The sequence below is a fragment of the Vigna unguiculata genome, chromosome 3 (assembly GCF_004118075.2).
Source record: "Vigna unguiculata cultivar IT97K-499-35 chromosome 3, ASM411807v1, whole genome shotgun sequence".
In the NCBI taxonomy this organism is placed as follows: domain Eukaryota; kingdom Viridiplantae; phylum Streptophyta; class Magnoliopsida; order Fabales; family Fabaceae; genus Vigna; species Vigna unguiculata.
In genome coordinates, this window is record NC_040281.1 from 4,054,680 (window position 1) to 4,126,768 (window position 72,089).

Below are 72,089 nucleotides of genomic sequence, written 5' to 3' on the forward strand. Positions count from 1 at the left end.
TAAATCATGACATATAAAAAACTAACCTATAATTGAAGAGTGTTTATTTTTGAGCTTATGACAATATCAAACATATGAATACGAAGTCATAGAGTAAGAGGTTAAATCCTTAATTAAAGTTTTTGACTCATTCTATATATATACTCACAATGATGCTCAAAGGTGCTGCAAAAACACTGGTAGAAAGAACTACACAGATCCACCCAAGAAGCTCAATACGTGCTGTTCGTTCTTTTGCTAGAACGTGAGTGAGAAGAACAACCAAGAAAATGACTCCAACGTTGAACAAGAAAATCATCTTGAAGGTAAAAAACTGCAAGTCCAACATACTCTCGAATTAACCATACATATATATATAAGAAAAAGTTATGACAGAGACATAATAAGTGTCACAGAGATAAATTTAACAATATGTTCATACGCACCCTAGCTTTCCTGGGACAGTAAGTTATATAGATGACAAGGTAAACTGTCTCTATGAAACAACCAAATGCGTTGATGGTGATAAGAAGTATTTCTCCTGTCTTTATGTAAGCATAAAAAATCCAAAGCATTGAGGTGAAGAGTGCAGCAACGTAAGGAAGTGATTGGAAACCTTCTGTGGTTTTCTTCTTACAAACTCGATAAAACGTTGGTCTGCAAAATCCATATGCAAGAGATTCAATTTCTACTATAGTACTAATGTTATTGCTTCATTACACATATAAATTCACAGACACATGTAAATGAACAAGTGTTTTACTTACACTGGTGCTAGAAAGCAACAGAAGGAGACTAGGTTACCTACAACCAACGTTCACAAATTCAAAAAAAGTATATCAGTTCATCTCTTCAAAAGGTAAGACATGTATAGAAAAACTAAATTTTGATTATTTTTAGCCTTCATACCCAAAATTCCAACAGCAAAAACATAAGGGGCATCGTTAGCCATGGTTTCGTAATATGTCTGAGAAATACTACTCCCTTGATGGAAAAAAGAGAAGAGAGGAAGGTAACTCTAGTTTTGTGTGCCACGGAGGAAAAGGGAAATGAACACCCTTATATATATATAGAAGGTAGGAGTTTTTCCATGCATGAAGAGATAGTGAAACACATTATGTTATGAATTCAATCAATGATATTGATGACTAAGTTCTAAGTTACTTTGAAGGGCATGCATCTAATTTTTGTGCCAACTCAACACATTATTGTAACTAGTTGGTGTGATGTAGTTCTTCAATTAATAGTTGGGCCAACCTTGACTTATAATTGTATCTTTTCCGATGCAAAAAACCTTCCCTCACGTGACCCATCTCCATTATTTGCACTCTCCTCTCATATTCAGAAAGTGTCACTCATTTTGTTGCCTGTGTTAGGACTTGGTACCTTCATCATATTTCGATGATGTTCAATCCGCCGCCAAATAACACTTGCTGATTCACCCCCATTATTGCCACAGGTAGGTCACCAATCTTTCATGACTCAGAGATGAGGAGACACGTGTCACAATGTGATCACCGTGGACTGTTGCATTGCAACAATAGTATAATTTGATTCAGAAAGAAGAAGATTTGGATGTAAATCCAGCTCTAAAATGGATGATGCAGCTTTTGAGTGTCACACGTGATGGAAGAAGTCAAAGTTGTCCTCGTGATTAACCTAAATCTGTCAGCTTGTGGTCTGCTAACCACTATTCAGCGGCTAACTGTTTTCATATGATTAATAAATGGTTCAATTCTATATTATGTTTAGGGTCATATTCTTTTTTTAAACAATTTCTCTAATATGTTTTCATAACTCGATGATAATATGTGTATATAATGTAACATAATAACAGTAATAACGATTACTCTCCATTTTTCTTTTTATTTTTTTAATCTAATGACTTTAATATGTATGTTACTTACAAATGTTACATACAAAAAAAAAGTAAAAATAAAAAATATGTAAATAAATTTCCCTCTATATATATATATAATCACTTGTGTGAATACAAAATTAATATATAATATAATTATTACACTTCCAAAGATTCGATAATAAAAAATAATTTATAAAAAATTCACCATCATATACACTAGACCCAAGTTTCGTTGACACTAGTTGGGGACATATTTAGGCTAAGTTGGATCTAGGTTGAGTCTGTCTAGGTGGGATTAGAATGAACTTAAGCAAATAGGAGCAAGTCAAGTTAGATATGTGTTGAGACAAAACATTATGTCCACATCTAGTTCGGGCCATGTCAAGTTGAGTTGGATCGATCTTCCGTCAAATTGAGCTGAGTCAGCCCAGATCCAAGTTAAGTCAAGTCGATTGAGCCCCACATTTTAGTCAAGTTATGTTGAACCTATGATAAGATAATATCTATCAAAATTAGGTTCAACCAAGCTAAATTGAGTTGGGTTCGACTAGGCAGAAATCAAGTCAGGTTCAAGTGGGATCGAGACGATTCGAGTCAGACTAAGTCAAGTTGAACTATGTTTAATTGGGACATTAAACTAATCAAGTTTCGAGTATGTCAAGCTGAGTTAGGATGATCTCATGTCAAATCGATAAGATCGACCACATCAAATTTAATCTAATTTACAAAGTAATTTTAATCAAATTTATATTAAATTAAAATAACCTAAATCAATTTAATATAATCTTTTAATCATCAAAGAATAAATAAATATATATAATAGAACACTTGTGTAGTACTCTAACTCTCTTACATAAATATGTACATAGGTCATCTATATTAGAGATGGAGAAGGCCCAAAAACATAAACCACTACAAAAAAACTTCCCAAACAGACAGGCAAAACATAAAGGTCAACAAGTGATTCAATACCCACCAATGGTACAAGAATGCAATACAAATACAATAGAGACTTGACACTTCTATGTTAACAGAGGAAGTTTAACCAAACTAAGAGCCTACTATGCATCATTCCAAAACAAAAGGAAAAAAATGGAAGTCTCTAACAACACCCCAAATTCCTGGTGTTGAATATATTTCCTTCAAAGTGAATTGTTTGTCTTTTGAGTTCTTTCACTACTAAAAATTTCTATATTACATGGAAATTTTTTTGGAAATTTGTTAAAAGAATTTACAAGAAAAAACATTTTCCTGCTATTTTTTCTAAGAATTTGAATTGACAGTTAATTCCTTCGTGGATAATTATTTATTACAAAATTATAAAATTTTCAAGTATTTTTTACAAAATTTGTTGTGAAAAGTATTTTATACAAAATATTTTGTAAAAAATTGACAGCAATTTCCTGCAAAAAAAATCATAATAAAATTTTTAAGTATTTCTTACAAAAAAAATTCATAACAAAATTGGTAAGAATTATGAGTTTTTTTAGTAGTGTGTGTCTTGCCTTCATAAGTCTACTTTTATTGCCATGCTCTCTTCTTCATTTTAGTGATGTTATTTTTTGAACACTCGAAACACTGATTGTATATGAAGATTTATTAGTTCAGAAGGATTTTAAGAATAAGAAAGGGCACAAGTATCAATCATTATAAGAGAAGTTAATATTATGAATCTTATATTTCATCTAAGTTCATGCATTCACCTAATTTAAACAAAATATTTCTTCCGAATCTACTTTTCTTTTCTTAAAAGTTACATAATTTTAATGTTTCCAAAATTTTCGATGATCGTTAGCCATGTGCCTTTCCATATGAGATTTTACTTATTGTTAAAGTAAAAGAGGTAGAAGTACTGAAAATTAGTTTTAACATGGTTGTGATACACCAAATATACTCTCATTCATCTAAATTAAATATGTAAACTGAATTTTAAAAAATTCAAGCCACGATCATTTCTAACTATTGCGTAGGACATAATCCCCCTATTCTAATTGAGTTAGAAGCTTTAAGAACTCAAAAAGGATGTTTAATTATCTCTTTCTCTAATACTTCACTTTGTTCTTAAAGATACAGATTAAGCTTAAGTTAGGTTTTCCTTTCATGACTTCATTTTATTTGTGATTCTTTTGTTTTTTGAATATATGATAGTTTTCTTAAGTGTTGTTCTTTCTTGTCATGCGAAGTTGATTCACAGGGGAGACCGGTGTCCTTCACCTTCCCTTCACCTTTTTCTTCCATTGAAAGGCTTTTTATTTTCTTTTAGGATTCTTTGGTCTTAAATCGTTCTCCATGGATTGAAAAAGATCCTACTTTAGGTGAGAGCCGATTCAAGAGTGAAGCAGATAAAACACTTATTTTAAATCTAAAAAAAAAAAAATCTCAATTTTTTTTAGTATTCATATTTTTTTATTAAATTAATTATAATGTTATGATTAAGAAAATAAGGCCTAACAAAAATTTAGTATTAATATACCTATTAATATAATTATAAAATTATTTAAGAATTTTTTTTTCAAAATTTATACTTATATTAAATTAATTATAACTTTATAGTTAATACACTCTTAACAAATCAGGTACCGTTCGATTAATTAAACCATTTATAAAACTTCTATAAATAATATTACTTTTCTAGAAATCCCATATATTCTTTATGAAAGACAAAAACTATTGTAACTACATTCATAACTAAAAGTTTTAAATGTTAAAAATATACTATAAAATTAGTTAGTTGACTAAATTATTTGCGTGCAATAAAGATAATATTAATTGAATGAGAAAACAATTTTCGTGATAATATAACATTAGATAACAATATTTCGTTGTATTTACATAAGTTACTGGTTTAATAAATATATGTTCTTGTGATAAATGTGTTATGTGTGAGGATAGGTTTTGGCTGGCCGTAGAGGCACTAAAAAAATAACAAAATCGAGAGGTCAGAATATATATATATACATTTTCGTGGTTGTGATCTGAGAGTGGCAGCTTTGCTTTTATCTTTTAGTGTTTGCATGTCTAACTCATACCATTTCTTTCTTATTCATGACGCTTCCAAAGTTCTTACAACTAAGTGTGGGTGAAGGTTGATATGACATTAAAGAAATTAACCTAACAGAAACGGAGAATGGAATCTAATAAGGTACTCGTCTTCTCTAAGAGTTACATTAGAATCCTGATTTTAATTCTAATTCGACTCATAAAGATTTGTGTGTATAGATTTCGAATAATTTTGACATAAGGTAAAAAAATTAGATTTTATGTTTAATTCAATTTTATAAAATTAATTTTTAAAGTAAAATTTATATTATGTTGTGAAATCTTTAATATTATTATTATTAGTTATGTTAAGAATAGGTTTTAACCTTCACTCAATTCTATAAAATTAGTTGGTGTGTAAAATGATATTTGAACTCCATTTATATATTATAAAATTGTTTTGTCTTTAGTTGATGTGAGACTTTCAACACACTTTCATATTATAAGATGAGATTTACACCTCACTTATATATTATAAAATTGTTTTATTTCATCGAGTTATGTTTTTATTTAAACTTTACAATCTTTGACTTCATTTCAATATACATGTATCTTAGTGAGGTTTTGATTATGTGTTGGAAAGAAATGGGTAGGTATCTGGAATCCGCTGGAAAATACTGCAAGAGTTGGAATACGACGAATTGGTTTAAATGAAAATTGACCAAATCAATAATACTCCAACTCTTCTATTCTCCTCTGTGCTGTGAAAGAATGCGACCCTTCACGTTCTGAATCACTGAATTGCTAAATTATTTTGGATACCTCAGCACGTAAAATTATGGATAAACATCCATGGACACATGATGTAATTTGACATTGGTGCTGTTGTTCACATTACTCTTCAAACGCAATTAAGATTCAAACATAGTAATAGTTGTAGTATAAAAATCAGATAATTATTTATTAATTATACTAAAATAAATATTTTACGAAAACCACACGAGTGTACATATATAATTGCTTTATTCATTATTAGCGTTTAGGATATGACATATAGAAAAATAAAATTCGCAAATATTGAGTTTGATTAAAAAGGAAAATCGAAAGCCACAGATTTATAGAAATGATTGGAAGATGAATTAAGGAAGTGAAACCCTAGCCCTATTATTATGATGGCTTGAAGTTTCTTTTTGTGTTCCGCAATGATGGGGATGGACCCGCCCAGAAGACACGTTCCACGGTTCAAACCCACCTTCACTTCAGTGTCAATCATGGAAATTCCTTTCATGGAATTAAATGCTTCACTGTTTCATTTATATTCATTCATCACTCGCTTTAATATAATGCTTCCACACATTTCATAAATAACGTGTCTCGTATCCGATATATATAAGAAATTGACATTTGTACGATATTTATAAGATATATTATGTCTAATTTGAATGATATTTTTTTATTTTTGATATGATTTTAATAATTAAAATAATTAACAAATCTTATTTTATTACTACTTTTCACATATTGGATATCAGATAGATAAATCAGATTCATTTTTGTATTAGTTAACAATATATTAGTTTACAGTTTCAAAACTTAATATATATATATATATATATATATATATATATATATATATATATATATATATATATATATATATATATATATATATTCCGTGTTCTATACTTTATATATACGTGTTTCGTGTTCTATACTTTTTCAGTTTAATCGTATCTCCTTATCCGGGTAACATAGATTAATAACGCTTTAAACTCTGATTAATTACAGTGAATAATTGGATCCACCTGGACCACACAAAAATGGTGCCACTTGGTAAGTTCAGGAAATTAGGGATTTGTCTGGCAATATCGAATCTGCAATGAATGAATACAGACACTATATAGAGTACAGAGGAATTCATTATTGCAAACAGTGAAGCAAATGGGATAGTGATGATGATAGAGACAAAATAAAATAATGAGTTCGTTAGTTAATTGGACTTAGCTAGCTCCAGTTTTGGATCAAATGCGGTGATGGAGGTATTATGAACTATAGAAGAGGTTTTGGCACAGTTGCAGTATTTCAGGTTCCTTGAAACTGCCATTGTTAAGCAACGACCATGCTATTTTACCTGTCTCATCTTCGTTTCAATCACGCAACATGGAATAACATTATTGAAGACAACAACAAAAGAATAGTTCAAAAATCAGTATTAACACGGATAGAATTTAAAGTGAGCTGAAAATTTTATATTTAATATAAATGAAATATTTAAAATTTTGAGTTAAAAATAATATTTTGATATTTTATGAACGTGCGTAATGTTGAATCATCATCATAGAAACCTTTTACAAGATAAAAAAAATTAAAAATAATATGTGTTTTTCTTTATCTAAAACCATTTTTAAAAACAAATTAATACTAGTCAAACTGATTCTTTACACTAGCTTTGAATGATTTTGAGACGAGTTGGTTTTTTGAAATTTTCTGATCGATTGATTTCCAATCAAATTAGCCATTCTACTCAGTTTTTCTTTTAATAATAAAACTTTATCGAGCAATAGCTAATATTGCGGGAAAATATTAAACATAATGTTATTCATTTCATACAAGGACGTTATATTAGCTGTAAGATTGTCTCATGTAAGAATTATGTGGTAAGAACCTATCAGAATAGTAAAGATAATTATATTGACATGACTCTTTTCTGGTATTGGAATCTATATTGGTGTGTGGTGTTGTGCTTATGATTCTATACAGAATTTATATTGGCATTAAGAGTGGTAGATCAAGTTCATGTTTTACTCTCCTTTATTATTATACTTTTTTCTTGTAATTTGGTGGACAACAATTACCGGAGAAAAAGATGTATGAGTTAGATTTGTTCATGTTGTTTTTTTCTTTTTTTCTTCCTACTTTGTTTAATTTTTGTATATGGGTTGGGGTAATCCTATTGCCCCTATTAATATATTTGTTATTACTGATAAAAAAAATGTAAATATAGTTTTGAAGAGATTAATGGATATTCGTTTTCTTGAAGGACACCGGATTTTGATATCTGCGTTTGGATTTAAATTAAAGGTGTGTTCGGGGTAGAGATATCTTTGATATTTTTTTTTTATTTTTTGTTATGATTTTTTATTAATTTTTCTATTATAATATTTTGGTAGGTATTTGTTACGATTTTTTGTTGTTTGTATTCTTTTTATATTCAAGCATATTTTATTTATGTATAATAACTCAGTTATTATTTTTAATAATATTTTTTTTTCAAGTTTCCTATTTTAACCAAACATTCACATGTCATATTAAAAAGACCTCAAAATTTTTCAAGTTTTTTATATATCTAATTTCTTGATTTTTCAATATTCTCAATCCACTATGAGTAACCAATGTATTGCACAAGATTGATACGTTTTAGATGATTTGAGCAGTTAAAAAAAAAAGACAATAAAAATTCTCAAGGTTTTTTTATATTTATCTAGCTCTTTTATTTCTCAATCGAAGTTTATTCATCCTATTACCTTTCAAGACGCTACTTCAAGGATAGAAATATTTTTTATATATTCTTTTAAAGTATGCTGTTATGATTTTCTATTAAGTTTTATGTTATAATTTTCTGTTTCTTATAATTTTTCTTTATACTCAAGGATATTTGATTTATATAAAGTAAAATAACTCAATTCTCATACCTCCAATAAAATATTTATCTTCAAAGTTTTTTCTCACTTGTATTTGCTAATCCCATATGAATGTTTAATAAAACACAAATGAGAGAAAACTTTCAAAAGAATTCTTTTATTAGAAGTATGAGAACCGAATAATTTTACATAGATAAAATATGCTTGAATATAAGCAACAAAAAATCATAACATAAAACCTAACAAAAAAAACATAACAGAAAACTAGAAAACTAAAAGAAGATATCAAAAATATCTCTATCACACCTTTTAAGATGGATATGGAGAACTAAGAAACTTGAGAAATTTTTAATGTTTTTTTAACTGCTCCAATCATCAAAAAAATATGGATCTAAAGATTGTACACTATATTGATTAACCATAGTGGTAGAAGAAGAAGTATTTTTGCGACTCTTATAACAAGGCAATAATAATTTCATATTTCTCTATAGAGAAACCAAACTAGGAATCAATTTTGTCATTTTTTCAAGGTAAAAGGATCAATAATTGTAGATGAATCAATGTCAACCATACTAATAGAAGTCAACCTACTCACTATGATAAATGTCTATGATAAATGTTTCACTAACACAAAAAAGGCCTTTAACGTCACCCCAATAACGTCTGCCTAAAAAAAGCCCAACGTTAAAAATGAACGGTGGCATTTTTGTAAATAATGAGACATTTTTAACGTCTGACGTGGAGGGGGCAGACGTTACTTAACGTCTGTTAAAAAATACCCCGACGTCACTCAAAAAAGGACGTCGGCCCCCACCTCGACAGACGTCCCTTGACGTCGGACCAGCGCGCGCCAGACGTCACTTAACGTCGGCCCCTCCCACCCCCGACGTCACTTAACGTCGGACATAACACCCCCGACGTTAAGTTTCAGCTTATCTCTGCGCGAAACGCAGAAACCCTCGCGCTGTTCATCTTTTGCACGAGAGTTCCCGCCGGCGATGCCATTTCCGACCCCCTCCAGGTGAGTTTCGAAAGGTTTTCGCCATCAAACTTGTTGGGGTTTAATTATGGGTTGATTTTACGCGTTTTGAACCGATTATTTTCCGTTTTCATCCCCATTTGCAGCGTTTTGAGATTCGTCCCACTTGCTCTTCGTTCCCATTTGGCCAGCAGTGTGCGGAGAACCTAGACTTCCTCTCAAAGTTTGTCTTTCAATTAGAGGAGGTTAGTTTTTCATTGTATGTATATATTTGTTCATTGTATGTATAGAATTACTTGTGTGTGTGTACGGTAATTGCGTGTTTGTTAATATCTCAATAATAGAAGCTTAATTTATACCTAAATGAGGCTTGTGTTGAGGCCTATGAAAATCATTCAACTGGTTAGACTTAGATATACGAAGTTCATTATTGCAGGCTTCATTTCTTTTGATTTTCTCTTTACAGTAGATTCTAAGTTAATTTTTAATTCAAAATAAAGTCAGTCCTTAAAGCTAGGAAGTCAAGAGAGGACAAGCTTTATTTTGGATTGAAGTATCACGTGGTACACCTCGACAACATGTGATATCCTTTGTGAATCCTGTTATTCATAAATTTTACAGTTTGAGATAGGTTTTATTTGTAATTGACTCCTTTAACTGGCTAAAAAGGGAAAAATTGTAGTTTCTTTCCTACCTTCTCTGTGCTCTATATGGCTATTAGATACATGTCTCCTTCAACATCTATTTAGGACTTATAAGTAGTTGTAGAATAGCTTTCAACATGTAGTGATAGCCACTTTGGCATAATTTTTTTTTTTAATTAGAGCTAGACAAACTACTCCATAAGCACTAGAAGGAGAAGAAAATGAGTAGAAAAATTAAAAAAGTTTCTCCTTAAGCTGAAATTAGCTTATTCAAGTTAAAAAGAAGATTTTGGAGAAGCTAATACAAAAGATATTCTGCAAATAAGCTTAGAAGCTAATTTTAGCTGCTGGAGAAACTTATTTGATTTATTTTTCTTTATTTCGTTCTCCTATAAAGTCTTAAGGACAAAATTATCCAAACAGGGCTTTAGTCATATGTAGTGCTTGTTGATAAAAAAAGTCATGTGTGTAGTGTTGACATATAAGGGTGTGCTTTGGACAATTGCAAAATTATATTATTTTAATAATCAATTATATGTATTATTGATTATAATCAGAATGTTCTATGTTTTGATAAGTCAATTGAAAAGTGATTGTAAGATAATTAAGTTCGTTTGGATGAAAAAAGAAAGAGTTTTGACATATAAAAAAGAGTGTATGATAAAATGAAACTGTTGAAGAATGATCGTAAGTTTCAGATTTTCAAGTCAAAGGAACAACTTTTTGTCTAGATTTTATTTCATCAAATTTAAGTTATTTTCCAAAATACAGCTTAGTTCATAAACAACATTTTTTTTAAAAAAGCAACTGTAATCTAAGATTTCAGATGTTTCATTCATGCTCTAAGTAAAGCTACTTTGTTCCTCAGGAAATTAAGAAATTGTGCACATATTTGGTGGACTTGAAGAAGGCATCTGTTCAGGAGATGTGTTGAAGTGTCTATGCTAACTATGCAGCCTTCATACGGTTAGTTGTGCCAGTTTGTATCAATATTTTGAAAATTGTGTTGGTCCTTTTACTAATAAAAGAAAGAGATTCAAGGTGGAGAAATCGAGCAAAAATTTTATTAGACTTGTAAACAATATTAGCATACATATTAAGTACTTAAGTACATAAATGTTGTTATAGAAACCATGATAATCTATATAAACAAAATCATTTTACTAATAAAAATCAATGCTTTAGTGTTTAACAAACAATCATGTACCTCAACCTAGTTCTGCTTTTATTTCCCTCATATATAACTGAAATATTTTGAGTGGTAGAGGAATAAAAATGATCTTTCGACCAGTTCAGACTACAATCATTTGTGCTGAAAGTATTATGAAATTGTTCTGGAAATTTTCTGATTTTCAGGTGTATGGATGTTGTAAAAACAGTCAAATTTTTTTAAAAAATATGGAGCAGTTTGACGTCTGGTGTGCCCTGACAGACGTTATTTAACGTCTGATCGTACCAGGGCCGACGTTATTTAACGTCTGACGGGCTCTGACAGACGTTAAACTGCTCAGGTTTTTCCCTCATTTTAGCGCGAAAATTGACGTCTGTGTTACTAGCCCCGACGTTGGATAACGTCGGACTCCTAAAAGACCGACGTCAAGTGACGTCTGCTATTTTTCCGACGTTATTTTGACGTCACCCGATACGACGTCGGTGTTTGGGCAGACGTCAAAGGTCGAAAATGTCGGACGTTAAAAGGCTTTTTTGTGTTAGTGTTTAATCGGATGTCATATCTGTATTTGATATAATACAAATGAGAAAAAACTTGAAGATAAATATTTTATTAAAAGCGAAGTGATTTATTTTATAGAAATGAAATATACTTGAATATAAAATAAAATTAAAAATAAAAGCAACAAAAAATCATAAGAGAAAATAACAAAATTAAAAGAGGAAACCTAACTGAATATCATAATAGGAAATTGGAAAAAAATACTAAAGATATCCCTCCCATGTTCTGAAATTACAAACGGGAGTTTGCACTTCTGAAAGCAGCATAGCAGGAAAGTGAGAAGTGAAAATTTATGTCTTTCACTATAGCAGGCATTTAGATGAATTTAATCGATTTTAATTACCAAACATGCACGTTCTCAGTTTCATTGTGGGCGTTACCCTTAGAATATTGTATAACCTGTTGGACCGATTCATGGGCCGAAGAGAACTTCCTTCAATTCATAAGCCCAAAATGTTTTCTTCCCGTAACTACTTTGGACCAAATTAAAAAAAAAACATGTCATAAATTGATTAGGGTTGGCAAAAATATCTACAAGGATATCAAGAATAAGATTCATTACTCATAATTAGTATTCGTGAGTAGTAGATAATAGAAACTTTAATATTCATTTATAAACATGTCGGTATTATATTATTCATAAGTATCCTTTAATCATAAAATTTAAAATTAAAATTTAATTTATATTTTATTAAGTTATATTTAATTAAAATTAAAATTTAATTTATATTTTATTAGGTTAAATTTAATTAAAATTAAAATATAATTTATATTTAATTTTATATTTTTAATTGTTTTATATTTTATTTTTAAAATGTATACTTTCTTTTAAATATTATAGTATTCATGGATAACCGCGGATTTTAACCTACAGGTGAATTTTTTTTATTGCAATTTGAGTAGCGAATTGGCATTATCTGTGCCCGACACAATTCATTGTCATCCCTAACAACAGAACGGTGCAAAATGCAAATGAGTTTCGTTATCCCATTCACATTTCCAAATAAAAATAAAATCATTCTCATTTCCATTCACAAACTCATCGAATAGAGTTTTTCAAAAAGTATTTGTTGAAATTATTTTGATAAATATGATTTTTTCTATTCATAATAGAAAGAAAGCAGGTTTAGTGGTGTGATTGGCATTAACTCTGATGTTAATAAAGTTAAAAATCTTTGTATTTTCATCATTGGTGAAGAGAAATCAGGGAAGAGGAGGGCGATGAGTAACCGAGAGTGGTGGAAAGTAGAAAAAGTGGGTGTGAACAAAACTATTTGAAAAAAAAAATAGAAATTAAGGTTCAAAAAGTAATATTACTTGAGTGTAAACAAAAAAGAATAAAGTTCACTTAGTAGAATCATCAGTGAGAAATTGGGCCTAGCCCAGCTACTCAACTAATAAGCTTACAATCGCCACATTCCTCTTGCGCATCCATAATTTTCTTTTTTCATCTTTATAATTTATTTTCCATCATTATTTTTCGGATGGTATAATTGAAAAATAAAAAAAATATACTTCTTAACTGTAAACTTTGAAAGTTATTTTTTTCTAAAAACAATATTTTTGGGTACAATCCATAAATCACTTTTAACTTTCGAACGGTGCAATCTGAAAAAAAAGCTAAGAAAGAAAAATTAAATTACATAATTTATAAATTAATTTTGGCTTTTAAATATATAATTTAGAAATAAAAAGGAAATTTCAGACAGAACAATCTAAAATGAAAAAAAATGAAAAAAAATATAATGAAGGATTCAAGAAAAAAAATATGAAGGTGCTGGAAGAAATTGCCGTGTTGCAACGTTAGTCTCTCAGGACAATTTCAGACTGCTCAGGTTAAAATAAAATTTGAATTGATTAATATTTAATTAAGTTTTGAATTTTTGTAAGTAACTTAAATATCAAACTAATCTAATTGATATTGAGTTAATTTAATCAAATTAAAGTAATCTAGTTTCTTGGGACCACCAACAGAAGCTTTATTAGTCCACACAATTTAGAAACGTGGGTAGTCTATGACTTCAATAGAGAAATTGATGCGATAATTAATGGAACAGAAAATTGAATCCAAATGCTGATACATGTATAGGTGATTAGGTGTCTGATATATATTAATTATTGGATTAAATGTTTACCTTTTAAATTACAAGAGTCAAAGTTGACAAGGTAGGGCAACTTTTTTTACCCTAAGAACGTTTAATTGTGACGTGAGTCCCTTAATTATATGTCTTTTTAACATCAACCAATGCTCTTATAAAATATTTAAAAAAAAATCATAACTAAAATTATTTACCACAGACTAAAATTAAAAATCTAGAAAAATAATATAAGAGAACTTAACTTATGTAAAAACTAAGTATTTTTTTTAAGAGTAAAAATAGATCATGTTTAGATTTTTTATTATTTATTAAAATCTTGTAAATAAAAAAATTACCTATTTAAACTTATTTTAAATAAGTTATCATCTTTCTAAAATGATTGTCTTTTAACTCGCTTTTTCTAATTTTTGAGTTAACTCCTTATAAATAACTCACTTTTTTGTTTTCAACACCTATAAATATGTTATTTTAGTTTAGTCTCTATAGATATTTTATTCTTAGTTTTAGTCTCTAAAAATATGTTTTTTTATTTTTAACTCAAACAAATAAAAATATATTTGACTAAAATTCTTCTAAATATAGTATCTTTTTATTTTAGTTCTTGAGAGATCATATGGTAGGTAGTGTAATTTATTTTATTTTTAATTCATTGAGCTCACAATTTTACTAAACCTAAATGATGACGTCATAAAAATTCACCATAACGTAATCATGAATCATTTAATAAAGAAAATTATTTGCAGATATTAAAATAAATTGAAATAAAAAAATATTTTAAAAATATTCAAACAATTTTTAAATCTTATTTAGAACTGACAATGTTAAATTTATAATTTTCTGATACTAAACCAAGCTTATGCGTTTGCTTAACGTCACAATGGTTATGGTAAGTTACCTCGTCATCAACGCCCCTAATCTTGCAGTTGCTGATGCGCAAAAATATTGGATATCCGAAGATAATGCCGAAAAGCATTTTCTTTCACAAGTTTTTATGTAGACATATTTTAATATTTGACCCATCTTAATTGTAATAAATATTTGAAAGGTAAAATATTAAATAAAAAGTTATTGCGAAATTGTATATTTTAGGAATAAAATATTTCTTATGATTTTTAGCTTTTGTAACCGGATTTTTGGGATTAATCAATCATTTTCATATCATATATAGTAAAATAAAATAAAATAAAAAGTTAGGTAAATGCAGGAAGCTGCAAAGTTTATGATTTCCACTGGAAATAAATTGAACAAGAGAAATAGTTATGAAAGTCAAAGGAATAAATTAAGAAATTAATTAAAAAAATGGTGTGAGAGAGAGAAGTTGCCCTTTGGTTCGCCCTTGGAGGCTTTGACCAGAGGTGGCGTCCTGGTTTTGGTGTCTTCTTTCATTTTTCAATTTTCATTTAATCATTCATTCGTTCTCTAATCATTGGCTTGCCGTTTTAATTGCGATCTTCACTCTCACAATGTCGTTGCCGCCGCCGCCGGCAAATTCAGATTCCGCTGATACCTCCGCTCCGTCGCTGGTCAGAACTTATCGCGTCTGGCAAGGAAGTAACGTAAGTAACACGCAACTTATCCGATCACTTATATGATTCATTTTTAGGTCATCTTTCACCTCTCCGAGTTCGATTCCGAGTTCTCTGTGTCAATCAACACCGAGTTGATTCGGGAGCATGCGGATACGAAAAAGAGTCTACTGAAATATTTTCAACTCTGTGCTGTTTCTGCATAATTGAAGTTTTCTGTTTTGTAAAATAGTACTTGTATTGCTTTTGTTATTTGTGATGATTTTTTGCTTTCTGAAATCGTGGTTTCAATTTTCTCAGGTTTTTCTTTTCGGAGGGAGACTCATATTTGGGCCTGATGTGAAATCTATATTTATATCGATTTTTCTTGTTATTGTGCCCATCGCGGTGTTCTGTGCTTTGGTAGCGAGGAAATTGTTGGATGATTTTCCTCATCACTCTGGATGGTCAATAATGGGTGTGGTTATTGCTCTCACACTGTTTGTAAGTTATTTTTTGTTCAGAATATCATATATTACTCCATTGATAGATGAAGCAATCGTCTATTAATACGCCCGATGATTCCTGTGACACCTGTTTCATTGCTTATTTTTTTTCTCAAGTTTAATTTCTATGCATCCGAAGTGTAGAGAATATTTAGATGGTGAACCAATAAAAAGTTATGGTACAGTGACTTTTAAGTAATTTTTTATACATGACGATTTAGGGTTAAAGTACAGTATATACTCTTTATAATGAGACTGTGCTTTCTTTTGTTAGTTATATTATTCGCACTATAATTTTTATGATATTTTTTTTTTTTATATTTATCTGTACATTATCTTTTAAGGAAACATGTCTAGAAAATCCTGTTATACAAATGATAATGACTGGAGCCGAAAGACATATTTTTCCATTTCCCTTCATTGATACTCTGTCTGTAGTTATCACACAGCACTGAAGTTCTATATTTGCTCTGTTTTACTTGTAAGTGTATGCAACTCTGCATTTAGTAATTCATATTCAAAGCATTAAGATTTTTTCCTATAACCCCTTAACAATAAATACCTTCTTAGTTGCATATCATTTTCCTTTTTCTTAATCTAATAATTTTAATAAAATTATATAAGTAAATGGCTGAAATATTACTATCCTCGAAAGTTTTACTTCATACAGCTTGTATAGTTGTCCCCTGTTACTATTTATAGAGATAATATCTGGATTCGGCTAAGATTTCAACGTGTTTCCTTATAAACTTAAAAAATAATTCATTTTAAGAAATTGCTATAGTAAACAGAGTTTTGAGATCAAATAGGAATGACAGGAGGGAGTGTCATTTCAAAGTGAAGCAAAATATCATTGGTTCCGATACATATTAATCAGGCATAAGGATCATGCCTACTGCTTTCGTAACCTCTCACTTAATACGATATAAACTTTATTTATATTAGTTTTGTATTAAGACTTTTCATAATTAAACATAGCCTTCATAATTTATTTGAGCAACTGTGAACATACATGGATAAGACAATTCTGATTTGCACGATTCTCTAGCATTTTTTTTTTGGTCTATTTAAATGAGTGAAAAATAATGCGGATATCAAGATCTCTTACAGCAAAGACTTTCTCATTCACTACTGCACTCCTAACTTTTCTAGCGTACTCCCTGCAGGTTCTAATCACCCTTATAGTAACCTCAGGAAGAGATCCTGGCATAGTACCTCGTAATTCTCATCCTCCGGAGCCAGATGACTATAATTGGACTGAGAATAGCAACAACGGGCAAATTTCAACGTCACGATTTCCACGGACAAGGGATGTAATTGTCAATGGTATAACAGTGAAAGTCAAATATTGTGATACTTGCATGCTCTACAGACCCCTCCGTGCTTCTCATTGTTCAGTCTGTGATAACTGCGTAGAGCGATTTGATCATCACTGCCCATGGGTGGGTCAGTGTATTGGACTGGTAATCGTCATCCTTCCATAACTTCACATTTATTCTATTCAAGGAACACTATCACAGTCATTAGAATTTTGCACTTTCCTTCTCATTTGTTACCTGCTGCAATCTTTATCTCACGAGTTTACTATTTCATGAAATCTTATTGGCCTTGTGAAGTACCCTCCCCAGAGAAAAAAATCAATTTTACTGGGATATTCGTACTATTAGTTTACTCTGTTCAAATGCTTTGTCAGCGACAAATAAAAAGAAGATATGGGTATATTCATTTAGAGAGGGCAGGCAGGCTTCTAAATCATGAAACTCTGTTGATGGAAAGCTTTAGATAGTACATAAAATTAAATTGAATGTGTAATGAACAAAAATATTATGCGAGGAGAAATAGTCATGGCCCTTGGAATTACAGATAATAGCATTGGCTTCCTATATGCACATTTGACAAACTCCTTGTCTGTTGACGTTCATAGCATTTGTTATTTTGTTGATCGTATTCTAAGAAGGGAATGTTTTTTTCCTCTGCTCTCACAAAATAAAATTTTGAAGAATAGTACAAAATGGTGATTATTTTGCATGGGTGTTGGTATTTTTCTGCTTTCATGTTCAATATCGTATAATATGACATGCATATGGACAAACAATAATTAAAAAACAATCACGTTTGTATCAGATATTGGATTCGAGAAGTTGCTGAATAACATTTTCTATTACTCCTTGCTTGTATGTACATTGCCGCAGCGAAATTACCGGTTCTACTACATGTTTGTTTTCTCAGCCACTCTGCTTTGCTTGTATGTACATGCCTTTTGCTGGGTTTACATTGTAAGGATCAAGGACTTTGAGAAAGTATCAATTTGGAGAGCAATGTCCAAAACTATAGCATCCACTGCACTAATAATCTACACCTTTGTTTGTGTCTGGTTTGTTGGCGGCCTCGCTGTTTTCCACACGTACCTCATCAGCACAAACCAGGTTTGAATGCCATTCAGCTCATAGTTCTTTGAAACGTTAACTTTGACTTTCACTATTCCTATGCACATCCAATCATCGTTTGTTGCATTCTACATTCGAACTATGAGGTAGTCTGCTATGTCGATGACATGGGTAAAACAATGAAGCACTATGGTGCATTTCTAGTTTGGTTTTCCTACGTATGTTGATGAAAATTCTTATTGTCTAATGTGCAGTCTACTTACGAAAATTTTAAATACCGGTATGACCCTCAAACCAACCCATACAACAGAGGGATATTTAACAACTTCAGAGAAGTATTCTGCTCTAGAATTCCTCCGTCCAAGAACAAATTCAGGTCTAAGATTCCAAGGGAGCCATTAGATTCATATCGAAGAACGGACATTAGGCCCTTAAGCCCATTGATGAAAAGAACGACCAGGCATATGGAATTATTAGTTGGGAATTCAGTTTATAATGAGCATGAAGAGGAGGAAAGTCATCATAGAGATGGGTCTGAGAATGAAACACGTAGCAAGGATAGTGAAAGCAAAGATAGTGGATTGACCGATAAGTCCCTGGATTTAAGCAAGATCCTTCACGCTGAAAGAGTAGATGGCCAAGAAAGTTCAGTTGGTAGATACCCTCCATGGGAAACAACTCCACAAGTTCCTGATAGCATAATTGAAGTTGGGGAATCAAATTGGAATACTGGGCCCAGATACTCCACTCAAGAGACTGTATAGTGCACAATTGAGGCTGTCAGAAACATCTTTGGATGTTAATTTAAAGTTCAAACAAGTAATGATACAATTTTATAGATGTAAATTAAAAGTTCAAATGATTAATGAGCAAAAGAAGAGTGTTGTTAAAGTTGGCCTTGACTGGAAAGAGAACCAATTAGGATATTGTTTATGAATTGTTTGGTAACGTATTTAAATTTAATTAAGTTGATTTTAATTTTGATCTTTTTGAACCAATTCAAATCCAACCAATTATGGTTTAAATCTAATTATAGAGTTATGGTAAAATAATTACTGTTATTATTTTGTAAAGTTTTTTTTATAGTGCAATTGGTTTTAAAATGGGTACCCTAATGATTTCTAATCCAAATATGATATTAAAAAATAGATGATAAGTATGCTAAAACTATGAGACTTGCTGAAGTTCAAAATGATAAAGATGAATGAAAAAAAAAATTCAAAGTAGAACATAAAATTAAGTATCAAAATAAAAATTAATTATTTAGAAATTAAAAAAGTAATGGGTCAAAGAACATAGTGAAAAATCACTTACTTTATAAATACCGAAAAAGCGATCATTACATAAGTGAGTTTTTTTTTATAAATATTAAAAATAAAATTCAATGTTACTATGAGGACTTTTATAATTATTCATGAATTTATATCGATGAAAATAAATTTGTTAGTAAATCAAAGGCGGTGGCACAACAACGGCTCAACAACAGTGGAGACAGGAGTTGAAGGAGGAGGAAGAGGAAGATGAGGAACATGAAGGGGAAAAAGAGGAGGAGGAGTCAAAGACAACGACGATACAAGTGCAACAAGGAGGAAAAGAGGAGGAGGAAGAAGAAGAAAAAAAAAACAAAGGAAAAGAAAGAGGAAGAAGAAGACTCAATCGCACAATTTACCAATAAATTTTATTGATGACCAGAATTCGTCTACAATTTCCAATGGATATTTACTAACGGATATTTATCGATAAATTGCAGTCATTAGTAATTTCCAACAAATTTCACGGTTAGTTGACAGAATTTATTGATGACTATTTTACTGATGAATTTTTGGTTGTTAGTATTTCATACTCAAATTACGACAAATTTTTGCCGATGAATGTTTATTGATAAGACATATTTTCTTATAGTGTAATAAATATATTTAATTTTTTAAGAATTGTTATTCTCTATTGAGTATTTACTCAAGTTTCACATAGAGTAATATGAAGAAGGAAATCATATAAAAATTCTATCAAAATAAAGACTTCTATAAAAGTAAAGACTTGTTTTGAAAATTGTTACCATAACTCAATAGTTTCTTAGGTATATAAGAACTTGAGAAGTTGTGTGTCATTCAAGAGTTTGCAATTTTGTCCCAAAAGAAAAAATGTATGAGTTTGTAATTTTTGCTAAAAAAATTGCATAAGAAGTTGTGCATTTTTTTTTTGCCAAAAAAATTGCACATGATAGTTTATAGTTTTTGTCAAAAAATAATTGCATTAGTTCTGTTCTTATTTGTGGTATGCTTCTGCTAGAGATTTGGCGATTCCCAACTGTGGTAAAAGAAATGGTGAAGGATCTAATTAAGGGCGGAAAATGAGCGGTTTGACTTGTTGATCAAAATTAACTTTGCACATTAAATCTTTGGAAAGGTTAGCCTTGATGATGTTTTTTTTTTTTTTTGTGCAATGACTTTATTGATATATGTGTGGTGAGGTCTTACTTGATCACGATATGTTGTTGATAGATATTACCTTGAGTATCAATGAATTGTCAATAACAATGATATGAAAGTTGTTAAGTTTGATGTCTAAGTCGATAATGACTAACGATAAAATAATATTGTCATTATTAATAAGTATGTGTATATCACTAGTAGTAAGAACATTGATTTGCAATATGTCAAATGTTGTTTTAGAACAAGAAAAGATTGATTCATATTTAAATCTTTGTCCGGAAGATATATATTGTTCTTAAACGAGTATTTACCAAAATTTTACATCAAAAATAACAACTACATCATATTATCACCAATGAAAATAAATGATAAAATAGTTAATAGTTAAATTTCCAAGGTAAATAGTTAAAACTTAATTAAATTTCTTTATTGATTCAGAAAGTTATCCGCTTGGGATTCACTATGGATTTCTCATATTATTTTCTTACTTCCTAAACTACCCCACCCTCTCTCTTCATCCCATCCTCTCTTTCCCTCTATCAATTTATTGAATAAAGTAAATATATGAACGATATATTCTGCACAATTTTATTAGGTTGTGTCGCAAAATTTTGACAATCTAGTCCCTAATTCATCACTGTAAATTGTTGAAAAGGAAATGAAATTACATTAATTACAGAAAAAAAAGCATCAAAATTTTTATCATATTTTAATATGATTAAAAGAAAAACAAAATGTTTTAATACTGTTAACATCATTTAATAACTTTTTACCGGATAATTTCCTTTCAAAAATGATAGATTTAACGTTGTATTCTTCTAAAAAATATTTATACAGATATTATAATTTTGAAATAATGTATCCGATAAAATGTTAATTGGTAACGTAATAATACATTTATTTATTTTTATTGTATTTTTAGCTCTTGCAATATTTTTAAACAATTTATACGTATATTTATTGTGTAAGATGAAAAGAAAATTCAGTAAAAAAAAAAAAAACTGCATAATCATTCTATTAAGTGTAAGAAAATTTATGATAAAATGGAAGTGTGAAAGTTTGAATATGTTAGAGAGTGTGATTAGGTGCAAGCGAAGCTGATAAAAATCATTGACCAAGTTTCTTATGCGTTAAGCATTGCACGACTTTTCAACGTACGTAGACAAAAAGCACAACTCACTTTGGCATAGAGTTCAAGAGGATTCAAAAATATTGGTGAAAGAAAATGACATGATTTGCAAGAGAGGCTCCACACATATAAATGATCAAGAAAAGAGAGAGAGAAGTGGATACACACTTCAAATCTTAAAAAGTAAAAAAATAAACCTAAATAGCTAACTAGGTCTAGAATCTCCATTGGACACTCTCAATTTAATCTTTAAAAAAGTCATAATTCTGATGTAATAAATACGTAAAAGGTATATAATTTGATATTAATAAAATAGTTTATATATAGTTGTAAGTAGTTCCTTATAATTATAAATTAATAACAAATAATTTTATATAATTTAAAATACACCATAATTGTTGCACTTTTTACATATAAGAGACTACATCATATATTTTTTTCTTATAAACATAATATTTTTTATAAAAATTTTACTAAAATAAGACTAATTTATAGTATATATATATATATATATATATATATAGAGAGAGAGATAGATACACATTTTATTTTATAACTCAGTTTTATAAAATTAAATTAAATTTAAAATTTATTTATTAAATATATAGTATCACAAATATTTATAATTTATTTTAGATGTTTATTATTTATTATATTTGTTTGTTACTGACCCGTGAAAATAATACTTAATCTCATATTGTATATGTTTCGACATAAGAATGTATGTTATAATATATAAAAAAAATCAAATATGTCATTTATCCTAAAATTAATGAAAAACTTAGCTATATATACATATAAGGTTATTCAAGCACCATGTTTTTTATTTATTTATATTATAATATAGATTTTTGATTTTGATTGATTTATAGATACTATATATGGTGGGAGAATTGGTGGTGGAAAGTGATGCTAATTTAGAAGTATTTATAAACTAAAGTGATGAAGGTGATGGGCATGTGTAGAGACTATATATAAGACACTATCTTTTAAAGGACACAACACTCACAAAGGGAAACTTCTGTTGCTGCTGTCTTAAGCAAAGGGGTTTAAACATGTAAAAATTCATTTGTTTTTAATTTTTAATTTTAGAGAGAGAGTGAATCTTTCAAAATCTGGTTTTTACACTGTTGAAAAAGCAAATGAACATCTTCTCGGTGAAGGAAAGTACCACTCCTTTTTTCTTAAGGGGGTACAACAAAGTTTCAGTATATATATCATAGTTGACTACGTGCATGCTTCATCGTGATTTTACTTTTTAATCATAACATATCCATATATAATAAAACTATGTGGTTTTTTTTCTTTCTCTCTCACAGATAAATTGAACTAAAGAAAACTATAAAATAAAAAAGACTTGAGGCATGACATAAAGTTGAATACAATAAAGTGAGTCTGAGTCACATATCCATCAATAATTCAAATTCATAAATAAAAGAAGGACAAAAGCCTATATCATCTTACTATATTTATATATGTATGCCATGGCAAATCCACTAGGAAAACTTTAAATATGGTTCATTTTGAGCACACATTTTTTTAAGAAAAAAGCAAGTCAAGATATATATAATGGATTATTTCTTGGTTCTTGAAAAATTGTAACACACCAAAATAAAGTTTCAGCCAACTACAACAACAATCACATGCAAAACTTTCCTATATATACGACAAACCATTTGAGTGGAGCTAGTGAAAAAAAAATATCAATAATGACAAAATAAAAACAAAAATGGATTGACTTAGAATATAGAATATATATATATATATATATATATATATATATATATATATATATATATATATATATATATATATATATATATATATATTTGGTTGGAACAATTTTTTCTTCTCTTTGAATATGATAATATGAATTTGAATTATATGTCTGCATGACTTCGTAGAAGTTTTCCAACAACCCCAAAGTAAAACAAGAACAACCATTGGAAAATAAGCAACAATATTAGATGAACAAACTAAGTTATTATACAGATTCTGGTAAGTAAACCACTTATTATAAGGATTTATTTGAATATAAGTTTTAGAAATGTTAAGTTACAGAAAAAAAGAAACAAGCGACTTTATGAGTAAAAGGTGGGGTATAAGAAAGTGGTAATTAAAATATCTTTTGAAGATCCTGGTAGGAAAGCAAAAATGTATAATTAACTGTCAAACATCAAACTTAGTCTGTTAAGTATAGTCCCCTTTTTCCAAAGACTTAATTTTTTTTCTCTCTCTCTTTCTGAATCCATATAGTATATATACATAACGAACCTAGTTATTTCATTCAAGTGCTTTTTTACCCTTTGGTTCTTGAATTTTTAAGAGTCCAAAGTTTTGAAAGCAAATGGAAAAGCTGAATTTTGTTAAAAATGGAGTGAGCAAATTGCCTCCTGGTTTTCGTTTTCAGCCAACAGATGAAGAACTTGTTTTCCAATACCTCAAGTGCAAGGTCTTCTCCTACCCCTTGCCTGCTTCTATAATCCCAGAGATCAACGTCTGCAAGCATGATCCTTGGGATTTACCTGGTATAACTTTTACCTTATAAGTCGATTTTATAAGATTTATCAAGTTTAACTTATCAAATTTATACAAGTTTGTTTAAACTGATATTCTTATGACAATGATGATGCATGAATTTAAGAACATGGTTTGTTAAGGTTGTTCTGCATAATAACATGGTATATATATGCACGTGTGTGTTCAGGGAACTGTGATCCTCAAGAGAGGTATTTTTTCAGTCCGAAGGAAGCAAAGTATAGAAATGGTAATCGCATGAACAGAACAACAAAGTGTGGATATTGGAAGGCAACAGGATCAGACAAGAGAATTTCATCATCTTCAAATGCATGTAATGGCATTGTCGGAATAAGAAAAACACTAATTTTTTATGAAGGAAAATCTCCAAAAGGTTCCAGAACTGACTGGGTCTTGCATGAATATCGTCTTGCGAATGCAGAAACAACTGCTTGCAACTCATCCCATGTAAGTTTTCGTCAACTGTCACTATTTTTTTTTTAGGTTTATTATGACAGTTTATGTTCCAAGTGTCACTATTTGTCAAAAGTAGAATATGCGAGACTTATTTATGGTCATGTTGGCAGAACTACGTGAACGAGATTGGAGATTGGGTTTTGTGTCGCTTATCGATGAAGAAAAGAAGTTTAGAAAGTGGTGTTGATGAGAAACAAAAAGGTGGTAGTGGTCCAAGATTAATGTTTGATTTTATGATGTTGGGAAAAACAGATTCTTCTACATCGTCATCGTGTTCAAGTTCTAATAACATTATGGAAGTTTCTTCAAATGCATCGGATCATGAAGAAACAAGTGGTGGCTATACCTACTTTTAGGATTACTACAATCGCAAATTTCTCCACTAATTAATGACCTATTAATAATGCTTTTCTCATTGCGTGTTTCCAATCCATTGTAATATTCTTATTTTCATGTGTTTTATAGGCTTGCTTCTATGTTTTTAATTAGTGGTAGAGTAATATCTTTTGTTAAACCTAATATGAAAGAAAATTAATCTCCAATCAAAAGCTTATTCATGTTGAGGCAAATGGAATTGAGTTTAAAAAAAAAAAAAACTTTTGTTTTGAAGAACATGTAATATCTTGATAACCTATATCTTTTAAACTTTTACCTATTTGTTATAAATTGTTCTACGTATAAGATTTATCAATACCCAACTCACTAGGATTAAGAGAAGTGACAAATTTAGTTGTTAATAATAAATTTGTCGTAAATTGACATCCTTTTTCAAAACTGTCTATTTTATTAACACTTTTTTTCTCTTCTAATTTTTTTTATCTTACTCTATCTTAATTAAGAGTATTCTAATCTAAAAGCAATTAATACAATATAGACATAGACCAATTAAAAAATAAACATAACTTTTAATTTTTTGTATTATAAATGGAAACAAACAAAGTAATAAGTAGAGTAAATTATATTAACATTTTTCCAATTTTCTCGATATTTTGTATTCCTACACTTATTTTCTTAATTGATTGAAAAATAGTATAATAACACCTTTTACTTTTTTAAGAATTATCGCATCATATATATATATATATATATATATATATATATATATATATATATATATATATATATATCGTAAAAGTTTAAAGAATTTATAAATAATATAAATAAACTCTAGCAAGTATCAAATACTCTAATTTATATAATCATAAAAGTTTTACTATTCTCTCCCTAGTTATTATGATGACAGCAAAAAACTTTTTTTTTCTATTTCTATTTATGATAACAAATGTGATTTATCGTTTACATCAAAGGAAGAGCATCGATTCGCAAAAAGATGCGTCGTGTTTGTTTTATGGTAATTTAAAAGTGAATAGAGGAGAAATTGTTGACGGCCATTAAATATTTAAGTGTGCTTTACGGAAAGAAAAAAAAAGAGATATTTAATTAACACATTTTAGTATTTATCATATCAAATTTTTTTTGGTAAATTATTTAATTAACACATTTTACTATTTATCATATCAATTTTTTACTTAATGTAAATAATCCCATTTTTTTACTTTATCACTTTTCTACTTTTCACTCTTTCAATTTTCACTTTCTAATCTAAATAGAATTTTTTTTATCTTAGCATTTTTTTTAATTATTTGAATCTGTGAATTGAAGTCTCATAATATAAAAAAGATATAAGGAAATTAATCCAAAAAAACGTATTCCTTTAAAGTTAAAACTAAAAGTATATAATTTTTTCTTGGGTTATTAACTCGTAACTTATTAATAAATATACTTGTCATGTTATTTTGTGGAATAGCCTTAAAAAGATTTTCTAATGTTACTTTTTTTTGTTTAATGCAATAATACTGTGCGTATAAGGGAAGCAATTCGGTGAATATAATTGGCATCAATATATATGCACTCATATTTTTTTTTTCACATTCTTCAATAAAAGAGATAAAAATAATTCTCATTTAGATTTTAGTTTTTGTGCGGAAGATTTAACTTATATTTGGGTTAGAGGTTGAATATGCTAAAATGAAAATAAATAAATTTGAGAGGATAAATAAGTGTAAGAGGAATTATTTAGATTAAATAAAAAATTAAAAATTAAAAGAAAGAAATGTGAAATTTTATCGATTATTTTCACAATTTTTTTATAAAGCTATTCTAGGTACTTTTTTTTCATTCATTAACATTTATCTTCTTTTTTCTTTTTCTATTTATTTTATTTTACTTTTAATAAACATAAATTTATTTTATATATTAATATAGTATTATTATAATATTATTACTTATTTAAAATTTATATTAATATTTTATATTTTCACCGGCTTCTCTAATTTTTTTCGTACATCTGAAAAGAAAGTTATCAGATTTTTTTTTCGTTTTTCATGCATTACAACTTCGAAAATTGTGATTTTCACTTATTATTTTCCCGGTCTACGGTGGAAAATAAATATACGCTTAGAAACAATATTTCAAGGTAAAAATAAAAACACGGTCACAAATGTGTAAGATTAACGGAATCAACTTCATATTTGCCCCTAAATTTAGGATATTTTATGCGGATAGTTTACGTGGCTTTTTTTTTCTTTGACATGTCGATTAGTGTTTCATAATAGGGTGTCGTGTCATTCTAACAATTAACGGTAATACTAATGCATGTGTAATACTCCCTAAATTAGTAATGATTCTATAGGCAAAATAAAAAATAAAAATACATATTGACTTTTTATCGTAAAGAATAATATACGTGTTTAATATTTTACTTTTGTATATTTATTTTAATTTTTTATTATATATATAATTTATCATCAAAAGTAATTTTTATCATGAATTCAACGTAATTTTTCATATCTTATTTTTTATTTATATTTTTTAATAACAAATGATTAATATATATACAATTTAAATATTTAAATAATTTCCACGATATTTAAAAATAAAAAATAAAAAATAATTTAAATATATTTTTTTTGGGAGTCAATTCTCCAACAAACAATAGTTGAATTAGGGTGATTCAGCACGTAACAGATGTGATACAATGCAGTTAGAAGCTCTACATCTTCGTTGTACTTGACCACGATACCCATCAATATTACTCCTCATATCCTAAGTTGACGCTCCATAATTCAACAACCAAAGAGAGTTACAACAAAACAACCAAGAGAGCATGTTTGTTGAGTTCATTTCTAAAATTGCAACTTCAAGACTCATTTTTGGTCATATGAAATTCAATACAAGGTCAAATGTCTTTTTTCTAATATTGACACCCATTAACTGTGAAACTGTTATATGTTCCATAACGTTATTTTAACACCATAAACCCCTACAAGATTCTCCATTTTCCTTCACTCCACCTTCAAATCTTCTTCATCTCAACCACACCATTTTCTCACACCCTACCTCTGCATTACTTTCAATCAAAGCGTTATTGTTTTTTGCTCTGTAATGGGGCTACGCAACTCAAAACAAAATGCAGCGAAAGGAGAAGCGGTGCCTGCAAAAGTCATCCCTAAAGTTGTTGCCAAATTTGAGGAGTTAACAAAACGTAGGAACGCAGAAAGCACCCCCTCCAAGAAGGAGCTATTGAAGCATGATGATGAAGTGGATGCAAATTCTCGATCTTCGCCTGAAAATGAATCGGGACGTAAGGTTTCTTCTTCACAAAAGATTCAAAAACCCAAAGAGGAAATGGTGGCACAAGTACCAGCCGCAGAAAAACTTTCCAGAGTGGCTCCAGTGCCCAACTCTGAAGGTAAAATAATGGAGAAGAATCACCCCAACAAAGATTACACGGAGCAGGTTAACAGGGACATGATGGTTGTGGCAGAGCTCAAATCAGAAGAGGAAAAGAGTGCAAAGCTAGAAAGAGAGACAAGGAAAGAAAAAGATGAAGATGATGATAGTGATGATGAAGATGGGGTTCTATGTCCTGGATCACCTAGTTTCAGAATTTATTGCGCTGAGGAGTCCGAGAAAATAAAGGAGAGTGAATGTGAGTACTAAAAGAATCGATAGCAGCATTATTTGGTAAAAAACACTGTCACTTTTTTTATCTGAAAAAATGTTGATAAATGATGCAGGTAATTGTCCACCCATTGCGAAGTACAGAAAAACGCGCAGTGTAGATACTGTTCAAACAGTTGCATCAAAAAATTCAAACACCGTAAGCTTCTATCAATATTTCACCATTTCAATCACTTCATCAATGAAGACAAGAAGAAAACAGTTTTGCTGATTCTCTATCTTTTGTTATTAGGTATTTCGGAAATCAGAAACAACTCCGAAGAGAAAAGGAAATAAGAAGAAATTTGGTGGTGTGAAGAGTCTACTGAAGGTTAGGTCGTGCTATCACCCAAGATGTATGTGTAGTAGTGGTGATGACACAAGCTTTGTTACTGCAAAAACAACTTAAACTCCCTTTCTTCTTTTTTATTTGGTCACTGTGTCTTTGTTGACCAGCTTAAGTTTCTCAATTTCCCATCAATGCCAAATGCTTCATGCATTATGGTTGTAGCATTCATGTAGAGAATATTTTCCTATTTCTATATTATATATTTTCTTTGGTCCTTTGCTCAAATTCCTAAGTTCTGATAAATTCTTACTTTGAGGACTAACAAAATCATGCAATTGCTAAGTTCCACAGGTCAGGTAAAAATATCAAACAGTTCTTTGAGTCATGTTTAACAATATCATTCTGTTTACATTCTTAGTATTGAAGTTCCCTAATGTTGAGATTAAAATCTGGCAAATAATGACAGGTTCAATCATCCCATGGACACTATGGTCGATAAGAACTTTGGACAGATTCAAGACTTTTCTTCTCTACTTCCATTTTTGAGGTTAGAACAATCAAGAAAAGTTTAGACCTCGATTCAAGATTCTTGAAATAAAAAGTTTAGACCTTGATGTTGTGGGTATTTTCGTGAAGTTCTGAGAAAGATTTTTCACTTTGTCTTTGCTTCCGCCCAGCGTATGTGACAATTGTTCCATAGAACTCTCCCATTTCTTCCATATCTCAACATAATCATCAAGTGATAAATTTGATTTTTAGGGTGATGATTTTTTTTTAATTTTGTATTCCTGGTACATTTCATTCACTATCCTGACCTTAAATTACTAAAAATAGATTACGTTAAAAACTTTATATTCAGATTTTCTAAAATCTACTTTTTTAATAAATAAATTATATAAATGCAAACGACTCTTTAAATGTTCCTTAAAGTTTGACACGCTCAAACTATTGATTTAGCAAGTCCTGAAGTAAATACAAAATATCTTTGCTGTATTGACCAGTGTTTATCCTCTTTCTCTCGTGGTTATACAACATACACATATACAAATGATATATTTAAATTAATTTTAATTACAAAATTCATATAAAAATATGTTTATGGTCTAATAATTAGTTTTTTTAAAGAAATATTTGGTAAATCTTAGATACAATGAAAATGGTAGTAATTAATTTCTTTAAAGAAATATTTGATAAATCTTAGACATAATGGAAAAATCATGATGACATATTACATCAATATTCTCTTAGACGATGGAAGCCGAGTCAAAGTCATAATAATCAATCACGGCGAGTGTAATGCTAAACTTTGAAGTAGAAAAAAAAAAGTATTAAATGATAAATATTTGATTAATAATATATATTGTGTTTTTTATGAGTAGTAGATACATATATGTCAATTCCTTTTCAATTACGTCATTAAATTTTCTTTGTTAGAACTAATAGTCGTTTTTGACAAAGACAACACATTTGAGTAGTCTCTCTCATCATTGCTAGTTGAATGTGCTTTACTCACTGAGAATGCTGTCCTTTTACATTTTATCAAATTGTGTATCTATAAATATGATTAGGATTTTTTCAAGAAAGACTAATCTTTTATTTATTTTAATTTGAATGTAGAATTATTTTTTTGGTAAAAAAATTGGTGCATAGTTTTTGTTTTTCTTGAGGATAATATTATAATTATATTACTAATGAGATACACGTAAAAACTTTGTGAGAAAAAAAAATCAAATATTTGTATATGTTTTAATGTTAGAAAATAATAAATTCTACTTGTTGAATAGTTTGATAACTTCGAAGTATAAGGAAATATTTGTGTTTAATAATTCAAAGATATTCTTGTTCCACAAATTTAAATCATGTTTTAGCATTTTGACTTTATCCTTCACTACCATTATAAGACTACCAATTCCTTTATACGTATTCCACCTCTGATTTAGCATGTCCTAAAAGGTTTTAGTCTCCAGCTAGGACTGATTTTTATAAAGACAAAGGTTCCCAATTTTTTTAAAATTTATATGATTAATATATAATTTTAAATATATTTTTTAAAAATTTAATATTTTATATATTTATATGTTTGATATTCTAAATATATATATATATATATATATATATATATATATATAAAAGAAAAGTTGTTTTTTGTTGTTCACATTTATTTTTCAATTTTACTTTTTAAATATTTTTTAAAATTAAAATAATTATTTAATTAATATTATGTGATCATTTGTTTAATTTAACATTTTTTTATTTGACTGTTTTTTCAAACTTAATATGAAAATTAATTATAATAGAATTATAGAAATTATTTATATTTAATTTTTTAATTATAAAAATAAGAATAATAATTTATTATATTTAATTAGTAAATATAATATTTTTACTAGTTCACATAAAAATTTTGGAATTACTCTCTTGGTTTCTATTTTCGTACAAAGATATCTAGTTGGTCCTCTAATTCTTTTAAGTCTCAATTTGATCCTAATTTTGAAAAAAAAAATGTAATTTGGTCCTTTTTTAGTTAAATTTCTTGAATTTGATCAAAGCTTTTTTATCAAAATTGAAGTTGTAAATAAAGATAATTTGCTTTGTTAGTGTAATTGACATAATTTTAGTGTCAATTTTGATGAAAAATTTGTGTTCTGTTTCAAGAGGTTTAAAAAAAATTGCATCAATTTAAAAAAAAAAATCAAGACTAAACTAAAAAATAAAACTAGATGATCAATTTAATATTTTTGAACAAAAAAGAAAGAACTAAAAGAATAATTCAACTAAAATTTTGACACTCACAAAATATTCGTCGAAGATTTGTGACATATCTCATGTATGTGTATATCTGTGTATTTGATGTTTTTAATATGATGTTTTTAATATTAGAGCATAATGTTGGGATACTTATCTTACCTTTACGCTTATGTTTACAATTTTGTCACTATTCTAACCACTTCAAGAATATAAGGAATCTATCTATCCTACTTTTAACTGTGTCATTCGGTCTATACCATATATATTTCCCTTCTGCTAACAGTAGATCTAATTGCTTATTCTTTTCTATAAATTGATTGAACCCCCTTCATTGAATCCGATCAATGTTATTATCCCCATAAGTTATAATAAAATTCATTACTCAGTGCATCTAGTTTTATTTTTTGTATACATAAAATGACTTTGTGATTTCAAGGTAAGAAAAACTAGTTCAGAAAGAGCTTATATATTTTAAACTAAATTCATAAATAATGGTGCAAAGAGATCAAACTTATCATTTGTAAATAAGGTTACAAGAAAACTATTTCTTGTTGTTGTGTCTATGTGAAATAGATTTCTTATATTAACTTTATTATAATGTCATTGATTAAAGGTGTATAAAGATTAAAATTGTACGTTTTTAAAAGCTATAGAATTAAAAGTAAATTTAAGCTCTATAAAAATTACTTTAATGAAGTGATGTAAACAAAACTAATTATTACATAATATAACTTTAGACCCAAATCTTCACCTTGTATTTCGACTGTTTTTATTTAAAAGATTTAATTTTTAAATATTTTATTTAAATAAAATAGTTTAATTTTATTTAGATAAGTTATTCTGGTTAATACTTAACATAAATTATAACCTTATAACATTAATTTCGATAAAAAGAAATCACTACAAAGTTAGGCATGTTACTTCTATCTTCTCAAAAATAATCCCACTAATACTAGTAAATAAACGATGACAATCGTCATTTAAGAAATAACTTTCATATATCTACCAATGGATAAAATAAGATTTATCCATATCAACTAAAAAATCTAATATATCATAAAAAAAAAAAATCAATGGATAAAATAACATTTATCCATATCAATTGAAAAATCTAATATATCATAAAAAGTATTGAGCGTTAATGAAAATCCTACTTGGTATTGATAAAAAAGAATAGTTTTATCTAGCAAGAAAACTTTGCTTAACATTGGTCCAAAATATAATTCTGACACATGTTTTTATCAACATGGTAAAGAATAACCCTATTCATAAAATAAAACAAGCTTAATTAATGTAAAAAAAATAATTGATGTTTGACGTTTGGAAAATACACCTTTAATATTAATAAAATAAATTATAATATTGACATATACCAATAAAAATAAAAAATAACATAATCAACTTTAACTTAAAAATTTAGTTAGTAAGTTACAAAAAAGTGAGATTAAGATGATAATACCGCAACTTTAAAACCATACAAATGAAATTAATTTTTTTTAATTTTAATTAATTAAATTGTTCCAATAAAGTTTTAAAATTGAAATCTTTTATTTATTTTTTCTTCATTCAAACAAATATTTATCATAAAATATTTTAAATTATCCTCCTAAACTTACCATAGACACCATGAATGAGATTATTATATTATGGTAGTGGTGGTAGGTGGAGTGGGAAGTATGTGAGTTAATTTCAGGTTGATATAACTTAATTATGCATTTAATGTAAGACCAGAATTTAATTAATAAACTGGGTTCTTGTCCCCGCCGTGACTCCACTTCATGCAAACATTAACCAATTCAGGAAAAAAATTAAGATCAAAACTCAGAAAACATCAATAATTGACGTTCAGAACCCAACAAAAGCACTTAGCCTTTATGCCAACTTCGACTTTTTCGTCCCAAAATCTGCGTCCTCATCATGCCATGTCACAATGCTGCGTCGTTTTGCTTTCGACCTTTTCCTTCACAATCTCTCTGTTTCAGACTTTGTGGCAATCCCATTATTATCTCCTTTCTTTCAACTCTTTTAGGGATAAATAAAAATTAATTTACCCTCTCTGAAGAAAACAAATTAGTCTATAAATTTTATAATTTAAAACTGAAATATAGTTTACAACAGAATTGTTGTACTTTTTATACATTTTATTAAATTAACATTTGTGTTTTATATGATTAAAATATCACTAATTTGGATATTTTGTAGTTGCCACGTATACTTTTTAATATTAAAATAAGAGTGAGTGTAATATTTATATATATCGATGTTGTTTTTAATAATTTACAATGAAAATTTCCACATAGATGAGACTTTGGAATTTCAACGCTAAAATGATGATGATGTCATGAACTAATGAAAGTTTTGTTTGAATTAGGTAGTTATGAGTACAAGATACTGTGTATAGTATAGTAATTATAATCGAGTGACTGTAAAAATGCCAATTTGTGACATCCTCAGACTCCTTACCTCAAAAATCTTTTGTTCTTAAGCAAAACAAAAAAACAAACCTTTAGAATTCTCATTCATTCGTCGGCAACCACCTCCCTCAGTGCTTACGGCGCCTCCATGCGTTTTCGACACCCTGCCACCTCTGACAGATGGGTTGCGCCCTTCGGAAGCCGGCGGGTACTGTCGACAGTCGCCGGCATAAAACTTCGACTGCCGGCGGCGGAAATAATGCCGTTAAGATTCAGGAGAAGCAGGAGACTCTGCACGTCGGCGAACTTTCCGGCGTTATTCTGGCGCCGGAGCGCCGGAGACGTCGACTTGACTCATTCGTGACGAGTCACCAAGGGTGGCCGCCGTGGCTGATGGTCGTCGCCGGCGACGCACTTGGAGACTGGACTCCTCGCCGTGCCAACACGTTCGAGAAGCTTGCTAAGGTAAGTGTTTTGAAGTTTGAACTTCGAAGCTTAATTCCACTTCCTAAAACAAAAGATAAAAACTTTTCTTAAGTGACTGTTTATGTTCTTTTTGTTCTTCTGTTAGATAGTTTCTTTTCTTAAATGAACGTAGTAGTGAAAAAAGGTTTTGTTGTTGATGTGTGTGTTGTTTGGTTCAGATTGGGCAAGGGACTTATAGCAATGTGTACAAAGCAAGGGACCTTGTAACTGGGAAAATAGTGGCTTTGAAGAAGGTTAGATTTGACAATTTGGAGGCAGAGAGTGTGAAGTTCATGGCAAGAGAGATTCTTGTTTTGAGGAGGCTTGATCACCCCAATGTTGTGAAGCTTGAAGGGTTGGTTACTTCAAGAATATCATCCAGTCTTTACTTGGTGTTTGAGTACATGGAACATGATCTTGCTGGTCTTGCAGCTGGTGTGGGTGTCAAATTCTCTGAGCCACAGGTACCACTATTTTATGCTCATTTTCCAAAGTTTTCTTTTCCATCTTTCATAAATTCATCGTCATTTTGTTTGTTTTGTTATAAAACTCGAAGTTCTTTTATTTCCTGGAGATTTTTTTGCTCCTTAAGCTTCCAATAAAAGCTGTTTTTGGGTCCCATACATCCAGTATCGTGAGCGTGTTCATTACTTTTGATTTTGTATGATTCTTGCTCTGAAGTTTCCCGTGTCACATCACTCCATCAAATGAGTTCGGCACTTGATTCGGAAGTTTTGCTTTGTCCATGCAACCATGCTGAAGGAAAGAACTTTCTTTACTTTTATGTGTATTTGGAAGGAGAATTTTGAGAGTGCATTGAAGTGCTTTGTTTTTTAAACTATGGGAATTTTGTGGAGATTTTTTAAAATAAGGTGGAATATGTTTACTGTTGCAAGAAGAATGTTAAATGATACAGTTTTATTTGCTTGGTTTCATGGTGAAGTTACGTGAAACAGTAGTGCATTTTGAAGCATTAGTAAGAATAGAAGGGAGGATTAATCTTTCAGATTTAAAAATGTAAGGAAAAATTGTACTGATAGGCTGATTATTTCTCAGTATGTTTTATGTGATAGATCAAATGTTATATGAAGCAATTGCTATCTGGGCTTGAGCATTGCCACAGCAGAGGTGTTTTGCACCGTGATATCAAGGGTTCCAATCTGCTCATTGACAACGAAGGAATACTTAAAATTGCAGATTTTGGATTGGCAACTTTCTATGATCCTAAGCAAAAACATCCTATGACCAGTAGAGTTGTGACCCTTTGGTACCGTCCCCCCGAGCTTCTTCTGGGGGCTACATCCTATGGCATTGGTGTCGACCTTTGGAGTGCTGGCTGCATTTTAGCAGAACTTCTTGCTGGAAAGCCAATCATGCCTGGCCGAACAGAGGTATTGTTTCTTTGTGTTGTTGCTGAGTAACTATGAACTCTTTAGATAAACTTATCAATCAAACATTCCTAGGTGAGAATAATAAGAAAAAGAAACAAATGACTTTCTCCAAAGAGTTAAAGTTAGATTGTGCAAATTTTGGAAGTCCCATGTAGACTAGAGATAAAGTCAATTTAAAGTGTAGAAGTGGGTGTAAACCTCATCTTACAAGTCAATTTTATAAGCTTGAGTTAGGTTTAAAATTCACTTCTTAACATAGTATCAGAACCATGAGTTAGAGCTATTCTAACAAAAGTTGTTGTTTGTTCGATATATTATTCCACCTATTAATGTCTAGTCTATTCTCAAGATGTGTATGCCTTGACCCGAAGAGATGGGTTGGAAGTCCCACATCGACCACGTAAGATTGATTTAGCCTTTCCATTTCTTACCATAAACTATGATCAATGCACTCACCCATTTACCTTGATAAACCGCTGACCAGATATGGTTTATAGGCCTAAAGGTAGAAACCAGATTATAGTCTGAAAATAAAGAGAAACAACTGAAAATGAGAATGCTCTAATTTATAATCAGAAAACACACTGTAAACTGGTTTAAGTATTTGAATACACTGCACCTCTAGCAAGCGTTAGGAAGTTCATACAGTATCAAGTTTAAGTTTTAATATTCCTGCTTTTTATATCTTTCTTGCAATGCATATTTTCTGGAAGACGTGTGGCTGATTTTCTTAATTGCTTGGACCTAGGTTGAGCAGCTGCACAAGATATTTAAGTTATGTGGCTCTCCATCCGAGGAATATTGGAAGAAATATAGATTGCCAAATGCTACACTCTTTAAGCCGCAGCAACCTTATAAAAGAAACATCTTAGAAACATTCAAGGATTTCCCTTCTTCCTCATTACCCCTGATTGAAACTCTTCTTGCAATTGATCCCAATGATCGTGGCACAGCCTCATCTGCTCTAAATAGTGAGGTGAGTGATTGCTGTGGATCAGTATTGTATTTGAGATGTAATTTATTAATTCACAACTATTTTCTATCTGCAGTTCTTTACCACTGAGCCATATACTTGTGAACCATCTAGTTTGCCAAAGTATCCTCCTACCAAAGAATTGGATATAAAACTGAGAGATGAAGAAGCAAGAAGGTTCTATTATATATTGCTTTTGGAATGTTTTTGTCTTGGTGCTATTAATTAAAACTTGTGCTTTTTACCATTCTCAGGCAGAAAGCTGTTAGTGGAAAAACTAATGCAGTTGATGGTGCCAAAAGGGTTAGAGTACGCGAGCGTAGTTTGGCCATTCCGGCCCCAGAAGCCAATGCGGAGATCCAAACGAACTTAGATGTATGCCAGATTACATGTTTCAGTTAGATTTGTCTTCTCTCCACATTTACTTAAGAATCACTTTAGTTATGCTGTTGCTAAGTTTAATTTTCTGTTCCAATTACACACCCTAGTTCATACACACATTTTTAATGTATATACTTGCACCAATATGCATGATAAAAAATTCTCTAAACCATAACCATAAATCTCACCGAACCAGATAGATCCCTACATCATTTAGCACCGTTTTTTTGCTTTGGATTCTCTGATATTAGGCGGCTTGGCTTTAAAAAAGACACTTTTTTGTGATGTATTGTCACTTCAATGTTGATCTCTGATGATGAGTATTGTTTGATCTGATGGTTCATCTCATGTTTACCCAAGCTTTTCACTTCAGCTTTGTCTTATTTGCTTCCTTGAGCAAAATTACAATTTACAAGTGTCTTTTCAGAGGTGGAGAGTTGTGACCCATGCAAATGCAAAAAGTAAGAGTGAGAAATTCCCACCTCCTCACCAGGATGGAGCTGTTGGATATCCACTTGATGCATCAAACAAAGGAGCTGTTTCATTTGGAGCCACCGAAACTTCCACAGCCTCTACCATGTTTCATTCAAAATCTGCTGGATCTGTTAAAACTCATGATCCTGCCATAGACAAAGTGAGGAGAACTAATACTGCACACACCCAGATGACTTCACCTTGGAAAATTTTTCGTTCATTCAAGCTATCAACAATTGGTCATTCTTTTGATTCATTATTTAGAAGCAATTAATCTATTTCTTTGGATTTTGACATCCTAGAATGAGGAAAGGAATGATTTTTTGCCCCTGTATATTGTGATTTTTATTTATTTTTTGTTTCCCATGTTCATCCCTTTGTTATGTATTTCAATTGACAAGTCTTTGTTGTATGATGTATAATGATAGATCTTCATTAGATTTGTATATTCGTGTTGTTCTTTCTTTCCCACACTATATTGGATCTGGAACCAGGAGAGAAAAAAAAAAGGTATGAAAAAGTCAAATATGTGATGATGGGTGTAATATATCTGATTCGTTGTATGTTTAAAGGATGAGCCCGCTATTGTCCAGGTTTTGTATATTCAACATTTATTTTTGTTATTCTACATCAACTGATTAAATTTAAAATAGAATGAATCTCGAGTTCATTTGATGTCTAATGAATCTCAAGATTGATGACCTGCATCATTTATAGGTTGTTAAAATTTATTTCAAACCATTAAATATAATTGAAATGTGTTTAAACTAATGAGTTATGTTTATATATTAGAATGTAAGATTTTTTTTAATTGAATAAGAAGTTCGAGTAAACATGTACAGATAAGACAAATAAAATCCAATATCAATGAAAGTAGAGACTAGACAAAGTACAGTTAAAGTTGGAACAATAATGAAAGGAGATACCCATTTGCAATAATGATTTTTCAATTATGATTTTGAACGACAGTAGCTACAATGGGATTTAACACTAGTAGAAAAACCATTTTCTCACAACGTGATCAACTAAGGTTACAACGGGGTTTATTATGCAATGGTTCAAACATTAATATCACCAAAGAAGGATACCTATGAAAACCAAGGCAAACAAACAATGCGACAACCCCCCATGAAATTTATCGGATAAGGTAATACGAGCACGTGAAAGACCTTCAACTAAGCTTTTCTTTTGAAGTTAATTGAGTATTGATAAGTTCATTTTGATGATGTTAATCAAGCCTACTTCAGCCAGATAGATTACCAGACAATAAATCTGGTTTAGTCTTGTCGTTAGAATTTGGAATGTCATGATCATGTAAATTGAATTGCACTCCTCAACTTGGGCAGTACTTTTGATTCTTGTCTCCAACTTGATTACCAAGTTTGTAATCTAATGATTTGAAAACTTTTGATTTGATGGCTTTTAAACACTGATGTGAACAATGGAAAGAACGTATCATGCAGTGGTTTCAACAGCAACGATAGTATACTCAACAAAATATAATACTCTCACTATTACTAGGAGTATCACCATGATTACCGCGTAATTTACCTGCTCTTCATATGCGTTTTCACTGCATTAATGCAATCTTAAGCATATTCTTCAACGTCCCAATTGTTACCTCTATAAATCAGTTAAATCCTTGCAAGACAAACAATCAAAATACTCAGGTCCCATCAGCAGGATCCCACACATTTTCGCATAAGTACCTTAAGGTATGTTCAGTCTAGGCTATGCTTAATTTATTCTTAATATAATCAAGTACAAAGCATACATGCTAGTTCATTCGAAAGCATTCATCCTCTCAATAGGGCTTTCTTCTCCTACTTCATTCAGCTTTTATAAAATTGATCCATCATGATAAAATGATTTTAAAATATGTTAATCCAGAGATAGATATACCAGAAAACACAGTAGAAATGCACGCATATTTCAGGGAGCATAAAAAAATAGTAAGTCATTCATGATCCACTACGCAACCAAATTTGTCACTGGATAAACAAGACAGAATTCAGTTGAAGCATTAAATACTTTATATCATTTCTACCAAACACCATTACGGGCCACCACCAAAATCACTCCTGCTATGTAAAAATATATAATTGCAAGTGTTCTCATAACTATAGCACATCCACTCAAGACAATAAGTTTTAGATGCAACAACAATAAGGGGGTAACTAAGCACCAGCTCAGCTAATTAACATCTTGATTAAAATATACAAAACCATTGTGCAAGAGAAACAGATGTAGCCAGCACAAACAGAATTTACACCATTGCAAGCTTGAATGCATCCTGTTACTAGACGTTGAACATAAGTAAAACAGATGTTTTCAATAGAACTAACTGCAAGCAACAACGAAATTCTGAATAAATGAATATGAATAAAGACCACGATAATCAAATAAGAACGTACCTGCGATCACACCTACAAAATACATGTGCTAAAATGATGTAATTAATTTACCTGGAGAATAGTACCTGAAAGTTATTGATTCTCTAAGCATTGTAACTCCTAAAAAACAGATTACATTACCCACACAACATTTTAGAACGCGTATTTGTAGATATGATGGCATAGTTGGCATTCCCATGGACAGAATGAGAAAATTAAAAAGCATGCCCCTTTTCTTTCACGGAAAAAACTTTCCAATTGCATTATACGACATAAGTTGTCCCTTCACGTCACCGATCCAAGTCATCAATGAAATACAACAACTAAAAATCTAGAATGCTTCAGATAAAAAAAGAAAAAAAAATTCAATGAATAGCTCCAACAAAATTCGCAGAGTTATATATACTTGCACTGGATTTCAAGAAGGATGTTTGTTTCTCAAACAAGTGAGGTCCTAACATTTCCAACCCTAAAAAAAAGCGTCATGGAAGAACATACTAAAACTCAGTTCAGTTCAGACACAAGTATCTGAATTCACTACGGCTGAGAATCTACATCCGGCAGGCAGGGCAGCACCAAAAACAAGTTCAGCTCAGGAGAAGCCCTTACCGAGCTTCTGAATGGCCGTGTACATTTTTCTCCTGGACCCAACAGCACTAATCCCCATATCTTTGAGATCCTCTAGAGTCAGCATGGGCAAAACCTCATCATCCACCTCATGCACTTCAAACACGGGAGCATATCTGCCTAACCCCAGTCCATTAAGCCAAACCCTAACACCATCTTCACCACCCCTAACCCTTCCACCACCATTCTCATTATTCCTATCCCCGCACTTCCAATCCCTAACATCATTATCAGAAGGTGCAGATAGCTCAACCCCATCATGTTGTTGCTCCCTTTCCCTACTCTTAAAAACCCTCCTATGCCCATCAACTGCCAAATTCTCCATGCTATGAATAGGGCTTTGCTCCTTCATAGGGCTCTCCGAATTCTCAACCTCAAATTCCCGATACCCATCATCGTCCTCGCCATCTTCGTCCCCGTTATTATACTTCTCTCCCTCCCCTTCTCCGCCGCCATTATCCCCGCCACCGTCCTCGATTCGCGAAACCCAATTCGATCTGACCCTTTTGGTAGCCACAGAGCCCCTCTTCTTGGACTCCTTCACCTTCCAGCTGCCAATTGCAACAGAGTCCACGTTCCCGGCTTCGCGCTCGTTCGAGACTTCTAGGGTTTCGTTAAACTCACTCAGGTTCGTTAAAGGACGAGTCTTGGAAGGTTTACCTGGGTCCTTGTCCTTGTTGCGGTGGTGGTGGTGATGATGGTTATCGAAGGCGAGTTTCCAAGGCTTTGTGTTGCGGCGTGTGGAATCATAGGGCTGGTCGCCACCGATGTCGCCCAATCGGACGCTTGGGCGGCGCTGTCGTTTGGATCCGATGGCGGGCTCCAAGGAGTGAAGAATTAGGGTTCCTCCGGCACCGTTTATTTGACCCTCCGGCGGCTGAATCTCGGCCATTCCGATAAGAAAAGTGTGTGGAAATGCAGAATTAGGGATAGGGTTTGAATTGGGAAATAAGAGCGAACCAGAATAACAGAGTTGAAGAAGGTGCTAATTGTAACCCTTTTTCGAATGAAAGGATATGTTTGATTTGCAGTAGTCTTAACTAAAAGATGCTAATGATGCATACCATATTTTCGACAGAACCACCACGTTTTCGACCACACCACTTAGGGGTACTTCCATTTATTCCTTATTTAAATCAGGAAATAACTTGTTTTAAATCATTTTTTTAACCTATATCAAAATTATCTTTTGTTTAATATTTAATAAAATGATATTCAACTTCTAAAATTAGAATAATCTTGTAACGAAATAGTATGACAAGTATATTTATTCTCTAGGGTAATTGAATGTTTTTAATTTCATTTTATGAAAATGATTAAGATAGAATGAAGTTAAATTGATTTTTAATTTATATTGTTTTTCATTGAGTGGGAGATGACAACTCTAAATGAATCTGTTACTTTATTTTAGGAAGAAATTTCTAGAAACATTATGATAATAAAAAATTATATTAATATTAATGATTGTATAAAGGATTTTGATACGTATAAATTTTTTTCAATATATATGTCTGTGTAAAAATCAATTTCTTTCGGAACAACTACTTTTTTTTTTTAATTAGTGTAATAAAAATTCTAGTCAATTATTATTATACTTGTTAAACAAATATGAAATAAAAATATTAACACAATAATAACAACTCCATTGTAAGAAATTAATAAGTAGTAGAGAAAATATTATCCTAAACTTACAATAATATGTCATAAATACTTATGGTATAAAATAATTGCACAAAATCGTTGATAAAAATTAGTAAAATAAATGGTAAAAGATATTCATTGAGTGCGCATGTAATGTATATAATAAGTCTCAAAGAATTTTTAAAGTTTAAAACTCTTCTTTAGTTTTTCCCGAAAAACTATGAAAAATTTATAAGATATATGTTGAGTAATAGTCATATGTATATTTGGCCATAAATTATTAACCTTGTTCGGATAAACAGGCAGGTTCATCGTATAATATGCATCAAAGTTTAAAAATAAGTTCTAGTTACAAAAGAAAAAACATAAGAGAGAGGGGAAAACATTATCTTCATCACTCCACTGTGTAAACACTTGGAATTTAAAAAAAAAAAATTATTTACTTAAAAGATGAGATTGCTTATTTTAATTTTGAAAAACAAAAATGAAAATATTAGCATTAATCATAAACTATCATTCCCTACATATACATATGTTAATTACAAATTATAGTTATATAAAATATATAATAAAAATATATCATATAATTTATAGTTTTGTTTTCCTAGCATTGTATGACTAATTACTTGTAAGTAATCAGTATCAAGAATTACGAGTTGTTGGAACCAAACACATTACAATATTCATATATACTTGGGTGCTCACTTATCCAAGTGTATCAATAAGAATCAATGATTGAAGTCGACGAGTCAATAAAACATCATGATTAAAGTAATAATTTCAATTTGCCTCCATAATAAAGATTACTGGGTGATTGGACCATAATTAAGTTTGCAAAAAGATAAAACTTCACTAGGAGCCCTAAAAATAAAGATTTTAAGTAAAGTAGTTAAGATCTTTTGACCAACATTTATTACAATATTACTAATATTGATAACTGACTTGATTCTCAAAGTACCTTGTGTAAGTACACTCCGAGAAGATTGACAATACTGAAGAAGATCGACAACACTGAAGATTCTAAAAGGATCGAGAAGAATAGAAAGAACTAAGGAACTAAAGGGTGATACTTGACTTTGTAAGAACACCAAATAATAATATTCTTCTATCGTCCCAGTCATTCGGGGTCTGACCCGATACTCAGAGATGAATATTAAACATCCAAAAACATACTTAAAGTTTATGAACCCAAGAATTTGTTACAATAAAATGTCTCATTGACAATCGATTTTAGATATCAAAAATTGTTAATCATTATAGTGACCAATTTATATATCAATTTACAAAATAAAAACTTATTAGTTACTAAAATAGTCACTTTTATAAATAAAAATTATAATTGATCTCAAAGCATGTGGAAGGGTTAATATTCCTTTAACCAAGTTTGATATGTATTAAACTACTTCTTTACCTACTTTTTATTGAACATATTTTCTACCCAAGCATATCCTTGTATTAATAAAGTGTTGTTTCCAAAACTTTTAATGTTATATGACCATTTAACCAACTTTATAACTTATTTAGCCACTTTTATTTTTATCTAATTTTACCCACATGTTTCTAGCACAACATGTGTATGGATTAATAATGTCTTGATCCAAAAATTCTCAATGGCTACTTACTATTCAAGAAGTATATAATTCAAAGCTTTATGAACATTGTTATTCAAGTCCAAGTGGTTGTCTAGATTATATTATCATTTAACCAACTCCATAATGTATTTAACCACTTTTCTTTTAACTAATTTATCCTAGGTGTTTCGGGTTGAATGTATGTATGGACTCATAAAGTCATGTTCCAAAATCTCTAAATGACGAATAAACATTCAAGAAATTTGGACTTTAAAGGTTTGAAAACATTTTTATTAAAGTTCAAGTGGTTGTTCAAAGTTTTGCCCCAAAAACTCTCATAAACTTGTTACCACTAAAGAAGTATGGAATTCAAGGAATTACAAACATTATTATTTAATTCGAAATGGATATCCAAGGTTATATGATAATTTAACCAACTTTATAACATATTTAACTACTTTTTTTAACTAATTTAACCCATGTGTTTATGACAAAATCTATGCATAGACTAATAAAGTCTTACTCCAAAAACTTTTAATGACCGATAAAAATTCAATAAGTATGTAATTGAAATATTAATAGACATTGTTATCGAGGTTCAAAGTCTTATTTCAAAAACTCTCAATCATTGGTTACCATTTAGGAAGTATGGAATTGAAATCTTTATAAACATAGTTATTGTAATCCAAGTAATTGTCCAAGATTATATGATCATCTAACTAACTCATAACCTATTTAACCACTTTTTAAAATTAATTTAACCCATGTGTTTTGTATGCACGGGTTAATAAAGTCTCTGTACAAAATTTCTCAATAACCAATAAGACATTGAAGAAGTATGAAATTTAAAGGATTATAAACATTGTTACTCAATTCTAACTGATGTTGAAGGTTATATGATAATTTAACCAACTTTATAATACATTTAACCATTGTTTTAAACTAATTTAATCTAGATGTTTCTAGTCGAATCTCACTATTAAAAGTTCTCATATTAGATGAGATTTTTCTTGCAAATTTATTAAGAAAATTTGTAAGAAAAAACTTTTTTCTGTTATTTTTTCTAAGAATCTTAATTGGAATGTAATTCCTTTGTAAGTAATTATTTTTTACAAAATTGTAAAATTTGTAAGTCTTACTTATAACTTATATAAACATGTTCAAATAAATTTTTATAATTTATAAGATCACATCATTCCACCTAAAATATTTCTATTTTAAACTTAATTTTTGTTTTAAATATTAAATAGGTAAATTTAAAGTGACACTTATCATATTAAAAATATTAAAATTTAAAAATTACAAGTGTCATTTTACATTTACATTTTTAAAATAGATATTTATTTAATTTAAATTAAAAATAAAATTATGATTCAATTGAGTCAAAATTTTAATTACAGATACTAACTAAATTGAATACAAAACATTATCATCTGATAATAATGTCGACACATGACACTCACTATAACACATAACACAAAAATGGATACAACTATGATATGATACGTGATAATTATTATTATTTTTAAATTAATATAATTAAAAAACTAATTAAAATATTATGAAATGACACATAACATGCACATACTAACGACAATCTAACATAAATAATCAAATTGAATATTTTTTAATAAATAAGAACTTAATTAAAAATAAATAAAAAATAGAAGATCTATAATCTTACAAAATAAATAGGAGCACCAAGACCGATTAAACCTTATTTTTCTAAACAAATAAACCTTTCTATTGGTAACAATGCATATGGAATTAATTTGGTTATGTTTTTTTAAAAGCAAAACAACCCTTTTAATAACCATAGTTATAACTTTCTTTGCATATTCCACCGTCTTTTTAGAAACTTATTTCAAAATATGAAACTCCAAAAGAATAACTACTTGAGAATAGGGGTAACATGACCAATAATAAATATTTTTTTTTTCAATACACATTTAATATTTATCAAGATAATATCTACTAAAAAAACTAAAAAATTGGTAAGTTATTCAAGATATAACCAAATAATGTGTTACATTAAGTAAATTCACTTAATAGAAAATTGGTAAGCTATTCTTAAAGTTCATATTTAATTAATGACTAAACATCTATATAAACAAAAACTTCATGTGTAGTATCACATCTTCAGTAGGTACAGTAAAATCAAATTATATTAAAATAAGTTTTGTGAGAATATTTTTTCCTTGTTTATAAAATTAGTCTTTCTAATTTGATAGACCAAAATGTAATTGTTATTGAGAGATATTTGTATTTAACGTCCAACTGTGTTTTGAATTAATGTTTCTTTAAAGAAAATATCTTGAAAAAACAAGATATTTCAATTTCGCGTGAGTATTTTAGAATTCATGTTAGAAAGATGTTTTCATTTTTTTTTTTGTTTAACTCCTTTTCAGGTATATATTTAAAACTTTAAAAGAAAAGAAAATATAGATGTTTAATACTTCTTTTAACTAAATACTCTACGATATTCTTTATCATGATCCTATATTATTATATATAAATCTATAACAATATATTAATATCATTGTTTTGTGTAGCACACACAATTTACTTTCAAATACAGGTCTTAATTCATGAAACTGTTTTTTTTTTCTTTTATTGTGTTTTTTCCTTCATCAAATTGATCTTCTTATACTTCTCATTCTACTTTTTTTTTTCACATCCCATTTTCTTCCTTTCTAAGTAATAACTTCAAACTCCTAGGTTTTTAACCAATCTATTACAATTAAACAAAATTTATATAAAAAATATATTAAAATTAGAATTAATATCCATGTTAATATATAAAATAATAAAAAATTAAATATCTTTTAATATAATATATATAAGAACACACAATAATACTAGTTTAAAACTATTATAATATAAAAAACTATTATAATATAAAAAGAAAAAAAAAAAAGTAAGTTTGTATTTTGGGATGAAATTGATGATGAGAGGAAAACATGAGATGAAAGGTGAAGAAAGGGAGGAGTGAAACGACGCAACGCTGTGTGCAGAGAAGTGTCCAACAACAACAGTGTCATTGCAGCCTTGCAGGTATCTTCTTCTTCTTCTTCTCTCTCTCTCTCTGATTTCTCTCCCTTTTCCTTCAATCGGTTTCCACTACTTGTAGGTTTTCTCTCTCATTTCACATTTTACTGTCTCTTCCTTCCTAATTACTGTCTAAAGCTCTGTAATCTCCTTAACCATTTACTCAAACTTTTCACTCTTTTCAATGCCGATTTTTTTTCCTTTTTTTTTTTGCATTCTCAAATTCACTGCGGGATTCATTTCACACTTCAATTTTGATGATTTTCACTTAATTTCCCCTCCTCACCAGCTTTCGATCTTTGTATTTGTATTGCATGTCTGCTTGTAGCTCCCTATTTACTGGTTCTTGAATCGGGAGATTGGGAATAAAATGTTTTCTGTTTTGTTTCTTTTTGCAATGTGTTTGTGGATTGAGTGTTGTGAACAGTATGCTGGTCAAATGGAAGAGGGTTTTAGAGATTGACTTGAGGTTTTAGCACCATGATGTGATCACATTCTTGTGAAAAGGAAACAGAAAAAGGTTACTTAATGTGCTTTTCTTTTATACTTTTGTGGAAAGTGTAGACTGGTGAATGCCACTCATTTGTTTTCTTTTTGTTAGCATTTTAATATCCAGTTTGCTGTTTATGATCTCAGCAATGAGTTATGACTTGCATCTGTCATTTTTGTTCTTCATAAGTTGGACTGCTATGTTTACACTTAGATAACTATAGTAATCTGGATCGAATAATCTCTTTTGATTGTTTCTTCTGCTTTTATACTTTATTGGTTGCTTATCTCTTTCTCCCTCTCTTTCTTTGGGCACTGTCCCAGGGATCTTGCTCTTGAATTAAGTATTTTTTATGAGCTATTAAACTATAAAAGCCCCTTCTTTGCCATATGACGCTCAAACAATATTTCATAATTCAGATCTATGTAGTATTTGCTCTGTCTCCCTATAACTATCTATACTTTTGATAACATAAAATAGACAATTAGCTACGATTTGGCCACGCCCAATGATTGGGACTCTGTTTACTTCCTTTGAATGTAATTCATGCTAACGAAATATTGGGAGGGATTTGTCAATGACAGTGAAACAACTATTACTTGGTAAGTTTTTTAGGAATTAATCTTTAGTGATGTCCCTGTTAAGTATTTGTGGCATGTTATTTATCCTTTTACAGTTGGAGATCGTACCTTATTGGTCAAAGACTAAAGTAATATTCATGTTCTTCGGATAATTATAAACCATGTAAGATGGTGTTTCTAAGGTGCCTATAATATCAATTATTAACCTGCATATTCTGCGAGTAATTGAGACATATGAGAAATTGAGACATATGTGTTTCGGATATGATCACTTAAGTTTGGTGGATAAGGCCGTGCATTAGCTTTATTACAACTGTAGCTTGATGTAAGGTTTGCCATTTTATGACCTGTTTGTTTCTGCATTTGCAGTGAGAAAATGACAATTTTTCCATTACAAGATTGTGAAACAATTAGGTTATGCTAATATGCTTTTGGCTTTCTTTTGTCAAGCAACTTATAAGTTGTCTCTGCATTTGGCTTTACTTCACTCCTATCATAAAGCAGTGATACTTGCTGAGTGCTTTATAAATATTTGTTTGTCTCATTATGCAGTTTGAGGTTATGTGAAGTTCTAAAAATGTTATCATAAATGAATGTTGTCAAACTGAAAACTCTCATTTTTCCAATCTGTGTCCAACATGTTCCCAAACTACAATAACAACTAAAATACAATTCAGTTTGTCGAGCATAGTGAAACTTTAGTGATAAGAAAAAATGGACACCTACCTGTATGCAATAAGGGTGCTCCTTCTGGCTACTTTTAATTGTTATCAGTAACTTTCTTACTGGAATTCGTGTTTATATTATAATGTTTTTAAGTGCATAACACATGAGTCTATTGGAAGTTTTAAAGTCTGAAAGTTCTAAATGTTTGGGCATGGTCTTTTTACTTGTGCTAGAATAAAGAATTGTGTTGAGGTATGGATTTGACCAAGTTATTTCTGTTCAAGCTCCGTTGGTCCTTATAAATGCCAAACATTTAAATGAAGAGTTTTATATCTAGTTAATCACTGTTTTCTTTTTCTTTTATTAATGTCTATTTCTCAACGTTGCATTATATATGCTTTATAATGTGCATTGCTGTGTGTGGTATGTAAAAAATTGTCATGTTTTGGTTAAATGAATTTGACCTACAAGCAACAGAAATTAAGTTTTTCACTGTTTACTTAAATTCCACCATATAAATCTATAGTTAAAAAAATGGAAATAGGAAAGGTTGAGTGCAGTTCTTGTTGGAGACTAGTGGAATCTCCATTTAACGCCTAAGTTTTTGTTCAATAAATGGTTTCCTTGTATCTACTTCTGTGTGTAGTATGCAAGATGAAATAAAGAAGTATTTAGCAGCCATTTAAGTTTGCTAAATTCTTTTCAGATTGTATTAGAATTTAGAACAATGTTTGGGAACGTTATGTCTATTTTCTTTGCTTATTGACTTAATGCAACACTTTTTCTTTTTTCATTGTTAACAGGATTTTCCTTTCAGCTGGAGATTGTTGATTAATTAAATCCCATGATTTCTTGACTTCAACTACCACATCTGTTGCAAAATCCTCTGGATGAAAAATGGAGGATGGCCGTCAGAATGAAAATGACAGACATAAAATTGAATACTACAGAGGACCACATTCCATGGTAAATAGAATACATGAATTTGTGATCTTTCTTTTTCAGCTTTGCACTACTGGTCATTTTATTCATTAATTGGATTGGATTTTGCATTTGCAGTGGAATACTGATTCCCAGCATCAAGTGAAAGAGCCAAATGCACTGGTTATGAATAAGAAGATTAGGTCCATTATGGCTGAAAGGCAGGCTGCTATTCTAGAGCTTGAACTGGAGGCTGCAATATCTGAAAAGAATGAAGCCTTGGCTGCTCGAGATGCAGCCATTCGACAGAGGGATGAAGCACTTGTTCAAAGAGATAATGCCATTTTGGAACGGGATAATGCCCTTGCAGCCCTTCAGAGTCGGAACAGTTCTGTCAACTTCCCATTTGGCAGTGGAATCCAATGTGGATCAAAACGAATGCATCATTCTTCAAACCATCTGTCTATCATGTCTGAAACTGTGTACAAAACAAATGATGCCTCCCCGATTAAAGTTATACCTTCTGAAGTTGTCAAATCTCATCAAACAAAGAGAACAAAGGAGAACAAGGTCACTGGTTCTAAGACATCAAACCCACCCTACAAAGTAAAGAAAATGGGTGAGGACTTAAACAGGAAGGCTTCTTTTGAAGGTACAAAAATCCGATCTGAATGGCATAGGCAAGATATTGGCCTGAATTTGGTTACATTTGATGAAACTACCATGCCAGTTCCAGTTTGCACATGTACCGGCATACCACGACAGTGCTACAAATGGGGCAATGGTGGATGGCAGTCATCTTGTTGTACCACAACATTGTCTATGCATCCGTTACCACAGCTTCCAAACAAACGTCATGCTCGCATTGGAGGACGAAAGATGAGTGGAAGTGTTTTTACCAGACTTCTCAGCAGGTTGGTGTTAGAAGGCCATGATTTATCTATACCACTAGATCTTAAGGAATATTGGGCCAGACATGGAACCAATCGCTATATCACTATCAAGTAACCTCCTGAAATTCATCAGTATTGGGTAGGTTTCATTTTGAACCTCTTGCAATGGTTTCATTTTAAACCTCTTGCAACAACTGACCTCTAGTTGAAATCATGCCTTGACTGGTATGCTTGAATTTTGGGAACATAATGAATTTTCAGTAGAAGGATCCCATACTTAGTTACTGATTTGGCTGGACTAAACATTGATCCTTATTATAAATGAGATACCTGTAAAGTATCATGTATACATGTGACTTTGTAAGTGACTGGAGGTAGACCCTTTTGGTTCCCACCATGATTTCTGCTTTTAATGTCTACTATGAATACTGTGTACGAAACTTTCTCCATCTCTTTTTTTATCCTTTTATCATTCGTCATCTACGTAATTCAATGGTTAAATTTCTCACTTTCCTTCAAGATAAAATTTCTGCAAGAGGAATTGTGATGAGACTGTTTAACTGCTTGTGGTAGAGCTGTTAATTTGGCTCGTGGCCTTTGTCCATATGGATCGAAGCCAAAAAAGCTCAGGGCCAAAATGCTCATTAAAGCTCTATGGGTCTGAGCTCATAGACTTTTTTTTTTTTTAAATCAATATAACAACTAAAACTTGGTATCAAACGTCCTCTCGAGCTTGTCCATCACGACGACCTTCATTATGGATCATCTTTTCTTGACCTCTATTAGGATTGATCCATCCTGACTTTCGTTTCAGAATGAGTTTCAGAATGACTTGTTTTAACAATTGACTAAAAACATCTTGTTTCGACCATTTGTTTAGACCGACCATCTATGATCTTTAGCCTAACATGACAGTTTCGACCATTTGTCCATACTGATCATTCACGATCTTTAGTTTAAGGTGAGTTGTGATTGCATTAATTAAAGTTTGGTAAAAAAATTACAGCAATCCTTGTGATCTTTAGTCTAAGGTGAGTTGTGATTGCATTAATTCAAGTTTGGTCAAAAAAATTACAGCAATCCTTGTGGAGAAATGTCACAAACACGTCGTCTTGTTTTTGTTTGTGTGGTACTGGGGAAGGGTATTCTTAAAGATGAAATTGCTTTTTTGTAGTACTGGGGAAGTATCTTTAAAGTTGAAATTTCTTTCCAAACGCTTATGTATTGAGGTTTGTTTAATTCAACTAGGAATTGAACTCATTTGCTTTTGTTTTCTACAAAATAAATTTATGGTGCTTGTGTCTATTAGAGGACGTCTTGAATTCAAAATGTAGTTCATATGATCTGATAAGAAAATAAAGACAAGTTCTTCATTACTTGCTCTGTAATCGGAATTACAGTGTTTTTTAGAAACCTTTACTGATTGTCTCAACAAAAATTTCACAATTTTAACGAAGTTAAAATAATTCAATTATCATTTCAAATTGACTTATTTTTTAAACATCTTGTTTGAATAAAACAATTTAAATTTATTAAATTTTAATTTTTTTATTGAAATGAAATATTTTAGTTATTAAAATAATATTATTTTAAAATTAAATAATATTTAATAATTTTAAAGTATTAGTTGATATTGATTAAACTTTTTTTATCATGTTGTAGAAAAAATTAATTGTCAACAAATTTTCTTTTTCGATTGATTTCATGTAGTGTTATTGGTGATGCCAGTTGAAAAAAAATCCTTACATTGACCATAAAATGATTTTGATATCCATAAAAAAAATAACAACGATCAACTATCCAAAAGTAAATTATAATTGACATAAATTACCTAATTGAGGTCAACAAAAAAAAAATGGTATTTGATATATTTGAGAAACATTACTGATGTTAACATAAGCAACCTTGAGTAATATCATTTACGAAATAATTCTAACTTATAAAGGAAAAATAACATTTGTTATGTTGGTTGAAAAAATAACCATGATTAACAAACTTCTATATAAATTAAATACATTTATACAAAAATTCAATATGATATCACTAATAAGGAAAAAATTGCGTTAAAATAGAAAATGAAAACGCAACACAAATATTAAATAACAACGAGAAAGATAGTTGCATTGAATTTCATATATTTACCAATTATGCCACATGCTCCTTGAATATATACATGATTTCATTCAATTAAATATCATTGACTTCCCTATTTCGTTCCAAGTTAATCCTTGCCTTAAGATCAAGAATTTTAATGTCAACAAATTTAACTTTACTCCTAACAATTAAAACTATCGAGTGATTTGAGTTAGATCAGAAGTCCAAAAGTATTTTCCAACCACAATTCAATTTCAATTTAATGAAATAAAGATTTCTTTCTTTCAAAACATTAAAAACTAAACCAAACAACTAATATTAACCATGAAAACCATATATAAAAACATACATATATATATATATAACTTTATTTCCTTCACATCATTGTGAAATTTAAAACAATTACTTATATAACTTTATTTCCATATTGAAAATAAAAGATAATTAAAACCCTCTTTTTTATAAAATCCCACTTCCCAAATAATGTATATAAATAGGAGATCATTCTCTTTTTACAATCTCATTTTATGAAATTGACTTAAGTATTAATTATATCTAAAGTTTAGAAATGATATAAAAATACATTTTACAAATTCTTATTAAACTTAATTATCATATCACTACGATCATCCATATAAACATATATATTATCAACCTTGAATAATAGAAAAATAATATATATTCACATATATAAAAAGTGAAAGACACATTCAATAAAATATATAATGTCACCATACTTTTTTTATGATTCCATGTAATTAGTTAGTTGATTTTATTATTTATTAACATAATGTAAAAATATTTCAAATTTTGAGTTAAATATATTTTTAATCTCTCAACTTTCACGTGAAATTAGAAATGATTCTTGTTTAAAATTTTGATATATTTTAGTTCTTAAACATTAAAAATAAATAAATAAATAAATATATATATATATATATATATATATATATATATATGTATATAGTTCTTATAACTTAATTATGTTAATTTTTTTGACATGTCATATATTTCATATTAGCATTTGAGTTGTTTGACATGATTTGACACATTAGTGTTACTAACATAATGTAAAAACACTTGAAAGTTTATTACAAACTACAAGATAAAAAGAGAATGATTAAATAAAAAATAAGATTTCTAAATTTGTTATTTCCAATAAACTTTAACCAATGGAAAAGAATACATTAGTGAAACAAAATGTGAAGAACGATTTAATGAAAAACTTCAATGAAGGAAGAACAAGTGAAGATTGATACATACCATTGAGAGTTGATGCAATGAGAAGCAAATGTAGTGGCTTTCATGATAATAGTGAATAAGGTCTAACAGGTAAGACAAGAGAGAAACAAATAGCCATGGAAACTTGCCAATTTACCAAACAAGGATCTCAAAATATCTTATTATGAAAAATAATAAAAAGTCCCTTTGAATGGAAAAACTAGGCAAGTCATCCTTGGCTATTAGACATGACTCTTGTCTACATGCAAGACCTCTTCCCTGATCTCAATTTTTCTTCTTATGTGTTAGAAAGCAATCACAGATCCACTATTTATAGCTCAATGTTAGTGACCATGTGACAAAAAGTATGAAAATGTTTTTTGCATTATTATTTATTCCTTGTTATCAATCAAATGTGTTATTATTACTTGGTATCATATCCATAAGACTTCTTCTCGGTGCCCATAACTTTTTTGTCCAAAGATTGAGACAAAGATAGAAGAATATGTTGAGAAAGTCAAAAACTCATAAGGGACCATCATGCATGGTGTCAATGTGGTTGCTGTGTTCTTCATGTGGAGAACCGTCTGCAGGTACTACCATAGTTTACATCTTCATTATGCAACTTGCATTCAATTTGTTCCTTTTGACATTCACCATCTTTAACGTAAAATCAATCTTAAATGATCAATGTTTATTGATTTTTTTTTGTTTAATAGGTTTTTAATGTTTTCAACTTTGTTGCGAAATTAAAAACATTAATATATTTGTAATTCAATTACGTTAAAAAAAATTTACATTAATATTTGAGTTCTTTATAACGTTTGACACATTCTTACTTCAATGTATACTGAAAAACACATTTGACACGTTAAAGAAAATTAATATAATTCAATTAAAACAACTATATTCATTTATTTTTAAAATTTAGAGATTAAAATGTATCAAAATTTTGCACAAAAACTAATTTTAATTTCATACTAAAATTCAGGAACTAAAATCATATTTAACAATTTTTTTATATAACTTAACTTTTATACTTTTATTCAATGTGGGAATTTGAACTCATTCATATTTAAAAAACAAATCTTTAAATAAGTTTTTAGAATGGAAAATCTAAAAAAGAGTGGTTTGAGATGTTTTGGATCTCTTTTCTTCTTTGCTTTAGGAGCCGTGTACCACAATGTTATGGAAAATCCATGCATTAAAGACAAAAGGATTAGAAAACAAAGTGAAAGTAATTGGTGATGTGAAAATTTGGGTTATATTATAGCTTTACAATTGGGAAAAGAAACACAAGATGTTGAGTTCAAAAAGAGTGTCAATTTTATAGTTGACTTTGCCCCCTTTATTCCTCTAAACTCCTTAAATAAAATAAAATAAGATGAAAAAGCGAATCAAATTGCTTGAGTTGACTTCAAAATTGTGGTCACACAAATACATTTTCAACTCTACCATTGCAAGCATATAGCCCTAATTAACGATTTATGCATTATTCCAATCTTCCCCGTCAAGAGAGTATATTACAGGTTTCTAATATTTTTAATTTGTATTTAGGATTAAATAAAAAGAAAAAAAATTGAAGTCAATTTTGTTTCAGTTGCAAGCAATTATTGTTCTTTCTTATGAACTGTGATGACCCTTTTAAGCTCTCAATCTTGCTATAGATTAATTTCCTGAATTTTATATATCATCCTGAATTATTGTTTTTATAAATTTTTTGAACGCACTGCATAATATGATAATTTTCTTATTTTTTAAACTAGGTTTTGGCTTGAATCATTTACCATATTTAGCTTCTCTTGAAATTTTATTATGATATTGGTTTATCTGACTTAACCTATCAGTCTAATTAACAAGGGTTGCAATGACTGATGAGACCCATAATCTTACCTCAATTGGGTTGAAATTGGAAGAATGAGCCCATTTATTTCAGCCCAACTTCATTCAAAGGCCCTAACAAAAGGGAGCGGTTATTCACTGCCATTTCTTACTGCACTCCATCGTTTCAAACTGTACTTTCCTAAAATTTTGAATCTTGAAATATACAATTTAAAATTTTTATATTTTAGATGGCACATTATGAAATACAAAATAAAATATATATTTTAAATTACATAATTTAAATTAAAATTATATTTTGAATTATATTTTTTGAAATATAAGATAAAAATATATTTTAAATTATTCATTTTAAAATACAAAATTTATATTTCGGATTATTTTAAGTACAAAATTATTTTGTATATGTTTTGCTTACACATGACTCAGATGATTATATAATAAATTATCATATTATATCTATTCTAAAGGTTTTGGACTATGAAGTTGTGATTTTTTTTATAAATTATTCAATTTTATTGCTTTTGGGAGTTAAACCACTCAAAAAAAGAAAAAGAAAATGAAGAATAAAAAAAAAAAAAAAGAATTGATGAATTTTAAGAGTTGGAGAAGTACAGTGTTTGGACAGCCCATGTTTAAAGTGTTATCGCAAAAGTTGTTGGTCATTAAGAAGGAAGGGACAGATGGGGCAATTATACTCTACGGGTTATGCCAAACTGCTTCCATACATGCCCATGCTTCCGACCATTCATCTTATGAAGATGAATCCGAACTAAAGATGTCAAAGATTCAGTTTCAATTAGTTTTTCACTTCTTAAAAAGGGAAAGAAAAAAAAAAAAGGAGAGATATGAAACATATTATAAGAATTGGTAAAAAAAATTCCATTAGGATTTTTATGTTATTTCTCTCCACTCTACTTTTAAAATACACTCATTTTAATATTTAAAAATATAATAAAATGCATTTTTGGTTTTTAAATTTTGATTCAAAATTAAAATTAAAATTTTTATTTTAAATTTTAATATAATTTGGTTTTCAAATTAAAAAAAAAAATATAGTTTTATTAACTAATTGTACTAAAATTATTTAACGTGTCAGGTTAAAATTTGAATTATTTATAATGTTACTTAACACATAAAAAAATTAATATTATATTTAGATATTAAAATATATCAAACTTTTGAAACAATTATAAATTTCAATTCTTTTAGACAAAAAATAAATGTATCCAAATTTAACTCTTAAAGTTAAATTAAAATTTTAATATATCGAAATCAATATAATTTAAAATCACAGCATATAAGTAACAATATCAACAAAAGTCCAATACAAAGTATAAAGTGTAGAGAAAAAAAGTAGAATTAAATGTAATGAGAAAAGAAAAAATGAATGCAAATGTATTACATGCAAGTACTGATTTGTTGTGTCCCCCTCTGAATATAGACACATCCACAAAAATTGTCAGAATGAAACTGCAAATAAGGCCATCATGTTTTTTTGAGCAGAATGAAATAGTTGAAACAGCCACAGACACATGATGCTCTTTCATTTTCTTTTTCTTACCAATCTGACATCTTATTTATGTATCACCACCAACCCGATCTTCTATTTTAAACAATTTTCGTTCTTTGTTATACTCTTTTTTGTAATTTGATTTTCTCATTTACTTTCTGAGTTTTAATTCAAATTATTTTTATTTAAACGCGGAAATTTGGGACATATTAGTTACAGAACTGTTGTTAATTTTGTTATTACCAAAGAAATATTATAATTTTGTGCAAATTGCTTAATTATTCATATATGACCTTATACCAGCTTTTTAACGAAAATATTAGCGTGAGTGACCCCTTCCATCTAAAAGTACTTCTTACATTATCTGCAATTTTCGCAAAAGAAATAAGTTTTATTCTATAGATGTTTTTTTATTATATTTTTAATTTCAAAAAACATTATTTAAAACTAACTGTTTAAAATATAACTTTAAACAAAAAGTTAACTTTAAAATTCAAATAAAATAACACAAAAAGTATTATTACAGATGAGTTTGGTTGTTTTGAATAATAATTTTAAATAAGTTGCACCATAATAAGTTTTAAGAAAATAACTTTTCTGTAAAACAATTTCAATTTCTAAATAAAAAATATAAACATATAAAATTAAATTTTAAAGTTTATATTTCTTCTATCAATAATTTTTTTAGCATATTAAATATATAATAATGTACTTGTTCCATCAATAGGTACTGAGCAATTTAAGTACGCAACTATCACTCATAATATTTAAAAAAAAATCTGTTTAATTAAGAATATTAGTTATAAATATTTATTAGTACGAATTTTTTTAATCTTTATATGTTACCAGTGTATTATTGTTTGAACATTTTGTGTGAAATATTAAATATATTAAGTTTACAAAAATAAACCATCAAAATTGTTTACAAAAGAACCACTTTTATAAAAGAATGAAAAAAAAAATTAAATTTAAGAGATAACAACAAAAAACAGAATAATGTTAAAGGAATTAAAAACATAAAAAGACACATGTCTAAGTTTAACTAAGTAATATAATTAGAATTAAATATATATTTTTAGTGTTTAAACTTTAACATTTGTTTTAATCAAAGTTTTTATAGAGTTTAATCTTCAAACTTAAGAAATGAATAAGTATATATAATCTTCCTAACAATATATTAAAATTTTTTATGCATTAAACCAGGTTTCAAGCAGGTTTTTGACATATTTAAACTAAAATGACAATCTAAAACATAATTTAATATATAAAAATAATGTAACACCTATCCATCTAGAGAAAAGGACTAGGATTCAAAATGTCCCTAATAATTAAATCAATCTTTTCCAATTAGCACCATGTGCCATTTCACTAACTACAAATTAAAACAGCATTAATACATATTATGCATGATGTTAGAGCTACGTAAGCAATAGCATGAAATGAGAATGTTGGTCTATTATTAGTGAAGACTTTTTATTAAATCTGAATTTGCGTTAATTACGTCAAAATCATACTCTACCTAGCTTTGTGAGGATCCATAAAAGATTTGATTTTAGACTTGATTAAATTTTGAAACTTGTTAATGATGGTGTTTATATATAAGAGGACTGAACCAAATCAAAGAGATATGTCGGCATAGTAATCTGGACAAACAAACTCATAATCTTTATATGACAAGTCTCATCATGTCGTTTTAGTGTTTTATGTATCGAACCTTGTTTAGATTAAATAGTTTCATTTTCCTACAAAGAGTTTGAACATATATTGACTTGGTTGTCAACATGAATCATTCACATTAGAAAAATCAACTTTTCAAGCCTCTTTAACTTTAATGACTTTCAGGTGTTATAGGCTTCTATTTTTAGGTAGCTAATAAAATATAAAGTGAACTATAAAATAAAAATAAGAGTTACTTAAAAGTAAAATAAAGAAATTAAAAATACTAAAACAGAGTTTTTTAAATAATATAAAAGAGAAAATGAAGAAGATTTAAAATGACAATCTAATAAGAGATAATGTTTGATGTTTTGTACTTTAAAAAAAAAAGTAGAAAGTATTATGACCATAAAGAAATATTGGTCAATGTTTATCGATTGAATTTTCTAATTAAGTAATGTGTTTTCCAATTGTTATAATCACTAAAGTAGAAATTAAATATTATGGATTTAATTAAATAAAATACATGCATGATTATTATTTTTTTTTCGTTCTTTAGTAAGATATTTCCGTAACGATTTTTATGATATCAGTTTATTATTTAATAAAGTTTATAAATATTTATTAAGTATCGAATAAATTACTATATATGTTAAGATTATAATGCTTGGAATTTTGTTATATCAAGTCAATTTAATGAGAAATTATATCAAGAATCACTTTCCAAATATGTTTTTAGAGTTTGAAATTACATGTTATATGAAATGGTTACATGATTCAAATATTAAAAGTAAAATAAATCAATATATTAAAATATAAGATGAAATAACTTATTCTTATTTATACCATTCAACTTCAAAATCATGACAAATTGTAACTTACATATATAAATAAAAATGATATAGTAATAAGAAAATCATTTATTGCTTACTCAAATAGTCTTGAAGGATTTCAAATACTTGTATTACTATTTTACAAATATTAAAAAAATCATAGAAAATCATTTTTCTATGTTTTATTAATAGTTTTTCCGACTCTTCCTTTTTTTTGAGCGTCTTATTTTTCTGATTTTAATATTTTATCCGCATAATTGATTTCCAAAGTTAAATTTAGTTCTAGAGTTACTTTATTTTCGTATTTGTTCTACTAAATAATGTATTTTTTTAATTATTTTCTAACCTGATTACAAGTGTTAGGGATTTATGTATTTGATGAATCCAAATAACTTTACTTCATTTATATACATTTTTTTAAGGACCGTCGGTAAGAAAGACAAATTTTAGAAAACAAAAGAATCTAATAAGCAATTAAAGATTAACAACATAACAATAATATTCAGCATCTCATATATATATATATATATATATATATATATATATATATATATATATATATATATATATATATATATATATATATATTCAAGTATTTTATCAATTCATTAAACGATGGGTAAAGTTATCCCAAATAATTAAGAGATCTCATTGCCAATCATATATATAAAAGAGTTAAACATATAAACATAATTTCTCATCAATAATTCTGAACTTAACATTTGGATATCTTGGTATGTATGTAGTCCGACACTGTCAGTATACACACACTTTCTTTAAAATATCTCTTTATTGACGCTTTTTAGAGATATAATAGTTATAATTAATAAAAATACATCATGGTTTATGTGTTTGTATATTTGAATTTTCATAGATATTTAAATTAAAATTAATAAAAAATATATAATTAATTTTTAAAATAGTTGTTAAATATAAAATTAAAAAATAATATATGTATATAAAAGAAAATTTTAAAATAATCATTAAAAATAAATAAATAAAATTAAAATAACAATTAAAAATAAATTATTTATAAAATAATTAATTTACAAAATAATAATTAAAGATAAAACTGAAATACATATCTCAAATAATATACAAATGTTGTGTTTCCTAGAGAAATAACAGACCGAGACGTGAGTATTTGGAAATTACTGGAAGTATAATATATATATATATAAGCCTGCACCTTTCTCCTAAAGAAACAGGCAGTACCAGAAGCTACCAATTAAAAAGTAAGAAGCTAAATCATAAACACTGGCTGTTCATCTTTAGGATTTTGACGTGTCATACATTTGCAAAGTGGAAGAGTCTAGGAATATGTACGTGGTTGGTCATGGACTCATGCTCATGTCTTGCAGACTCGAAAGCCTTTGATGATATAATGATGATGAAATGAAATTTACTTTATTTGGAAACAAAGTCGTAAATAACAAGAACTTCTGAGTAGTATGATATGGTTTTGGTGTGAAAGCATTGTTTTTGTTATGTATGGTTGAGTAAAAGTGAAGTAGGGTTTGGACGGTGACATGGTGTGATAGGGTTGTAGACACACGGTTAATAGACGAGTCAAAATTTATTAAATGGATGGATGTGTCTCTGTGTCTTGTGTCTGTTGTGTTGTGACATTTTCTTGTGTTTTTGACAGCAAAACTACATTTGTTTCTGTCACATCACAATTCATATTTTTGATGAAAGATTCCTTTTGGTTTTGGATCGGAGCACTTCCCTTTCCTTCCTTCTATTTCTACAACTTCATTACCACACACACTTTCTACTTCCCACAAACAAAAACTACTGCGTTATTAACCAATAAAATCGATTTATAAACGATTTATGATATACATGGCTGGTGATGATTCAATGAAAAAGTTGAAATTAAAAAAAAAAAAATGTAATCCGTGGAAAAAAAGTGTTGGGTGAGGAGAAAGCAACATGTGGGTGGAGAAATAGATAACACAGAAACACAGGGGACAAAAAATTTCCACATGGACTGTTTATATCCATGACTCCAAAACTAAAAGTGAAAAACAAAAAAAATTCTTTTGTTCCTCATTGGGGAAGGGTGAAATGCTTTATCATTCCATAAAAACTTTATACCTATATTCACTTTGCTTGTGAAACCTAATCCTAACTGTTAGGGTTACCGTTTGTAATATTACACGAGGAAACGTCTTGGCCATGATTTCTTGAATGTGTTTTTTTGGTTCCAGAAGTTGTTTCCCCAGAAAACAACACTTTTGTTAAAAAGGGCACCATTAGGGGCAACCATTGTTGTCTCATACCATTTGGAAAGCAAACAGTGTGAAGGGAAATAAATAAAGGTTGTCGGAAAGAAGATAGGTTCACTGGATCACCCACCATTCCAAACAAAATCTCTCACTAATACATGTAATCTAATAATATCAACCATTGAAATAAGAAAAATTATAATATCCAAAATCATTGTAGTTATTGTAATTTTATTTAACTTTACATAATGGACAACTGTGATATATGATTTTACACCAACCCTACCTTCACGGTCACCGTAACTGTATGACAATTTAAATAAAAATATATCCGAACCTAAAAGTCTATGTTGATTAAAAATAAGCTCAATTTATAATATATAAATATGTAAATCTTACTTTATAAGCTGATTGATTTTGTAGGATTGAATTAAGTTAAAGATCAACCTAATATCATAATCATATGTCAGAGTTTATTATAAAATTTGTTGTTTGTTGCGTCTATTATCCATCTATTATTAAATTACTCATTAATATCTAATTTTATTATTTAAGATGTTTGTGCATCAACGACGCAAAATGGTGCATTGAAAGTACTATATCGACCAGATATAAGATTAATTTATAATATATAAGAGAGTACAAATCTTAACTTACAGACTAATTTTGTAAAATCCGGTAATAAAATCTTTTTCTTAACATTTAATGTCTTTATTTTGTTGGTACATGCTTATATTTTTTAATCATAACTTTATAATATTATTCATGTTTATAATTTATTTATGATAAAAGGATGATACAACTTCTAAGTTTACGAGAATCATTCTTGCTCGTGTTTTGAAAAACCTTTAAGAAAAAGTCTTTATGTACATGTTTGGTTTGATACCGAATTAAATTACATATGGATGTACGATACACACTTAACCTATTTATAGTAGTTTCTATTTTTTTTATGTCTAAAACGTGAAAAGAAAAAAAAGTAAAACCAAATAACTTTTAAAATGATTTGAAAACCATAATAACCCTCTTAAATAAACAATGCAGATTAGTTACTATTTTACATTTTTCCTAATATAAACAAAGTAAAAAACTTATTATCTAAATTAATACTCGTGCATATATATATATATATATATATATATATATATATATATATATATATATATATATATATATATAAAGATTACTCGTGATTCAGAATTATATATTAATTAAATTGAACGTACTATACATTTGGAAATTGGATTGAAATCTTTTTTCATGTAATATTTTAGCTAAAAAATTTAAAGCGAGCATTTTACTTCTCATTAAAACCAAAATATGAGGCAGCGAAATTCAACGTGTTTGCTTACAGGGACATCACAACCACTTTCGATATTTTTCTTTCTTAAGAAACAGTGACATCTTTCCTGAAAAAGACATCACAAAGAACTTGCCTTCACCTGTCCCAAAATAAAGTAACATTAATTTAAGAAACTTCTGAAATGAATTAATTTTCTCTCGTTTTTTTCTTCTATTTCAGTTACATAATTCTGATAAATAATTTACAAACAAAACTAACAATCATTTTGATCCAAAATATAATACTGGAGTACATTATTGTTAGCCAAAGTGAATTAATTAGTAATTAAGAGAGTATCATGTACTGCTAATCCAGTACAAAAGTAGATGTATATCCTTGATAAGGCTTTCTAATAAAATATAACACAAATTTAAAATAAACATGATAAAGGAAAAAAAAAACAAAAAACTCAAGTGATCATAAATTAGCAATTGTTCATTTTTTTTGTGTGTTCAAACTTCATGAGAGCGTTGTGACTAGACCATAGTTAGTGGTACCTAGGATCTGTCTATAATGTCGGAAAATCGAACGGCCCAAATAACTAAATTGGAAAAAAAGAACCATAATGATGCCAAAGCTCAAAAGATTCTGCAAATTTAGATGAAATGAACTACACCAGAAAATGCATGCATTGTCTTGTCAAGGGTGATGAGTAGCATCAGCCTTTCATTTCTCAATAACGGTGAAATTAACTGTATCAACAGAATAACTGCCACCACAAGAATCAATTTTCTTCTAATAACTCACATATAATTAATTTACATGACATAAATTTCAATGTCTGCAGGATTGACATAGAGTCTCTTGGAATTTGTGCATCACATATATGTTGGACAGGAACAGAACAACAGATCTAGCAAAAGATATGGTTTTATTTGGTCGGCATTTTCTGTCCTTAGTGTGTGTTCTTCATCCATTAATTTTGCTTCCACTTTATTCATCGTCTTCAAAGGTCTCTCTTTACTTTGGTGACAAGCCAAGACCCAAGCAAACAAAGTCACCAATTTTCTTCAAAATACGATCATATATTCGTATATATGATGATACTGTGATACCAACCATAGCTTTCATTTTTCATGCATGAGAATATTTCTTTTGCACTGAGATACCCATACTTGTTTTGAATTTGCCAACCTGCTATAGCAACAAACAATAGTTTCTTAAAAAATGATTAAAATATAAGGGTCAGAATTTAAGAAGACCAAAGTTATTGAAAACTTACCACATGAGAAACATAGATATTAATTGAAAGAGCCAGTATTATTGGCATATCCATATGGATGAAGAAACTTTTGTCGCTGGTCTACTTCCCAAATCTGACCACCGTTATACTGAAAATTATGTTTTTGTCAGAATACAGGAAAAGAGAAAACCCTTCTCTCAATTATTTATTATCTTGTAATTATCTGATGCCAGTATGTGTCCAGCAAAAAACAAATGAGAAAAAGTTAAAGACAAGAGAGAAAAAATTGAACTTTTATATATATATTCACACTTAAAGCTAATTTCAGTTTACGTTTAAACAAATTAAAATAAATTATTCTAAATAAAAAATTGGAAGAAGAAAAAAGAAGTGTGGTTTGATTGATCTAAGATACCTCAAAGAAGAGATTTGGCCTGTGGGGTTGAAGAAAAGATGAGGATGAATAATCCAAAAGATAGTCATCATTATTAGCGGTGGGGAAGGTGGTAGTAGTGGTGGTCAGGGTGGTTGTGTCAGCAAAAGCAATGGCCTGGTTTGGTCTGCATTGTTCCACACATGCTAGTAGTGATGGGGATGCTGCATTATTTAACTTCTGAAATTCAGTGGGACAAACTTTCATCATTACTCATATATTTCACACACCAACAACAACTATAATCTATCCTTATTACCACATCAAACAAATCAAAAACCTTAATTTTCTATTTCTCTCACCTCATCAGGTTTAACCGAGAGGCTGTCTAAGTCCGTTGCCAAGTCAAAGAACATGGGATTCACAGAAGCAAGTTTCATTGACAAGAACTGCACAAAAAATCACAGTTGGTTCAGACATTATATATAAGTAATGAACAATGTGGATTGGGTTAAAAATGAACTTCACTGCTACCTCCACTTGATTCTGTAAGGACTGAACATAATTGATTATTTCGTCCAACACAAGGGCCTTTCCAGTTACCTAATAATATTTATGAAGCAAATCAAACGTAGCTGTCAACAAAGGTTGATAGAAATAACAATGAAGATATATATATATATATATATATATATATATATGAATAATGCAATTCAAACATGTAAGATCAAAGAAGTGAAACTTCACCTTATCACAGCCTGGCACAAGTCGCTGCAACGTCTTCATCCTTTCACTTATTTTCTCTCTTCTCACCTGAAACAATCAAAATTTTATTATTTACTTTTGCAACATTCAAAATGAAACATGACACCTAATATTGAAACATACATAGACATAGACACAGTGGTTCATAGTTGTTAAAGAGTGATGTATATATTGTACCCTTTCAGCAAGGCTGTGGCTATCTGTTGCTTGACCCCTTCTTGCTCTAACGTGGATATACCCAGTTGGAGGATCTTCTGAACCCTTTTTCTGATCCTTCTTCACTTCTTTTTCCTTGTTTTCTCCTTGATCACCGCCATTGCTGTTCTTTTGTTTCTTGTTTGCTCCTTCTGCTGAGTTCTGTAACAATTAAGCAATTACTAACATGTGTTTGAAGAAAAGTAAAACACGAAAAATGGTCTAAAAAGTTTACCGAGGAAGGTCCATTTTTTGGTCTTCTCTTCTTGTGCAGAGAGGTGACCTTCTGAGTGACCTGTTCACCGTTTTCAAGCTTGTCCACAACCATGGATGTCTGAGGACTATGGTTTTTGATGTCACTGGTAGAGTCTTGATTAGTGAGAGTATTGAGAGATGTTTGGTTGTGAAAAGAAGGAGAAGGGGTGTTTATAAGGGGTTGTTGTTGGTGTTGGTCCCCCAGAGAAGAGATTGAGTGAAGTAGAAAGGGATGGTAGTATTGGGATGAAAAAGCTGCCATTTGATGGTTGGAAAATCAAAGATGAGTTGTGGTGAGGAAAGTGATGGAAGAAGAAAAGCAAGTGTGATACTCAAAGGTTTGCAGAATGCAGGTGTCTCAGAAGTTTGGACTCAGCAAAAGTTGGTCTGTGCAAAACCCAGAAGCCAGGCCTATATATAAAAGATCTTTGCCACATAAAATGCTCAAATCTTTTTATGCAGTAACTCATTCTCATGCAGAGACGGTACATTTGACCGGTCTAATCTTATCGACCAAATCTAATTTTTATTTTCATTTTTTTATAATACTGTCATCAACTCAAACTTTTTCTCTAACGTGATTGTCAACAATAAATGAACCACAATAGTAATTACTATTCATTCATTTTTCATTTTTACGATAATAAAATTACAATCTTCTCCATATGCAAAAGTCGTGTTTCATTTTTATTTTACTTTAAATCATTTATTATTCCATTTTTGTATATTTTACTCGGTCTCCACATTTTCCTCGTACCTCTTCATATTTACCTATATTTGAAAGTTTCTAATATATAACTAATGAGAGTCAATAAGAGTCACTACATAAAACAAATGTTTACCCATTGAGTATTATTGATAGAGATATATCATTAATTTAATCTTTATTTTAAAATAGATAATAAATAATTTTAATGTTTTTTTACAAGATGAGGACTTTTTAATAGAGAAACCGTTGCTCTCATTTTCTTTAACTATTATATATATAAAGTCTCAAATTTGTCAAAAGATTAAATAGTTTTTTTAGTAGTTGATGCATGACTTTTGTTTGACTTACTAATACCATATTAGAGACAGTATAGTTACACTAATTTTTAGCAATAAAGTGCACAGAAAATTCTTTGGCAAAAAAAAAAAATATATATATATATATATATATATATATATATATATTTATATTGAAAACACACACACATAAATAGATTGTGCAGTACTTTTTCTTGTAAAGTGTCCTTGCCCAAAAAATTAGGGGGTTTATTTACAGGAAAATTCAGCTACTAGAACAGTACTACGAAATAAAGGAGTGCCTATAGCAAATGAGGTACTTCCCAGATGTTTGCTTAGCTTTCAATCTTTTATATATAAAGACTTTCATCACATTACAAAACTTAAATTTGTCTCCCAACTCTTATATAATTAATTAATAACCTACCTTTCATGTACCAGATATAATAATTGTTTAATTTATTATCAGAATTATAAATAATTAAGTTAATTGAACACAACAAAAAATTCTTCAATTATTCCAATCATTAATTTGCCTTGAATTATTCCCATCATTAATATTTCTTTCTTTTTCTTTAAATGTTTTCTGAGCACATTAATTGTGTTTTCTAAACAGAAATTAACGATTAGTGACACGGTTAAGTATAGAATCACATGAAAAGTGTTTGAGAAAGGAACCAACATTTTAGACTTTCCAATGAAGTATGTATGGTTGAGATGTGTTTGGATTGTTATGGAAAAAACTCGTGTAAACAAACAGGAATGTGTAGGGTCGTGATTAAAAGCGATTCATCGAAGAAATTAATAATAAAAACAAATATTGAAAGTCCCACTCATGTATATAACATCTCAACAAATGAAATAATTTATATATATATATTATTTAAAAAAAATTAAATTGATTGAAATGCCCGTGTCTTTTTATACAAACAAGTATTTTTCATTGACTTAATACTTGTCCATAGGTTATTTTATTTTATTTTTCTTTTTTCAAAAGAATTTGCAGAGAAATTTGTGAAAACATATGGTTAGGCATATTTAATTAGATAAATTGAACATAAACGTGAAAAAAAAAAGAACAATTGTTTTAAAAAGTGGAATATTTACCTTTCTATACCCAGCTTGAAAACATAGCATTAATTATATATACTGCCATATATATGATTTATAATAATATAATAAAAGTTTAACCCTAACATATTACTAATTAATAGAAAGGTTTTTATTTAATTTTGATATGTTGTGTAATAATAATTTTAAATTTTATTTGAAATATTTTTAACATTTCCTGATACACAATTATTTTATATTTTTTTTAATAAGTGAATGAAAGATACACAAGACACCTAAGGTCTTAAAAGGGACACACAAGCTTCGTCCGCGTGAAGCAAAGGTTATAAAAGTGACATATGGATATGAAGTTTGAAAATTATTTAAAGAATACTTTTTATATTGTTAACTACTTAATGATTATTTAAAATAGCTTTTTTAGTTATATAAGAATTAATAATTATAAAACAATATTAAATATCTTTATACTTTAATGTGTTTTAAATTAAATTTTTTAAGGATTAGAGCTTTAGTCAAAAGTTAAATGTATTTTAGTTTATGTTATTCAAAGAATGTTATTTTTTTGTCATATGGCAAAAAAACTTATTTAAGGAACCATCTCTAAAATGTCAAGTAAAAATTAAGAGTAAATTTATTGTTTAAAAATATTTTAGCTATCTTCGTAAAAAAAATTGAATCATTATCTTTACGGTCTTTGACAGTTATATAACAGTATGTTACACTGATTCTTGATATTATTAATTTTAAATAATTAAAAAAAACTAATGTTATAATGTTATATATTCTAATGTACTAAGCTCGTGCCACAAGTATACAAAATTCAATCCAAACACAATATGAGCAAAAAGACAAAGAAAAAAAATATAACAATCAATAAAAATTAAAAACTAATTGAAAATGTTTGGATATTGCTTCAAATTTCTTTTAATAAAAGGGTAATTTGATTCCATTTATAGTTTGAATTTTTAAAATCAACTCAAAATAATTTTAATTGGAATAGATTTTTAATATATTTATTATTATTAGTTATACTTTTCAAGTTAAATTTTGAGTGTGAATTTCTTGATTTTTCTTCACCACGTTGTCAATTGTTTTTTAGGGTAACATCTTCAATTTTACACTATCACTTAACCTATATTTTTATGATTTTTAAGTTGGTATTAGATTATTGCTTCGTATTTATTGATAATAGACTACAAAAATATATTCTTTTAGGTTTAATAATAGTAAATATTTAATCTTACAATTTTATTAATTTATTATTTAATGTATTTATTAGATTTTAAGTAACATATTTTATTATTACATTTGATTTAAAATATGAAAATAGAATTATTTAATAAAAGAAAAAAACAATTAGAACTATAAATTAAAATAGTAAAAATTAATCCGAACTAAACTACACAGATTGGTTTGATTTGATTGATTTTTTAAAAAAACTGAATCACATATATTTTTATATTTGATTTAGATGTTTTTTTTTTTCAAAATCAAACTAAATCACACCGTGAACACTTCTATCTATCACAAAGTTATATGTGAAATTTAAAAAATTGTGCAACTCAAGAAAAAAAAAACAACACTTAGAACAACTTGCAAACACGTTTCTAATTGAAGTGGTTCCTATCATATTCTAACGATAAAGGATATTTGCTTGTAAAAGAAAAGAGTTCCATAACTCATTTCTTACCATCCAAATGTTAAATTTTTATTATTCTAAGCCACACCATCATGCACAACTTTGAAAATTAGATATTTAATTAAACTAGAATTTTATTCCATATAATTTCTTATAAATGATATTTACTTGATAGTAAAAAATATAAAATAGCTAATTTATTAACGGGTAAGAAAGAATTGAGGTGGATTAATCCTTTTTGAACTTGTTTTAAATTAATATAACAAATAAAAATTATTAGTAATTATAATAATTAATTTAGATATCAATTCATCCAACTAAAAATTATTGGTTACTAAAATAGTCACTATTGTGAATAAACAATTATAATTGGTCACTAAATTAGTCTTTAAAATTAATTACACTAAGGTTTTGGCTACCAAAGAAAATTGGTCACTAAAAATTAACAACTCCAAGATTTTGGCTACCAAATAAATTAGTTTATAAATTGGTCTCTAATTAATTAGTGACAAATTTAGTGACTAATTATAATTTTTTATTTATAATAGTGACAATTTTAGTAATCAATAATTTTTAGTTTCATAAATTAGTATCTAAAATTGGTGACTATAGTGACTAACTATTTTTAGTTTCTAAAAATTGTTTCTAATCAAGGTTTTTTTATAGTGAATGTTTGGTTCATTATTCTAACAATATTTGTATCACTTTTAGATTTTTTATTGATTTGAGTATCAGAGAGTCTTTACTTTTTTAAAATTTATTAGTATTTAAATATAATTTTAAAGAGTTTATATCTTTAAAGTCTAAAATTCAACACAAACAATTTAACACAAAAGTTATAGTATATTAATATTTTGTTCAAATACTTTCTACTTTTAAGTAGGAGTTCAAAGTCGAGCTTATTATATCTAGTTTACTTCTAGAACTTTTTTAGCCCAACTTAATCCCTTGAGCATATCTAACTCCATTCCATATATTGAATATCTCTACTTTGACCTCATACTTTGAATACCTTTAATTTGACTCATTCCTTGAGAATCTCTAACTCAACTACATACCTTAAACATTTATGACTCCACTTCAAAATTTGTATCTCAACTTCGTTCTTTGAACATCTTTATCTTGACTCTACACCTTAATCTTTTGTATCTTCACTAACACATTAAACATCTCTTACTCACCTTTATACCACTAACACTATTATTAACGTTGTGAATACTACTAAAAGAATTCAACTAGATACTTTTAGTCTTAGATAATTAATTTGTAAAGTTTCTTCTAATCATTCTTAAAATACATGAGATGTCATGTTATGTGTTTATTCCTTATATTATGTATTATTTTCTAATGCGTTTCAGAGGGTGGAAGAAGTATTAAACTGCGGACATGATAGAGAGAAAAAAGCACAGTTGACAGCTATAGTCAACAGACTAATACAAAACAAGTCAATGAAAAATGCACAGCACAAAATAATACTTTGGAGACTTGATTCTAAGGGCACTATTAATCTTGTGTGTCTGTTGATCCAGACCTATATATGGACTGCTTTTTTGATATGTACTAGCAGCCAAAAACCTCATGTCATCAATGGAATCAACCCAAATCATATGACAAATTTTTAGAACAATGTCACGTTCCACCAGGAATTCAAATTTGAAAAATCAAATGTTTATCTTAGTATACATGAAATCGATCTTAAATGCTTTATGTGACGTGATATATGATTGATATATGCCGAATTATGAATCCTCTTCATGTGCGCAGAGACTTCCAACACTTTTCAATTTTCCAAACATTTTATGTGCACACACTTTTGAAATCTCACACCTACATCTTACGAACTATATTTGAGAATTCGAACTCATTTTCTGCCCTTAAAAGGCATAAAAAAATGAAATTTAATTCATTCATAATACCAAAACAAGCTAGAACACAGTGTATAGAAATACCTACTTCAATTTGTTTGTGTGATACACATGATAACTTGGTGTTTCTGCTAATCTCACTGTGTAAATTCTTTGTTGAAGTTTCAGTAT

At 29.1% G+C, this 72,089-nt stretch overlaps 8 protein-coding genes across 12 annotated transcripts in view; 5 read left to right on the forward strand and 3 right to left on the reverse strand.

Moving 5' to 3' along the window:
- Nucleotides 1-1,035, reverse strand: part of LOC114177517 (bidirectional sugar transporter N3-like) — a 1,879-nt gene extending 844 nt beyond the window's left edge. The window contains exons 1-4 of the mRNA XM_028062895.1: nucleotides 889-1,035; nucleotides 747-783; nucleotides 426-636; nucleotides 149-313 (exon numbers count right to left, since the gene is read on the reverse strand). Coding sequence (XP_027918696.1) covers nucleotides 149-313; nucleotides 426-636; nucleotides 747-783; nucleotides 889-931 — 456 coding nt within the window. The 5' untranslated portion in view covers nucleotides 932-1,035. The remainder of the gene's footprint in view (nucleotides 1-148; nucleotides 314-425; nucleotides 637-746; nucleotides 784-888) is intronic.
- A 14,152-nt stretch (nucleotides 1,036-15,187) lies between these two features.
- Nucleotides 15,188-19,206, forward strand: LOC114178614 (probable protein S-acyltransferase 5). Its single transcript, XM_028064622.1, has 5 exons — nucleotides 15,188-15,470; nucleotides 15,741-15,923; nucleotides 17,092-17,388; nucleotides 18,118-18,351; nucleotides 18,567-19,206. The coding sequence occupies exons 1-5, from the start codon at nucleotides 15,378-15,380 to the stop codon at nucleotides 19,074-19,076; spliced, it is 1,317 nt and encodes a 438-aa protein (XP_027920423.1). The 5' UTR covers nucleotides 15,188-15,377; the 3' UTR covers nucleotides 19,077-19,206.
- Nucleotides 19,207-24,151: 4,945 nt separating this feature from the next.
- LOC114178911 (NAC domain-containing protein 83-like) lies at nucleotides 24,152-25,341 on the forward strand. Its single transcript, XM_028065058.1, has 3 exons — nucleotides 24,152-24,401; nucleotides 24,581-24,858; nucleotides 24,978-25,341. The coding sequence occupies exons 1-3, from the start codon at nucleotides 24,221-24,223 to the stop codon at nucleotides 25,221-25,223; spliced, it is 705 nt and encodes a 234-aa protein (XP_027920859.1). The 5' UTR covers nucleotides 24,152-24,220; the 3' UTR covers nucleotides 25,224-25,341.
- Nucleotides 25,342-28,311: 2,970 nt separating this feature from the next.
- LOC114178350 (nucleolin) lies at nucleotides 28,312-28,869 on the forward strand. The gene has a single exon (XM_028064190.1). The coding sequence runs from the start codon at nucleotides 28,312-28,314 to the stop codon at nucleotides 28,867-28,869; it is 558 nt and encodes a 185-aa protein (XP_027919991.1).
- A 5,434-nt stretch (nucleotides 28,870-34,303) lies between these two features.
- Nucleotides 34,304-38,452, forward strand: LOC114178161 (probable serine/threonine-protein kinase At1g54610). The gene is made up of 7 exons (XM_028063908.1): nucleotides 34,304-34,785; nucleotides 34,965-35,249; nucleotides 35,859-36,176; nucleotides 36,925-37,152; nucleotides 37,226-37,326; nucleotides 37,404-37,524; nucleotides 37,958-38,452. The coding sequence occupies exons 1-7, from the start codon at nucleotides 34,501-34,503 to the stop codon at nucleotides 38,276-38,278; spliced, it is 1,659 nt and encodes a 552-aa protein (XP_027919709.1). The 5' UTR covers nucleotides 34,304-34,500; the 3' UTR covers nucleotides 38,279-38,452.
- A 2,309-nt stretch (nucleotides 38,453-40,761) lies between these two features.
- On the reverse strand, nucleotides 40,762-42,135 carry LOC114178162. The gene has a single exon (XM_028063909.1). The coding sequence runs from the start codon at nucleotides 41,914-41,916 to the stop codon at nucleotides 40,990-40,992; it is 927 nt and encodes a 308-aa protein (XP_027919710.1). The 5' UTR covers nucleotides 41,917-42,135; the 3' UTR covers nucleotides 40,762-40,989.
- A 5,049-nt stretch (nucleotides 42,136-47,184) lies between these two features.
- Nucleotides 47,185-51,343, forward strand: LOC114176761 (protein BASIC PENTACYSTEINE4-like). Of its 4 annotated transcripts, none has more exons than XM_028061905.1 (3): nucleotides 47,185-47,290; nucleotides 49,825-49,987; nucleotides 50,081-51,343. In XM_028061905.1, exons 2-3 carry the CDS (start codon nucleotides 49,919-49,921, stop codon nucleotides 50,948-50,950), a joined length of 939 nt encoding a protein of 312 aa, XP_027917706.1. In that variant the 5' UTR covers nucleotides 47,185-47,290; nucleotides 49,825-49,918; the 3' UTR covers nucleotides 50,951-51,343. The 4 variants fall into 4 exon arrangements, with proteins under 4 accessions (XP_027917706.1, XP_027917709.1, XP_027917708.1 ...); XM_028061908.1 differs by having other exon boundaries at nucleotides 47,199-47,290; nucleotides 49,839-49,987; XM_028061907.1 differs by lacking the exon at nucleotides 47,185-47,290 and adding an exon at nucleotides 47,312-47,362.
- Nucleotides 51,344-64,097: 12,754 nt separating this feature from the next.
- On the reverse strand, nucleotides 64,098-66,761 carry LOC114179333 (transcription factor bHLH137-like). 2 transcript variants are annotated; one of them, XM_028065648.1, is made up of 8 exons: nucleotides 66,319-66,761; nucleotides 66,066-66,245; nucleotides 65,871-65,936; nucleotides 65,658-65,726; nucleotides 65,486-65,572; nucleotides 65,166-65,363; nucleotides 64,790-64,898; nucleotides 64,098-64,704 (listed from the first exon to the last, which is right to left on the reverse strand). In XM_028065648.1, the coding sequence occupies exons 1-7, from the start codon at nucleotides 66,598-66,600 to the stop codon at nucleotides 64,809-64,811; spliced, it is 972 nt and encodes a 323-aa protein (XP_027921449.1). In that variant the 5' UTR covers nucleotides 66,601-66,761; the 3' UTR covers nucleotides 64,098-64,704; nucleotides 64,790-64,808. The 2 variants fall into 2 exon arrangements, with proteins under 2 accessions (XP_027921449.1, XP_027921448.1); XM_028065647.1 differs by having other exon boundaries at nucleotides 64,599-64,701; nucleotides 66,319-66,760.
- Nucleotides 66,762-72,089: the final 5,328 nt, after the last annotated feature.

Coding starts and splice junctions, on each gene's coding strand:
- LOC114178614 (XM_028064622.1), top strand. CDS start 15,378: ATGTCGTTGCCGCCGCCGCCGGCAAATTCAGATTCCGCTGATACCTCC. Junction 15,924..17,091: donor TTATTGCTCTCACACTGTTT/GTAAGTTATTTT, acceptor TACTCCCTGCAG/GTTCTAATCACCCTTATAGT. Junction 17,389..18,117: donor TGGGTCAGTGTATTGGACTG/GTAATCGTCATC, acceptor ACATTGCCGCAG/CGAAATTACCGGTTCTACTA.
- LOC114178161 (XM_028063908.1), top strand. CDS start 34,501: ATGGGTTGCGCCCTTCGGAAGCCGGCGGGTACTGTCGACAGTCGCCGG. Junction 35,250..35,858: donor TCAAATTCTCTGAGCCACAG/GTACCACTATTT, acceptor TTTATGTGATAG/ATCAAATGTTATATGAAGCA. Junction 36,177..36,924: donor TCATGCCTGGCCGAACAGAG/GTATTGTTTCTT, acceptor GCTTGGACCTAG/GTTGAGCAGCTGCACAAGAT.
- LOC114178162 (XM_028063909.1), bottom strand. CDS start 41,916: ATGGCCGAGATTCAGCCGCCGGAGGGTCAAATAAACGGTGCCGGAGGA.
- LOC114176761 (XM_028061905.1), top strand. CDS start 49,919: ATGGAGGATGGCCGTCAGAATGAAAATGACAGACATAAAATTGAATAC. Junction 49,988..50,080: donor ACAGAGGACCACATTCCATG/GTAAATAGAATA, acceptor TTGCATTTGCAG/TGGAATACTGATTCCCAGCA.
- LOC114179333 (XM_028065648.1), bottom strand. CDS start 66,600: ATGGCAGCTTTTTCATCCCAATACTACCATCCCTTTCTACTTCACTCA. Junction 66,246..66,318: donor CAAAAAATGGACCTTCCTCG/GTAAACTTTTTA, acceptor TAATTGTTACAG/AACTCAGCAGAAGGAGCAAA. Junction 65,364..65,485: donor TCTCGGTTAAACCTGATGAG/GTGAGAGAAATA, acceptor ACTGAATTTCAG/AAGTTAAATAATGCAGCATC.
- LOC114178350 (XM_028064190.1), top strand. CDS start 28,312: ATGGGGCTACGCAACTCAAAACAAAATGCAGCGAAAGGAGAAGCGGTG.
- LOC114178911 (XM_028065058.1), top strand. CDS start 24,221: ATGGAAAAGCTGAATTTTGTTAAAAATGGAGTGAGCAAATTGCCTCCT. Junction 24,402..24,580: donor TGATCCTTGGGATTTACCTG/GTATAACTTTTA, acceptor GTGTGTGTTCAG/GGAACTGTGATCCTCAAGAG. Junction 24,859..24,977: donor CTGCTTGCAACTCATCCCAT/GTAAGTTTTCGT, acceptor TCATGTTGGCAG/AACTACGTGAACGAGATTGG.